The sequence below is a fragment of the Thalassophryne amazonica genome, chromosome 18 (assembly GCF_902500255.1).
Source record: "Thalassophryne amazonica chromosome 18, fThaAma1.1, whole genome shotgun sequence".
Lineage (NCBI taxonomy): Eukaryota > Metazoa > Chordata > Actinopteri > Batrachoidiformes > Batrachoididae > Thalassophryne > Thalassophryne amazonica.
The window spans coordinates 52,189,720-52,261,808 of NC_047120.1; the positions used below are offsets into that span (position 1 = coordinate 52,189,720).

Below are 72,089 nucleotides of genomic sequence, written 5' to 3' on the forward strand. Positions count from 1 at the left end.
GTTTCTTAAAGCCAGAAAGTTGCCATTTGAAATGACTTTAGTTTTGTGTCATGTGTGTGATCTGCTTTTTTCTACAAAATTAAACAACTGAATGAACATCCTCTGAGGCCGGTGATTCCATAATTTTTGCCAGGGGTTGTATTATTGTGAACACCCCCTTTTCTACGTTTTTTTACTAATAGCCCGATTTCATAGCGTTAAGAGTGTGCATATCATGAATGCTTGGTGTTGTTGGATTTGTGAGACTCTACTGAATCTACTGGTACCTTGTTTCCCATGTAAAAATAAGACATATACTCAAAACCTGGATTAATCTTTTTAGTCACATAGCACTACTATTATTCTGAACACGACTGTATGTGCCAACAAGTTATGGCTGACTTCCTAGCAGTCACAATCACAAGCAATCACACCCAAAATTTAATCATTTAATGGCTTTCAAATCACATGATACAGCATGTGAGAATCTCATCAGTCCAGTTTCATGAAGGAATGGAAAACACAACATATTTCAGAACAAAGGATCAGGTGTACTTAAAGCCTTTGCACAAGTACATACAGCAGAGCTGATGGTAACCCTTTAAGGGAGGAAGACACATCTATACAATTAGAAGACATACAGTTACTGAAGAAAACACTGGTGATCATATGGCGCCTTGGACTCTGTGGCTGTTCTTGACATGTCTCATCATCATCAGGCTCCGTAAGATTTCCTGCTTTGATTTAAAATAGGTTACAAAGCTCATTGTACTTGCCTTTAAAAATAACAGATAATTGATAACTTGACACTCATGGGTCTATTTACAGATGCACCACCTTTTGTTCTGTCAGTTGATATACCAAAATATCACTCACAGAGTCTGCTTAAATTTTTACCTTGTGTTAGTTTGCTGTCAGTTTATGTTTGAATTTATGCTGAGTTATGTTTTTGTTTGGTGTTAATAAATTGTGTGTGTGTGTGTGTGTGCATATATATATATATATATATATATATATATATATATATATATATATATATATATATATATATATATATATATATATATATATATATATAAAAAAAAAATCACATAAATCATATAAATCACATAAATCATATAAATCACAATGTATGATTTTTTAAATAATTTATTTGTATGTTACCGCTGCAATTAAGTATTTGAACACCTGTGAAAATCAATGTTAATATTCGGTACAGTTGCCTTTGTTTGCAGTTACAGAGGTCAAACATTTCCTGTAGTTTTTCACCAGGTTTGCACACACTGCAGCAGGGATTTTGGCCCACTCCTCCACACAGATCTTCTCTAGATCAGCCAGGTTACTGGGCTGTCTCTGAGAAACACGGAGTTTGAGCTCCCTCCAAAGATTTTCTATTGGGTTTAGGTCTGGAGACTGGTTACCCACCCGGAAGCGAACATTTGCAAACATCAAACAAATGTTCATAGAATGTTTGTTTACTGTTCACCAAGTTTGTGAACGTTCATGTAATGTTTGTGACGTTTGTCTAATGTTTGCATGGAGGCGAAAATTTGTGAACATCAACTGAACATTCATAGAATGTTCATTTAATGTTCAGCAAGTTTGCGAACATTCATATAATGTTTGTGATGTTTGTCTAATGTTTGCATGGAAGCAACATTAGACAAACATGTAAGGAAACATTTGCAAAAATCAATCAAATGTTTATAGAATGTATGCTTAATGTTCAGTGTGTTTGCGAACATTCACATAATGTTCATGGTGTATGTGCAAAGCTTGCCTCTAAATAAAAATATATATATTCTAAAATTTTGTAAAATTTCATATACAGCTAGGAAAACAATAAATATCATTTTGCCTACAGAAAGTTAATGTTGGACTCCATTTAAATCATGTATGCAAACATAGGTAGAATGAACAGGAAATAATTTAAGCACTCTACCATGGTAACCAATAATTTGTCGATTTATGATTTATTCAGGCCTATACTGAATATAGAATTTCAAGATTACTGTGATAAACTGACAGAAAACATGTCTTGGGCAACTTGCATAAACATGCAATCTGCTGAAATATAAATTTTTGCAAAATAATTTAAGTCACTAGATTGTCAGCTACCAAAAACATATATATTTTTTATGGAAACAGATTGCAATGCCAGCTTATTATAAGTCTTATTATAAGTATAAATTTTATAAAAGCATAATATCTTTAACATTTTTGTAAATAAGGAAAATATAAAGGTATTAAAAATTGATTTACAAAATAATGTTTTCAACATGCATGAGCAGGAAACACTGACATTTAAATAAAACAGCTCATAGACAAATAATATTTTTTACAGGTCATAAGCCAACATTTGCGAGCAAATGTTCATAGAATGTTTGCTTATTGTTCAGCAAGTTTGAGAGCGTTCATGTAATGTTCGCGATGTTTGTGTGATGTTTGCATGGAAGCGAACATTTGCAAACGTACATATCAAACGTTCATAGAGTGTTTGGTTGCCATAGTGGAGCGTTTTTTTGTTTGTTTTGTTTTTTTTTGGCTGTGTTTTCATTTGGTTGCGTCATGATATAGCAGAGCCTTGATATGTGGTGATTTGCAGCGCATTTTTTGTTGTGTTTATATTTGGTTGTGTGGTGCAGAGATGTTTTTTTTTTTCTTTTTGTTGCATTTTTGTACGGCACCTCACTGCACAACTCAGGATTCTCTGGTCACAACAGCCTTAGGGTATGCAGAGGTAAAGTGCAGCCTTTATGTTTGGTTGTGTAATTTGCTGGGTGCTTTTTTTGTATTTTATTTTTTTATTGTGTTTATATGATCGTTATGTTTGGAAGCGAACATTTGCATGTATCAAACATTGAATGTTTGTCTATTTATTTGCCTTAATTTGCAGAGAATTTTTTGTGTTTGTTGGTTGTGTCATGGTAATTTGCAGAGCATTTTTTGTGTTTATATTTGGCTGTATTAATTTGTCGAGCGTTTTTTTTTTTTCCTTCTTTTTTGTGTGTAATCAAGAAGTTTGTTGGTCGCACGCGACTCCCCGCAAGCCCAGTACCTTTAAAATCGCGCGTGATTTGCGCGAGATTTGAGACCTGAACGGCACATGAGTACGGCCTTCGTTTCCCATCGCCATTTTGCGGTTTGGGAGCTTGGAGAGAGGTGCGCCGAATTTGTGAATTAAAATCTATCGCCATCAGGTAAGAAATATCTATTGCAACGCTTTCAAACATACTGCAAAAATTATCGGAACATCGTGGTTATATGCTGGTCTCCATATTATACTTATTGTCATTTTTACGTTATAACTGTGATGTTTTCTTTTTGAACTGATCTGATTGCATCTTTCCATTGATTTACCGTCTTTAATTTCTTAAGAAACACACTTTGGACTTACATAACAATGAAAAAGCATGTATATGTTATGCTCACGACATAGCTGACCTGTCTAAAAGTTTGGATAGAGGTCTGTATTTAGCAACAACTTGTTTATCTGATCAATCCACGGCCTGGATGGCTTGGCACAAATCTTAATTATTATCGTCTCCAAAACAACATTAAACCATTGCCGCGAGTCATGCAGTTCGTGGCTTGTTAATAAATAAATTTAAAGTTCGAATAATACTTGACATTTTACATTTATTATGCTGGAACGAAAAAAAAAAACGCAGTAGGCCTGAAAAAATCCCCAGATCGAGGCCTTCAATTCCAATTCGCCCTGTTGACTTATCCCATAATCCCTTGCGTGCCAGAGAGTCGCTGCAGTCAAACGTATAGAGAATCCACATGATGACAATTGTAAATGAATGTTATACTACAAAAATGTAATTTTTTTCCCTGCTTTTCATTACGTTAATAAGAGACTGCTGCATGATACCCTGAAAACTTGCTAAGACAATTATAATGTATACTGAGGCCATCTTACAAAAACAAAAGCTAAACAATTAAATAGAAGTAATTATTTGGAGTCAGTCTGGTTCACTCTGCTCCATTTTGTTACATTTTACCCCATTTTGTGATTATCAGTCTCCATTTCATATTTTAGTATGGCCCAGACAGAATACCTGATGGTAGGGTGTAGGACCAGCTATAAAGACAGGGGATACAGAACTTCCAATGCATTCTAAACAAGAATAATAGACAAATATGACATTTATGTTGTAATGTTTGTAATATCAAAGTTCTTTTTTGCATGTTTCTGTCAAAATCTAAGTTAATATAATGTTGCACATTAATTGTTTTGTCTTTTTCAATATATTTCTGCATTAAAAAACAAAAAAAATATAACCCCAATTGTTTTATTTCAACAGAGCTGAACTTGTATTAATCGAGGAAAACGGACATCTGGGACACTGGTCACGTGATCTGAAGCGCACCCTAGTCACCATTTTAAAGTAAGTGAAAACAAAGGAAACCCCTTTGTCCTTTGTAGCATTTTGAGTGGTTCTGATCCAGTAAATGTGCTCGCTATATATATATATATATATATATATATATATATCTACAACTCGGAGCAGAATATAAATTTGAAAAGAGACCTTTAGATGTCTCTTTTGCGTAATATTGTTTTTATATGCCCATGTGAGTATTTTATCATTTACATGCTTTATTTATTATTTATTTATCCTTCCTCTCAATGTACATAACTTTTTATAACCAGAATTAAAATTTATATGCTGTCTGTTACTAGGCATTCAGGAAATTGAAGTTCAAATAACATGTTAGTGCACAGAAAGAGACTTTGTGAAAATAAGTTTGATTCAGTTGTGTTTTTGCATTGCCACAACTGTTTTATATTTTTGTGTGAATATTTAATTATTGATTGTAACTTTCATTACTGCCATAGGTTTTGCATGTGTAATTACTTCAAATTGTTTGTTTGCCCTTTACAAATGCGACCAATAATAATATTTTTTTGGGTTATTGTTTATTTTTCTTTTCAAAAGTAATCATGCCTGCTGTCATAAGAGCTGCCACATCAGTGATTCCATCCGACCAACCGGTTGAGCCTGAGCCAAACGCCATGATGGCAGTTCAGTCACACCAACAGCCCGATCAGTCTAAATCGGAAAGTAGTAGTGAATCCACAGGTTTGTATTTTGTTTAAATGAGATTGTACAGCGGCTTACTTTTAATATTGAGTGTTTATTTTCTTTTGGCATAGAAACATCAGCTAGTCTTGACTGAGAACTGACACCTTCTGAACATGTGCCGGCAGTTGTGTGAAGACGCATGTCCTGCAGACAGCATCTGTTGACAAATTCTCTAAAGGATGCTCAAGATCAGGGGTGGGCAACTTGTTCCAGAAAGGGCCAAGAGGGTGCAGGTTTTCTTTGCAGCCACTGACTCCACCAGGTGATTTCATTGATTAATATCACTTTGAGCAGATTTAATCAGTGAAATCACCTGGTGGAGTCAGTGGCTGCAAAGAAAACCTGCACCCTAATGGCCCATTCTGGTCAACAAGTTGCCTACCCCTGCTCTAGAGTCTACAAGTTTTCATATAATGTACATTGAAAAAATTTGTATAGGTGTAATAAGTCTGGGGTGATAATACAGAGGTTTAGTGATTATGCATCTTGCACATTCTCTTGTCTAGCCAGTTAGTGGTTGTGTTTCCATATGTTTGTAATTTTCTTGGAAATGGTGATTATATATATGTCACTGCTTTTGTTTTTTGAAGCTTTGTCATCTGCAAGAAGACCTGCGGCTGAGCTTACGGCACGTCGTCATTTGGCAAGTGTTTCTGCTGCAGATGCACAGCTGTCTGAGATTCCTCGTGTTGAGTTGACGCCAACAGAAGGACTTGGCAGCATCATGCAGATGCTGGGCATATTGATGGTATGTTTAATTTACTCAAGTTTTACCTTTTTATATTATACAATTATAAAGGGAGCTGTGGTGGCCTAGCACTAATGCACTGGTCCCTGTGTCACAGTTTGAACTGTCCCCTTTTGTGTACTGCGCATGTGTCATTTCGGACAGTCAGCAGCAAATTAACAGAACATTGCCTTGTTTCTGCTTTAAACTGACTTTAGAATAAGAACAAGGTGAAAATCTGTGAATCACTGCTGGCGGTCTGAAATGACATATGCAAAAGGAGACCGCTTTTTAACAACACTGAGTTCAAAGCTCATGTTGTGCTGTATGCGAACTAGGAGACTATGAAACACTGTGCACTCGGCACACCCTAACCCTTTTCCAGCTTGACTGTGTGTGTGTGTGTGTGTGGTGTGTGTGTGTGTGTGTGTGTGTGTGTGTGTGTGTGTGTGTGTGTGTGTGTGTGTGTGTGTGTGTGTGAGCACTTCGTGGAGTAACACCGCTCTGCTTCACGTTGTGGTGTTTTAGACTCCGCCTCGTGCGTTCAAACCGTATAATGCATGGCTTCAAGTTGTTTAATCCTTATACCATGGTCCCACACAGTGAACTAACACACATACTTATTTAAGTTAACAGAACTTGATTAAAAATGCGTAAGTATTTGGGACTAGTTGATGCCAGTCTCAAGATATTTTCATCCTTGCCAACCGTTATCATCTTCTTTCCCGTCTTCAATCTTGTCCAGGTCATCGGATGTTAAATCTTTATGCCGTTGCTTTTGCTGTTCTTCTTGTTTTAGTGCAGTAGATAACTGAAACAATCTTTCAAATGGTGATACAAGCACCAAATTTGGGACATGTATTCTTTAGACATTATTCTTTTGAGAAACCAGACTATCCACTTGATTGTTCAGTAGGCGGCCAAGTAGGGGTCAATGAAGAATTAGAGGTCAAGATTTACAAATGCTCCAATCATATTGAAAAGTATACCATATTCATCTGATCATACAGATACCAAAAAGGTATCTCTTAGTCTATCTTTGATTAAATGTCTTGACGTTATGGTGTGAAAACAGCATAAATGGTAACAAAGGTCAACCTCAGTTTGTACAGGGGGCCAAAATTAAAGTTGCTCCATCACTATTCACGTTTACCACTATTTATTGTTTATCACTATTTACCAAAATTGGAGCTTGGAACTTTTGCCTCCCGTACAAACTGAAATTAAGCTTAGTCACCGTTTTTGCTATTTTTGACCCATAACTTCGGAACATTCAGTCAAAGATAGTCCAAACTATATCTTTTGGAATCTTTATGGTTGGACGAATAATGTGGTATAGTTTTCAATATGATTGCAGCATCTTTTAATTTTGATCCCTGTGTAATTCTCATTGACCCCTACCTGACTGCCTATTGAAAAATCGAGTGGATACTCTGCTTTTTCAAAAGAGTAATGTCTAAGGACTGTGTTGAATTTGGTGCTTGTATCACCATTTGAAAGATTCCCCTGTAAATATTCTCAAATCTGCTGCACTATTTGCTCTCCTCCTCTTCCCATTCCTCAAACATTTAATTTAGGCCAAAAATATTAAAATTCACTTGGATATCCATGTTTTATCACATTTCTGTTATTCACCTGTCAAAACACAGCTGATCTGTGCCAAATGATTTGTGCGTTGCTGTGGTGCCGACCACAACGGAGTGATATTACACTGACTTAACTTGCTGAACTACGTGTGCGTATTCACAAAAATAATGCACGCCAGTTAGACATGTAATTCTCACTGACCATGGTGTGTGTGTGTGTGTGTGTGTGTGTGTGTGTGTGTGCATGTGTATATATATATATATGTGTATATATATATATATATGTGTGTGTATATATATATATATATATATACACACACACACACACACACAAAACTGTATACTCTCTCTAGGGCAAAAAAAAAGTGACCTGTCCCAACTAAAAACTGATTTTGTTGTAGATTGGGGGGGGGGGGGGGGGGGGGGGGTCAATGGGAACTTCTGTATTAAGGTAGTAATATTTGTGTGCACATTTTATGTTCCAGGAGAAGCAGAATGACCTCATCTGCGAAGTTGATGCATTGCTCACACAAAGTGTCCGTTCCCGAACATACCAGGAGAGGGAACTTGAACTTGATGATGAGGATGCTACTGAGATGATTGTTAGAAGAATGTCCAGCTCTAATCTGGAAATGTGAGCTACAACAAATTACAAGCAGTGCCTGGAAGTCTTGGGCCTTCCTGTAAAGTCACTTGAAGAAGTGAGTTAATACATTTTACATTTGTCTATCCTCTTCACTTAACAAAATTTTGTTTTATTTTTTTTAGAGTATATTATGAAACAACATGCTGTATTTATGGCATATACCACTTCTGAGTTTTCTCTATTGTGGTAGCTGATAACTACATAACTTGAGAAAATTCTGCAACCAGTATAAACAGCTTGATAAAAATATAGGGCCTGTACAATAGGTTGTTGGGTTGAGAATACCAATTCTGACCATGCTGCTGAAATTGTATAGTATCTTAATAGTAAAATGTGTCTCATTTCTTATGAATAACAATGGCAATTTTCAACTTGCAGTTGAAGAGTGCCAATGAGAAACTTGATGGTGAGGACAAGGGAGCCAGGCGCCGAAGGAATGCCCTCATCAACGCTTTGACTGCATATGCCCCTGGAATTGGACATGGAAAGAATACTATAACCAGCATTGTCAGGGACTGCTTGTATGCTATAGCCCCAGTTTATCTCTGGCAGTGCTTCAGCAGTCAGGGAAAGTCGGGAACTGCCAAAGGCAGCCTTGCCAGGGATCTTCCACAAATTTATAGGGTTGTCATGGCAGCTGTAATAGCTATTACATCAATGGACAGCAACACTATAATTTCTACGATTAGTACCGTAATACGAAGCTGTCCCAACAGAGCAGAATCAAGGAAGTATAGACAGGACCATCCTGAACTTTTTCCTGACCAGAAAAAAGGAGAATAAAACAACTGAGGACACCATAATCCACCCAGCCATTGCCATCAGCTCTGTCAATGGTAGGCCTCTCTCCTCTGATGAGTACTCCGAGGAGAACATTCCGGCCTCATCTCCAGAGTGCTCTACCAGACAACAGCCTCTTTTTCCATTAATGAATCTTCAGAAGACACGTGGAGTTCTGTCTGCACCCGGGGTGTCGTCTTCTGAATCTGAAGAGGTACTGGAGGTGGATTATTTAGATGACTGATGACAGCCAATCAGAGTAGAGACGCACCATGACATCAGGTCATGGCAGAATCCACTTCCAAATTGCAGGGTGTCAGATCAGTGCCAAAACCACATAAAAAAAATTAAAAAACACCATAGTGCCATACGTTACCATTTCCCTCGGTCGAGGAGCAGTTTCCTCACATGGAGATACGCCTTGGTTTTTTTTTTTTTTTCTTTCAGACTCCGTTAAAATGTGGTGAATGTCTCAATGTCACAGATAATATAATAAAGCATAATGCTCATTTCCATTGTGTTGTATCTGACTGCCATACTATTTTCAACGTCTGTATGTAATAAAACTTGCAGTATTTTTTTTTTTTTTTTCACTTTTTGTACTTTTTTTTTTTTTTTTTTCCCCTCTGGAAATATTGCTTGCAGTGTGTTATAACTTAAGTTTCTTGTCTGCATGAAAACATTTGGGGTGGTTTGTTTCATTTGATTTCCAAGTCATCGGAATAAAACACTGAATTTTGAAACATTCATAGTTTGTTTTACTTCACTTTTTGGTTTTCAGTATGGAGAGTAAACCTTTCATACAATCAAATTGTAGGCCAATGCCTGCATGTAAATGTATAATGTTGGCATATATAACATACAAACATGAACAGCTGAAGCGGGACATGTCCCACTTGCAATCAATGAAAATTTCTGGAATGTTCATATAACGTTCATATATGAACATTATACAAATGTCCACAAACATTATATGAACAGTTGAAGCAGGACATTCAATGAACATTTGTATAATGTTCATATAATGTTTGCATACAAAATGTTACATGAACATTATACAAATGTTCTGCTTCAGCTGTTCATACAATGTTTGCGAACATTTGTATAATGTTCATGTAACGTTCATGTGCAAACATTACCTGTCCTCATTCTTTGTTCATCTGACGTTCATGCAGTGTTCATGGCTTGTTTGCAAACGTTTGCATGCAAACGTTATATTCAAAAAACGTTTGGTTTCCGGGTGGGTAGGCCACTCCAGAACCTTGACATGCTTCTTACGGAGCCACTCCTTGGTTATCCTGGCTGTGTGCTTCGGGTCATTGTCATGTTGGAAGACCCATCCACAACCCATCTTCAATGCTCTAACTGAGGGAAGGGGGTTGTTCCCCAAAATCTCGCAATACATGGCCCCGGTCAACCTCTCCTTAATACAGTGTAGTCGTCCTGTCCCATGTGCAAAAAACACCTCCAAAACATGATGCTTCCACCCCCATGCTTCACAGTAGGGACAGTGTTTTTGGGATGGTTCTCTGCATTCTTCTTCCTCCAAACACGGCGAGTGGAATTTAGACCAAAAAGTTCTATTTTGGTCTCATCTGACCACATAACATTCTCCCATGACTCCTCTGGATCACCCAAATGATCATGGGCAAACTTCAGACAGGCCTGGATGTGTGCTGATTTAAGCAGGGGAACCTTCCGTGCCATGCATGATTTTAACCCATGACGTCTTAGTGTATTACCCACAGTAACCTTGGAAACAGTGGTGCCAGCTCTCTTCAGGTCATTGACCAGCTCCTCCCATGCAGTTCTGGGCTGATTCCTCACCTTTCTTAGGATCATTGATGCGCCATGAGGTGGGATCTTGCATGGGGCCCCAGTCTGAGGGAGACTGACAGTCATGTTTAGCTTAATTCTTCCATTTTCTAATAATTGCTCCAGCAGTTGATCTTTTTTCACCAAGCTGCTTGGCAGATGCCCCGTAGCCCTTTCCAGCCTTGTGGAGGTCTACAATTTTGTCTCTGTTGTCTTTGGACAGCTCTTTGGTCTTAGCCATGTTAATAGTTGGAGTCTTACTGATTGTGTGGGGTGGACAGGTGTCTTTATTCAGCTAACGACCTCAAATAGGTGCTTCTAATTTGGAATCATAAGTGGAGTGGAGGTGGACTTTTTCGGCGGACTAACAGGTCTTTGAGGGCCAGAATTTCTGCTGATTGGCAGGTGTTGAAATACGTATTTGCAGCAGTAACATACAAATAAATTATTTAAAAAAAAATCATACATACATCATCATCATGTATCATCATACATTGTGATTTCCAGATTTTTTTTTTTTTTTTTTTTAGATTATGTCTCTCACAGTGGACATGCACCTAAGATGAAAATTTCAGACCCCTCCATGATTTCTAAGTGGGAGAACTTGCAATATCGCAGGGTGTTCAAATACTTATGTTCCTCACTGTATATATATATATATATATATATATATATATATATATATATATATATATATATATATATATATATATATATATGTATATATATATGAACTGGTTTCTGGATATGTAAAAGTTTGATATTTTGTAGATCCTAACAGGTGGAGCTTGGATTTTTATTTATTTAATTATGTAGTTGCAATATGCTGTTTCTTTATTCAGCCACCAGCATGAACCTATAATTTACTTAATTATGCCTGTTTATCTTTTCTACAGAGTCCAGTGCTATCATGTATCATCATACATTGTGATTTCCAGATTTTTTTTTATTTTTATTTTTTTTAGATTATGTCTCCCACAGTGGACATGCACCTAAGATGAAAATTTCAGACCCCTCCATGATTTCTAAGTGGGAGAACTTGCAGTATCGCAGGGTGTTCAAATACTTATGTTCCTCACTGTATATATATATATATATATATATATATAATATATATGAACTGGTTTCTGGATATGTAAAAGTGTGATATTTTGTAGATCCTAACAGGTGGAGCTTGGATTTTTATTTATTTAATTATGTAGTTGCAATATGCTGTTTCTTTATTCAGCCACCAGCATGAACCTATAATTTACTTAATTATGCCTGTTTATCTTTTCTACAGAGTCCAGTGCTCAGGGTAAGTAATTGTTTGTAGATGTACAATTTAAAAAAAATGCATGCTGCCTAAGTAGTGAATTTCCTATTTCATATTTGGTGTATTGGGTTTAATTACGTAATTATATGTTAATGTTAATGATAATTGAGCCTCCTTTGAGGCGTTAGAGCCATTGTTGTAGCTATTTTTTTTTTTAGTTGTTTCTTTTATTACTGTTACTACCAGTCTAATACCTCTTTTCAGTGTAACTGCTGTGAATTGTAGCTCATTATTCTATTCCTGTGTGAATCTTAGGAGTGGTTACCATTTTCATCAGAGGTTAGCGCACGCTAGTTTGGCTACACTCTTGGATTTTCTGGTGCACAAAGTACACTGCTTTACACTTTACATAAATCCTGCACGATGCTGGCAGAGAGGGTGACTCTTTTACAGAGCCGTGTCCGTAAGATAGAACAGCTTCTTAGTTCAGTGGAGGTAGATGTTACGGGCACTCCAGATGAGGTTAGTGTTGGGCCAGCTACTGTGCTGCCCCATTAGGATTACTGTGTCGCATTAGGATTAGCCTCGAATCGCCAGGTGCGGATGATGGCTTTTGGACCATGGTTAGGAGGAGGAAGTCATGTAGGGCTTGGTGACTGGGTTCCTGTCCCTGTGAGATCAGATTTTTAGGTTCTGTTACTAACCTATCAAATTATTCATGGAGTAGAGCCTCCCTACTTAGCTGACCTGCTTAAACCCTACGTACCGGCCTGGGCTTTGCATTCTCAGGGTGCAGGACTACTTTGTGTCCCGAAGGTAAATAAAAAGTCTGCGGGTCACAGAGCTTTCTGTTATCGTGCACCTGCTTTGTGGAATGATCTCCCTGCATCAATAAAATAGTCAGATTCTGTAGAGACTTTCAAGTCCAGACACTTATGTTGGGAAAGTGTCGGTACACGGACCCACAACAGGGGGCGCAAAGGAACGGACAATGGAGTAGGTCAAATAACAACACTTTACTGTTGTGAATGTGCACAACAAATACAACAGATTACAACAATAGATCAGAATCATTCCACAAAGGTGTCGTGTGGGCAGGCTCGAAGATAGGAGACACCTGTCCAAAGCAGAGCCGGAACCACACGATTTCCTCCACCACCAGACCCCGGGAATACTGGAGCCGCCTAGTCCCGAACTCCCAGGTGGCCACTGCCTCCGCGTGTTGGACCTGGTACTGCTGGCAAGGAACAAAAACACAATTAAAGGTGGGCGCGTTTGCACCCAGTAATCCACACGGCAGGAAAGCTACCTCCACCTCTCGTTGGAAAAAAGGTCTGTTATCACTCACAAAAGTCACAAAAGGTTACTGTCAAGCAGTCAGCTGAGAATATTACCTTCCAGGTAGAACGATATCTCGGCAAAGAGGTGGAGACGTTGTCCTGCTGATGTACCCCTGCTGATTGGTAACAGCTGTTGCAGGTGATGCGTGACAGCTGTCACCCTGGCTGCTCCTGTGAGGCGGCTGCGCCCTCTGGTGCCTGGAGCCCGCACTCCAGGCAGGGCGCCCTCTGGTGGTGGGCCAGTAGTACCTCCTCTTCTGGCGGCCCACACAACAACTTATTTTCCTTATTTTCCTTTTCTTATGGCTAGTATACTGGCATAGTATGTTACTATGCTTTCTACCCTTTTAAATTCATTTGATTGAAATTCGTTCATTTGATCAACTTTAACTAAAGTCTGGGTCTTTTAGTGAAGCTAAATGCTGATAAATTATGCTGTATTTGTTGTCTTTCTGCCGCTTGATTCTGTTTTTTTTTACTCTCTGTTTAAGGTGTAGCTCCATCCAGAGATGGGGGTGGGTGTTTTCTTCTGCAGGCCTCCTGTCTTATGCACCAGCATGAACTCCCAAAATTTCCTGTCTTGTCGATTGTGTCGATAGCATAGCCCAAGCATAGGGTCACCCCTTTGAGTCTGGTCTGGTTGAGGTTTCTTCCTCAAATCATCAGAGGGAGTTTTTTCTTACCACTGTCGCCTGTGTGCTTGCTCTAGGAGTTGGTAAGGTTAGATCTTACTTGTGTGAAGCGACTTGAGGCAATTTTGTTGTGATTTGGCGCTATATAAATGAAAATAAATTGAAAATTTAGTTATTTAGTGGCTCCTAGCAGGTGTAACTGGGATGATTTGTCAAAATGTTGTTGCTTTAATCAACCATCACCATGGCCCTATAGTATGAATAACTATATCTATATTTCTCTTTCCTACAGGGTCCAGTACTCCGGGTAAGTGAAGTCACATTTTCACATTACAGATAATTGTGTCAACTGTATTGATGATATGACTCACTGTATCTTAATGTACAATTCTCAAGAAGAATGATAGTCTTTAGTGTCGCAGCTCAGGAGATTAAAGCTCAATGCAACGAGTACACAGAGGAATTCTGTCTTTTATTAAACATATGTTCAGAATAACAGTGGAGGGCGGTGAGAGTCCATTAACAAAAATCACCTTCAAGAGAAAAGCACAAACTAAAAAGACAACACCACCAACTTATTACTTTAGAAGTAGCTCATAATTACAGCAGCCTCAGGAACTGTCACAAGAGAACCAGTGACATTTAGTTTTACAGTTTCACTTAGATTTTGCTTTTATTAGTTGTCAAAATATGTAATTGGGTGGAGTTCATAATACAGTGCTTCTGTGTTTTCATAAAATTATTTTATTTATTATAATTTTATGTCACGCTTATGCCGCCATGATGCAAAATCAACAATTTAATATGCACCACGTCCTCAAGACATGCATTCAAGAATGCACAGGGATGTCCTGCGTATGTGGTGATTCTTATCCTTAACACTGATTCAAAACATTCAAAAACTGATATTTAAAATAAGATTGTCACCATTTTGTGTGCTTCTCCTCATTTCTATCAGCTCAGTCACCAGCCAGTTGCTACTTCTGTCCCTCTCTCGTGCTTCCTACAGGAGGCAGGATCAGCCTGCTGTGTGTGTGAGCATAGACTGTGTAAGGGGCGCTTAGAGTAGACGGCATACAACAGTGAACCAGGCTGCATTACTCGATTGAGGCTTTTCAGGTTTCAAATCCAGCAAAACCTCGGAGAGGTCGCTGCGCTGCGAGATCTCAGTAACATTGAGAACTGCATTGAGACGCTTTGATCACGCTTCACTTTAACCGCTGCACACGGACAACACAATTAACATCGCAACATAAAACTATTTTTATATTGTGCCTAAAACTCTTGTGAATATATTCTCTGGGTTTATCGACCTTGTTATTGCGTTTATTTTATGTAAACATGCGAGAATCACAGGCTGTCTCTCCGTTATTTTCAATGGGAGCTGCTGTGATCTACGCTCGCTTCCTGTTCATGTCGTTCCGGGGGAAAGTGAAGTTTGCTCTTTAACATCTTGATTATTGTTCTTTACGACACTGTTTGTCCTCTTTGTTCCAGACTAATATATATATATGTCTGAAATTCGGTTTGCGCTTATTAAATTCCATGCAGATTAAACGTAGTAGACACGGATTTTTTTGTTATAATTGTTTTAGCAAGTTTTCAGGGTATCATGCAGCAGTCTCTTATTAACGTGATGAAAAGCATAAAAAAAATTACATTTTTTGTAGTATAATATTCATTTACAATTATCGTGTGAATTCTCTGTTGTTTTGACTGCAGCGACTCTCTGGCATGCAAGGGATTATGGGATATGTGAAAACCCCGAATACCGAAATTTTGGAAGAATGGAATTGGTTTACTTATCTTTTTTTTTCCAAACTAGGAACCTAAAAGCCAAAGTGTACTGATCCCCATTTGTGTTGAAGCACTGTCTCCATATGAGATCAGACCGCTGCATGCACGTTAAAGAAGACAACGCCACCAAATGATCACATTACATTACTTATTGATTTGATGTTTTATGTGAATTGGTATAAGATTTCATAGATGCATGCTGTCAAATACAGACGCTGTCTATGATGATTTTTAATCTGTACAAAATGATGCTTTATGACATAGCATAATTTGCACAAAATCAAACATAAAATTGACATATTTTAATGAACTCAGTGACACAAGCTATTATCCAATTCAAAAACATTTAATCAAAAAGAGTTTATATTAACTCTATTAGACACTATGTACCCTCAATATTGGGGTGATTCTTTAACTATGGGCACTATTGGCCTTGTAAATGTAATTTCCACCACACCATTGCCTTACAATATAAAGCGCCTTGGGGCAACTGTTTGTTGTGATTTGGCGCTATATACATGTCCTCTGATGTCACTGTTTATCTCCATAGAAACTACCCAAACAATCTTTCATACAAACTGTTTAAAGGGACATTATAGTGTTATGGTGGAAATTACGGCAATAGTGTGGGACAACTACATTTTGTTTAAAAAATCACAACAGTTATATGACATTGAATACCCCAATTATGTTTTGATTATTTTACTGATATTTTATTCAGAGATATTTTACAACATTAGAAAAAATGTTTTTTTACCATTCATTTTTATCATTGAAGATCAAAAGTCTGGGTGTGTGACAAGCACAAAACAGCAATATTTGCATATAATGATGCTGAAAAAAAGGTGAAAAAGTCATCATAGACTACTAGAACAAATTTCTTAAAACACTTTCATTGTAAAGATAACTATAAAAGTGTGAAATTTCCCCTTTTTTTCTGTTTTTCATACAATATGATCAAAGGACATAATAAGTGCCCGTAGTCTAAGAATCACCCATTAATGTTTTTTTATATTCAAATATTTATTATCTTTTCACAAGCATGATACATGGTATTCACAGAAAGATAACATTACATATTACATATAAATATGTTTTTAGGCATGTGGCTCTTCTACTTTCAGATAGTCCCAGAAACTGTCCCAGAATGAAACACTGTTGCTTTCATTTCCACCCTCAGCTAACCTTGTTAGAGTACATTCATATGAAACAGTTTCAGTCATTACACTGGCCCATTCTCGAATACTGGGTACAATCGGAGTCTTCCATTGTCTCAAAATAATTAAACAAGTTGTAATCAAGCTTACAGAAACCACTGAGAAATATTTTTTGAGACATTCAGAAGATAGCTTTTGTCTCCCATTAGACAAATCTCTAGACAGAGTGGTATATCTAAACCAAGCCAGCCACTTAAAATATACTCAACAAAAATATAAACGCAACGCTTTTGGTTTTGCTCCCATTTTGTATGAGATGAACTCAAAGACCTAAAACTTTCTCCACATACACAATATCAACATTTCCCTCAAATATTGTTCACAAACCAGTCTAAATCTGTGATAGTGAGCACTTCTCCTTTGCTGAGATAATCCATCCCACCTCACAGGTGTGCCATATCAAGATGCTGATTAGACACCATGATTAGTGCACAGGTGTGCCTTAGACTGCCCACAATAAAAGGCCACTCTGAAAGGTGCAGTTTTATCATACAGCACAATGCCACAGATGTCGCAAGATTTGAGGGAGCGTGCAATTGGCATGCTGACAGCAGGAATGTCAACCAGAGCTGTTGCTCGTGTATTGAATGTTCATTTCTCTACCATAAGCCGTCTCCAAAGGCGTTTCAGAGAATTTGGCAGTACATCCAACCAGCCTCACAACCGCAGACCACGTGTAACCACACCAGCCCAGGACCTCCACATCCAGCATGTTCACCTCCAAGATCGTCTGAGACCAGCCACTCAGACAGCTGCTGAAACAATCGGTTTGCATAACCAAAGAATTTCTGCACAAACTGTCAGAAACCGTCTCAGGGAAGCTCATCTGCATGCTCGTCATCCTCATCGGGGTCTCGACCTGACTCCAGTTCGTCGTCGCAACTTCGCACAGCCATTGAAGAGGAGTGGACCAACATTCCACAGGCCACAATTGACAACTTGATGAACTCTATGCGAAGGAGATGAGTTGCACTGCATGAGGCAAATGGTGGTCACACCAGATACTGACTGGTATCCCCCCCCCAATAAAACAAAACTGCACCTTTCAGAGTGGCCTTTTATTGTGGACAGTCTAAGGCACACCTGTGCACTAATCATGGTGTCTAATCAGCATCTTGGTATGGCACACCTGTGAGGTGGGATGGATTATCTCAGCAAAGGAGAAGTGCTCACTATCACAGATTTAGACTGGTTTGTGAACAATATTTGAGGGAAATGGTGATATTGTGTATGTGGAAAAAGTTTTAGATCTTTGAGTTCATCTCATACAAAATGGGAGTAAAACCAAAAGTGTTGCGTTTATATTTTTGTTGAGTGTATATATGACCTTCTCCCAAAGAGGTGTGATGAGCGAGCAATCCCAAATACAATGATTAAAAGTTCCCCTTTCCCTTCTACATTTCCAGCACAAATCATCCCCCAACAGTTTAATTCTGAACAATCTTGCTGGAGTAAAATAATACCTGTGCAAAACTTTGTAATGTGTAATTTTACTCCTGGCCTCTCTCACGTATTTACCACACTCTGCCACTATTTCTTCCCACTTATCGGGTTGATATTCATGACCCAAGCCTTTTTGCCAGCTTCCTTTGAGACTATTATTGTCGTTACTACTGGCAAGACGAGCAACTTTATAGAACTGAGAGGCCCTACGTTTTATCAGTGGGAGCTTCATGAAATTTATAATTTCTGTCAACCACAGTCCCCTGAACAATGTGTAACACTGTAGTGGGTGTGACCATGTCAATACGGACATCACATCACCGATGAGCTCACATGAACGAGCAAGCGGGTGGTTGTGTCAGGAGCGCTGAGGTCCTCTCCCTCTTCTTTCTTTGATTATTTATTTTACTTTATGTTATTTGTACTTTATTAAGTTCATTTCCTTATTTTTTTTTATATTTATATTTTTAAGAATTTATTTAATTCTTGTTTTATTTTAGTTATGTATTTGTCATATAATTATGTATTTATTTATTGTATCATTTTGTTTATTGTTTTTTGTTTTAATTTAACACATTGTGTTCACTCTGTCACTGTCAGCTGAGAGAGTGAGTCTGAGCTGGACACGCCCCCTTGTCTGGGGTGTGAAACAAAGCCGTCACACATGAATGAGCTCACGACGTTCTCCTTATTGCAGCCATTCCCAAAGTCAACAGTGCCACGGCCCCCTTCTAAACCTGACAAGTCTCTGCGGCCCCCCTAGCAGTACTGACTATAAAATAGCACAAACAACAACAGTCTATTTTTGTGATCATTTATTTAAGTCGAATAAAACATCCGTAGCAAAAATCCAATGTACAAACCTGGTTTAATTTATTTGTAATGTAGAAAATGTAAATACTTAAGTGTAATCAGGTTAAAGCACGGTTAAAGCACCATATTCGACATCTGTTTGAACATAATGAACACATACTGTTTTAAGGGAATGCCTGAATTAATCCATGGCCAATTATGTAAATGTGATGTCCCGCATAAGCATAAATGCGCAAAATTCAGTCACTTGTATTTGAACCAAAGCAAACAGTGTTTCAATCACTTCACCACCGAAGCAATAAAACATCAGAGGTGCCACATTTGCTCACCTAATGAGACGGATGATGCTGTTTCGCGGCTGCCAATGTCCCAGTGTCCGGCTGAATGGAGGATAGTTTTAGGCAGAGATCTGGCCCCGTGTTTAGTCTGTTTCTGTACTTTGTTTTCAGTGCCGCTAGTGCTGAATTCCAGTTTCACAAAGATATGTGGTAGTAAATGGCATAAAAAAACTTAAGGGCTTTGTTGGCAAGCTCTGTATATTCCACGCAAGTGCGCATCCAAAAGTTCGCCAGATGAGTCTCTGTAAAGACCAGTTTCAGGGAGCTATCACAAGATTATTCCACAAGTGTTGTGTGGGCCGCTGAAGAGGAGGTACTGCTGGCCCACCACCACCAGAGGGCGCCCTGCCTGGAGTGCGGGCTCCAGGCACCAGAGGGCGCTGCCGCCTTATGGGAGTAGCCTGGGTGACAGCTGTCACCCATCACCAGACACAGCTGTTCCACTCAGCACAGAGGTATATCTGGAGGACGGCGTCTCCACCTCAGTGCCGAGATATTGCCTAAGACTGAGGTAATATTCTCTGCATTTATATTCTGAACAACCAGCTAAACTTGTTAAACCTTTTCAGGACTGTTGACTACTGATAGCTTCATTGCTTGGATAAGTACTCACCTTCCTGCTGTACTTTGACAAGAGGTGGAGGCGGCTTCTCCCCTCTCCGTTACTGGGTGCGGTCGCATCCACACCTGTGTGTTGTTGCTCTCTCCCGCCAGCAGTACCGGATCCGACGAGCGGAGGCAGTGGCCACCTGGGAATTCGGGACTTGGCGGTTCCAGTATTTCCAGGGTTCAGTGGCAGAGGAGATCTGGGTGGTTCCGGTTCGACTGAGACGGACGTCTCCTACCTTCGAGCCTGCCCACACGACACCAGCGGATTCGACCCCAAATTGTGATTGTTGTATTTATTGTGCTCATTTCACAATAGTAAACCTTGTTATTTACCTTCTCCATTGTCCGTTCATTGCGCCCCCTGTTGTGGGTCCGTGTTCCTACACTTTCACAACAACAAGGCTGTCTTGCTCTTTGGATGTAAGTCCAGTGATGGTGTCCGGGTCTTGGGTGACAAACGGGTTCTGAATCCAGTTGTGTTGCTTGTCGAGTGCTGGAAAGTGGAGGTGCATCTGACTTCCCAAGGCCCGCAGGTGCGCGCGGACAGCAATTGAGACAGCGCTGGGATCTCCTGCTCCTCCGTGCGCAATAAGTCACACAAACTCTCGAATGGTTCGTAGTTGTTGTGTGTCACTCTTCGGTCCCATAACTCAAACTTTCAATCTTATTCTGGACTTGAAACACATTCACTGCTTTTCCCTGCAGCGAGAGGTTAAGCCCATTTAAATAGCCAAAAATATCAGCCAAATATACCAATGAAGAAAGCCGCTCAAAGTCACAGAATGACTTTGTGTCCACAAAAAACACTCTCACTTCGTCACGCAATTCATAAAGCGGTGTGAGCACTTTTCCTCGTGAAAGCCAGCGGACTTCAGTGTGAAGGAGAAGTTGCCGGTGTTTGCTTCCCATCTCCGCGCACAGGATCCCAAACAGGTGGGACTGCAATGGGCAGCTTTTGATAAAATTGACTGTCTTTATAGCTTCATCCAAAACTTGTTTTAGGTTTGCCGGCATAGTCTTAGTGGCCAGTGCCTCGCGGTGAACGCTGCAGTGGACGGCAGTAAGCAGCGGAGCCACATCCTTAACACGTTTCACACCTCCAGACAGTTTTCCCACTATGTCCCTCGCTCCGTCCATGCTCAGTCCCACACGTTTCCCCCATTTGATGTCGTTTGCAGTCATAAATTCATTCATTGTTTGAAATATGGCCTCCGCTGTAGTGTTTGATTGTAAAGGCTTGCAAAAAAAGAAAATCTTCATGTATTTCTCCACTGTGTTCATATCTAACAAACACAAGCAAATTTGCCAAAGCTGCAATATCAGCGAATTCATTGATTTGAAGAGCAAAGAAACAACTTGCTCTGATTCTGGTCACAAGTTATTTTAACACATCATCAGCCATGTTGTCGCAGGGGTGGTGGCCAAGTGGTTAATGCGCTTGGTTTCAGTTCAGAAGGTTCCGGGTTCAAATCCCACCCCTGCCACATTTCTCCATGTAATGTGGAGTTGCGTCAGGAAGGGCATCCAGCGTAAAACTTGTGCCAATTCAAACATGCAGATCCACCTTGGATTTGCTGTGGCGACCCCAAGTGCAAACAAGGGAGCAGCTGAAGGCACTTACTTTTACTATCAGCCATGTCGTCAATGCGTTGTTTTACTGTATTGTCCGAGAGCGAAATTACATTCAGTTTTTTTGCAGCTTTTTCACCAATCATTGCATTAACCATTTCTTTAGCAGCCGGTAAAATAAGATCCTCTCCAATTGTATGTGCTTTTCCTGTCTGTGCGATTAACTTCGATACCTTGAAAGATGCCTCCACAGCTCTGGCTTATTCACCCTCCATCACACACGTTGTTTCAATTGATTTTTTTCAAATGGTATATTCCTGTAATTTATTTTCAAAGAACTCCTTGGGCTTGGATGAATATTGTCCATGTTTGGTTTCCAGATGGCGTTGAACTTTGCAGGGCTTCAGGGCTTCGTTAGCTAGAACTTCTGTGCAGATGACACAGATGGGTCGAGGGTTGTCAACTGGTCCCACGCTGGTAAATCCCAGAGACAGGTACTCACTTGAGTACCTTCTTCGTTTTTTGACATGTGCTCCTCTTGATTTTAATGATCTTGACTTAAATCAACAGGAGACTTGTTTTTGCTGACCAGCCAACGATCCATGACAGCTATTTAATTCCCGCCATTTATGCATCCCCTCTCGTATAATTTCCCCCATCTAACATATGCACACACCTTAATAAACACACGTTCTGGGCTGTTTTTTGTGACCTGCGTTAACTTAGACTTACAGGCAGAGTTTAACAGTGTATTTACAAATCTGAGTAATCCCCACTGCTTCAAATAATTGAAATATGAGGTCTGTTAGAAAAGTATCCGACCTTTTTGTTTTTTCAAAAACCATATGGATTTGAATCACGTGTGATTGCATCAGCCAAGCTTGAACCTTCCTGCGCATGCGTGAGTTTTTTCACGCCTGTCGGTTGTGTCATTCGCCTGTGAGCAGGCTTTGTGTGAGCAGTGGTCCACCCCTCTCGTCGTTTTTTTATTGCGAATAAATGTCTGAACGATTTGGAGCTTTGCCGCATCAATTTTTTTCCAGAAACTGTGAGAGACCTCCAGGTGGACACTGTTCGGAAAATTAATATGGCTTTCAGGGATGATTTTATGGGGATTACACAGATTAAGGAGTGATCCAGATGGTTTAAAGACCGCCCACAACTGCTGAGAGTGCGCCGCGCTCCAAACGCTGATCGACAGGCTGAAACAACCAGATCATTTCCAACGTGAAGGCTTTGTTGATCCGGGACGTCGTTTGACTTTCACAAAAAGGCAGAAGGCATGGATATCAGCACTTTTTCGGCACATTCCACTGTCACAGAAAAGCGGAGGGACGCGCCACGGAGCCGTTCATTACGCGGCACAAAACCATCTCCGTGTTGGTCTCACAGGACGGCTTTCAGGTGGATTTCAGACGGCTGTCGGTTGCTTTTCAGTCGTGTGATTATCCGAGAAATTGAGCATGAGCTGGACATGCCCCACCATGTCTTGTGAGGCTTCATCACGGCGTTGCTTTGCGCCATGCGGCTCCACCACGACACACGGAATTCCGCTCCTCTTTCCATGACAAAAACTCCTGTAACTGTGGAATGTGCCGTTCATTTCTAAACTGGACGCTGTCTTGATCTGGTATGTCATCTGACTAGCACAGGAATTGTGAAAAGACGTGGACATCAGCACTTTTTTGGCACATTGAGACAGACGTGCGGAGGAGTTCCGCGCGTCGCGGTGGAGCCGCATGGCGCAACGCAACGCTGTGATGAAGCCTCACAGGACATGTTGGGGCATGTCCAGCTCATGCTCAATTTCTCGGATAATCACACGACTGAAAAGCAACCGACAGCCGTCTGAAATCCACCTGAAAGCCGTCCTGCGAGACCAACACGGAGGTGGTAGAGAAGCTTGAATCTTTGACTGGACTGGGTTGCTTGACGTGAGGACGTTTCGCTTCAAATCGCAGAAGCTTCCTCAGCTAAAATTCTTGCTCTGGAAGTCTGACTTCTGTCTGACTCTTGTAGAGAAGAATAAAACAGAAGCCAACACTCCAGCTTTTGTTGGCTTCTGTTTTATTCTTCTCTTTTGTTGGCTTCTGTTTTATTCTTCTCTACAAGAGTCAGACAGAAGTCAGACTTCCAGAGCAAGAATTTTAGCTGAGGAAGCTTCTGCGATTTGAAGCGAAACGTCCTCACGTCAAGCAACCCACTCCAGTCGAAGATTCAAGCTTCTCTACTATGGAAACCACCTGGACAACTGAGAGTCTACACAGAAACACGGAGGCGGTTTTGTGCCACGTAATGAACGGCTCCGTGGCCCATCCCTCCGCTTTTCTTTCCATGAAAAAAACTCCTGTAACAGTGGAATGTGCTGAAAAAGTGCTGATATCCACACCTTCTGCCTTTTTGTGAAAGTCAGACGACGTCCCGGATCAACAAAGCCTTCACGTTGGAAATGATCTGGTTGTTTCAGCGGGGTTTGAGCCTGTCGATCGGCGCTCGGAGTGCGGCGCTCTCTCAGCAGTTGTGGGCGGACTTTAAACCGTCTGGATGAATGAATGAATGAATGAATGAATGAATGAATGAATGAAAACTGTTTATTTCAAACATTTGATACAACAACAAATACAAGATAGATCAGTGAAGACAACAACAAAAAAGTTCCTACTGTGTACCCAACATGTCCGAAAAGGGGTAGGGTGAAGCATCAGCTTATTTATGCCTACCCCTTCTTCCCCACAACCACTAATACCCTTTGCCACATATACACATAGATTCCTACACACCTAAACCGATATCAATATATATATATATATATATATATATATATATATATATATATATATATATATATATATATATATATATATATATATATATATATATACACACACACAAACATAAATATACACCTACACATTCCTACTTACATACAAAATACTATATATTTACAAGCCGAAGCAAAAAACAAGCCGAAGCAAAAAACAAAAACACCAAACAAAAACATATTTTTGTACCGCTGTTTGAACTGGTTCATGCTTGGACATTGCTTGAGCCCCACTCCCAATCTGTTCCACATCCTCACCCCACAGACAGAAATACAGAAACCTTTTAATGTTGTTCGTGCCCACTGATGCTTTAAATTAAATTTCCCCCTCAGATTGCAATCCCCTGATCTGTTAAAAAAAAAACATATTTTTAATATTTCCTGGAAGTAAATTGTTTATTGCTTTATACACGATTTGTACTGTTTGAAAATGAACCAAGTCTGTGAATTTTAAGAATTTGGATTGTAAAAATAGTGGATTTGTATGATCTCTATAGCCAGTATTATGAATAATTCTTATAGCTCTTTTCTGCATTACTGATAGTGATTGTGTTGTACCTTTATAAGTATTACCCCATACCTCTGCACAGTACTGTAAATATGGTAAAACCAGTGAGCAGTAAAGAATGCGGAGTGAGTTGTGGTCCAGAATATGTTTTGCTTTGTTTAGAACTGAAATGCTTCTTGACAGTTTACTTTGTATATGTTTTATATGAGTCTTCCAGTTTATCTTATCATCTATTATCACCCCCAGAAACTTATTTTCATGTACCCTTTCAATATCTACCCCCTCGACTTGTAACTGAACCTGTATGTCTGTATTACAATAGCCAAATAACATGTATTTTGTTTTACTTAAGTTTAATGATAATTTGTTTCTGTCAAACCATATTTTCAATTTTCCCATTTTTATACTGATCCTCCTCAGTAACTCCTGCAAATCCCCCCCTGAACAAAAAATGCTTGTGTCATCTGCAAATAATACTAATTTTAATATTTTGGAAACATTGACAATATCATTTATATAAATTAGAAACAGTTTTGGACCCAATACTGACCCCTGTGGGACGCCACAAGCATTGTCCAAGCATGATGATGTATATTCCCCCAACTTCACAAACTTTCTGTTAAAGTAGCTTCTCACCCAGTGCAACACCAACCCCCTAATCCCATACTGTTCAAGTTTATTGATTAATATGTCATGATTGATTGTATCAAAAGCCTTTTTAAGGTCTATAAATATTCCAACTGAATGTAATTTGTGGTCTATGGCATTTGTAATCTCCTCAACTGATTCTATTAATGCAAGTGATGTTGAACTATGTGCTCTGAATCCATATTGACTATCAGTAAGTAATTTATGTTTATTCATGAATTTGTCTAATCTATTATTGAATCACCTTTCTAATAATTTGGAAAATTGTGGAAGCAAAGAAACAGGTCTATAATTTGTGAAGTGGTGTCTATCCCCAGTCTTATACAGCGGCACAACCTTAGCTATTTTCATTTGATAGGGAAATTTACCGGTTTGAAATGATAAGTTACAGATGTATGTTAATGGTTCTACAATCCATTCAATGACCTGTTTTACCACCACCATATCAATTTCATTTAAATTGGTAGATGTTTTATATTTACAATTATTCACAATGTCTATAATTTCTTTTCCATCCACTGCTGTGAGGAACATTGAACAGGGATTTCTTTCTATGAGATTATTATCCCAATCCTCAGGTTGGGAATCGGGAATTTTTTCTGCCAAGCTTGGTCCAATATTTACAAAAAAAGTATTAAAACCGTTGACTACCTCATCCTTATTTTCCTTCTTAACATTATTATCAATGAAATACTGAGGGTAACTCTGTTTTTATTACCATTTTTGATAATGCTATTTAATATATCCCATATTCCTCTAATATTGTTTTTGTTATTATATAATATGTTACTATAATATTCCTTCCTACATACCCGTATAATATTAGTTAATCTATTTTTGTATTTCTTATATCTATTTATCAAATAATGATGTAAATATTTGTAAAAAAGTTTCATCAACATCACTTTCACTGTATACCTTTTCCCAGTTTTGCTCCTGTAAATCCTTCTTTAGTGTGTTCATGTTTTCCTCTGTCCGCACTCACCTGTATTTTATTTTCTCCTCTGGCTGATTCCGCCGGTGGTTTCTATTATAAACGATGAAAACTGGTAGATGATCACTAATGTCATTGATTAATAATCCACTCACAGTATTATTCTCAATATTATTGCTGAATATATTATCAATTAAGGTAGCACTATGGGATGTAATTCTGTAATTAGACCCCATTCCTACCAGGCTGCTCAAGGAAGCCCTACCATTAATTAATGCTTCGATCTTAAATATGATCAATCTATCTTTATTAGTTGGCTATGTACCACAGGCTTTTAAGGTGGCAGTAATTAAACCATTACTTAAAAAGCCATCACTTGACCCAGCTATCTTAGCTAATTATAGGCCAATCTCCAACCTTCCTTTTCTCTCAAAAATTCTTGAAAGGGTAGTTGTAAAACAGCTAACTGATCATCTGCAGAGGAATGGTCTATTTGAAGAATTTCAGTCAGGTTTTAGAATCCATCATAGTACAGAAACAGCATTAGTGAAGGTTACAAATGATCTTCTTATGGCCTCAGACAGTGGACTCATCTCTGTGCTTGTTCTGTTAGACCTCAGTGCTGCTTTTGATACTGTTGACCATAAAATTTTATTACAGAGATTAGAGCATGCCATAGGTATTAAAGGCACTGCGCTGCAGTGGTTTGAATCATATTTATCTAATAGATTACAATTTGTTCATGTAAATGGGGAATCTTCTTCACAGAATAAGGTTAATTATGGAGTTCCACAAGGTTCTGTGCTAGGACCAATTTTATTCACTTTATACATGTTTCCCTTAGGCAGTATTATTATTAGACGGCATTGCTTAAATTTTCATTGTTACGCAGATGATACCCAGCTTTATCTATCCATGAAGCCAGAGGACACACACCAATTAGCTAAACTGCAGGATTGTCTTACAGACATAAAGACATGGATAACCTCTAATTTCCTGCTTTTAAACTCAGATAAAACTGAAGTTATTGTACTTGGCCCCACAAATCTTAGAAACATGGTGTCTAACCAGATTCTTACTCTGGATGGCATTACCCTGACCTCTAGTAATACTGTGAGAAATCTTGGAGTCATTTTTGATCAGGATATGTCATTCAAAGCGCATATTAAACAAATATGTAGGACTGCTTTTTTGCATTTGCGCAATATCTCTAAAATTAGAAAGGTCTTGTCTCAGAGTGATGCTGAAAAACTAATTCATGCATTTATTTCCTCTAGGCTGGACTATTGTAATTCATTATTATCAGGTTGTCCTAAAAGTCCCTGAAAAGCCTTCATTTAATTCAAAATGCTGCAGCTAGAGTACTGACAGGTCACTCACAAGTAAGACTTTCATTTTGAATGACTTTTTCTCCAGTCGTGATCTGGACTTTCTCCTGTTAACGGAGACCTGGTTGAAACCAGGTGAAAATAGCGCCTTTTCTGAGCTCCTCCCCCCCGGCTGCTCGTTTTTCAGCTCCCCGCGAGCATCAGGTCGAGGCGGGGGTGTGGCCACAGTTTTTAAAGACAGTTTTAAATGCCGATTTTTATCTTCTAATGTCTACTCCACTTTTGAACTTCAGTTGTTTGTGATGGAGTTCGACTGTCCTGTGCTCTGTGCTGTTGTTTATCGTCCACCAAAATTTAATAAGGATTTTATTCAGGAGTTTTCTGAGTTTCTGGCAGATTTTATCCCAAAATATGACAAGTTTTTGGTCTGTGGTGATTTTAATATTCATATCTGTTGTCCTTCTAATCAGCTGGCTGATGATTTTAAAAGCCTCCTGAACTCTTTTGGTCTAACACAAGTTGTGGATGGACCAACACATAATCTTGGACACACCTTGGACCTGGTTATTTCTTTTGGGCTCTCAGTTTCACTTAAGGACATATCAGACGCTGCTATTTCAGATCACTTTCCTGTTATTTTTGAATTTATTGCTCCTCCATCTGCTAGTAAGCCACTTGTTCCTGTCTCTCGCCGCCGTTTGGTCACCTCCTCGACAGCGGGGGACTTTGCTGCTGCCTTCATGGACTCTCAGTTTTATGCCATGAATGGACTGGTTTCTCCATTACTCCCAGATAACATCCTCTCTTCTTTCCACTCTACATGCACAGTCATTTTGGACTCTGTTGCACCGATGCGCTGCAAATCCAGGAAATCAAAATCCGACCCCTGGTTAAATGCCACGACCCGTGTCCTCAGGCAACGCTGCAGACGGGCGGAGAGAAAATGGAAAAAGGACAAACGGCAGGTGTCTCTGGGTTTTCTGAGGGACAGTCTGACTGACTATCAGAAGGCTGTGAAGGAGGCAAAAGCACAATATCTGTCTCATATTATTTCTAGCAGTTGTCATCGTCCCAGTGTGTTATTTCAGACTATAAACTCAGTTGTAAATCCACACACCTCTGTTTTGATGGACGCTACAACCACAACCTGTGAGGAGTTTCTTCAGTTTTTTATTGATAAGGTTTCATCAGTCAGACAGAACGCTGATCAGAGCTGTAATGTTGAGTTGTCTGCTCCTCGTGCACATTCTGCTGTGCTCGAACAGTTTGAGCCCATTTCTTTTGCATCTCTCGCTGATGTTGTAAAACACATAAAATCTACAAGTTGTCCTTTTGATGTTGTTCCAGCTAAGGTGCTGAAGGAGGTTTTTAATACTGTTGGGGCGGGTCTCCTAACTTTTATCAATGCTTGGCTTAGATCAGGGTCTGTTCCAGCTGCTTTTAAACATGCTGTGGTTCGACCTCTTCTTAAAAAACCTCACCTGGACTCATCAGTTTTATCCAATTTTAGACCTGTCTCTCATCTGCCATTTCTGTCTAAGGTTTTAGAAAAGGTTGTCTTTTTACAGTTACAATCATTTTTAGAAGACAATCTCATCCTTGAAAAATTCCAGTCTGGGTTTAGATCGCGACACAGCACTGAGTCAGCACTTTTAAAAGTTCATAATGATATTACTCTGTCGGTGGATGCAGGGAATCCTGCTGTGCTGGTTCTGTTGGACCTCACAGCAGCCTTTGATACTGTGGATCACACAGTACTTGTTTCCCGGTTGGAACATTTTATTGGCATTCATGGTACTGCACTTGAGTGGTTTAGATCATATTTGGCTGAAAGGAGCTTTTCTGTCATGATTGGGGACCTTTCCTCATCAACTGCTCCTCTGTGCTGTGGAGTGCCGCAGGGATCTGTCCTTGGGCCGATTCTATTTTCTTTGTACATTCTGCCATTGGGGTCAATTATAACCCAGCACAATTTGTCCTTTCATTGTTATGCAGATGATCTGCAAATCTATCTGCCTGTGAGGACTAATGGGAGTGATGCTTTGTCATCATTATTTAATTGTATTCGTGATGTAAAGCAGTGGCTGTCCCGAAACTTCCTTTACCTGAATGATGGTAAAACTGAGATCATGGTGTTTGAGCGCACTGGCATACCAAATGTGGTAACACCAAATTTTGGTGCTTTGGCTAACTATGTAAAACCAGCTGTCAAGAATTTGGGAGTGATATTTGACAGCTGTTTGAGGTTCGATCAACAGATAAATTCTGTTGTCAAAGCTAGTTTTTTCCAACTTCGCCTCTTGGCTAAAATAAAGCACTTTCTCAGTAGACGTGATCTTGAGACGGCCATTCATGCTTTCACCAGCTCCAGACTTGATTATTGTAATGCACTTTATGCGGGCATTAATCAGTCGTCTCTTGTGCGTCTCCAGTTGGTGCAGAATGCTGCTGCTCGTCTTTTGACAAACACTTCTAGACGTGAGCATATTGCGCCCATCCTATACTCACTCCACTGGCTTCCAGTTCGTTTTAGAATTGATTTTAAAATTTTAATGTTTGTTTTTAAAGCTATTTATGGCCTTGCACCTCCCTACTTGTCTGAAATTTTAACTTTGCGCACCTACAGTAGGACGTTAAGGGCGTCTGGCCAGCTTTACTTAGATGTTCCAAGGTCAAGATATAAACGCTGGGGTGATCATGCTTTCGCAGTAGCTGGCCCCAGACTGTGGAATGAGCTACCTCTTGAGTTACGTACTATTCCTGACCTAGCACTTTTTAAATCTAAGTTAAAGACTTATTTATTTAAACTGGCTTTTAACACTTAGTGGGGAGGTAACATGTTCTGTTATTTTTATGTTCTTTTTTTATGTGTTGTTTTAAAATTTTATTTTACATGTGTTTTATTTTGTAAATTTGTGTTTTTAATGTTAAGCACTTTGGACACCAGTCGGTGCTGTAAAGCGCTTTATAAATAAATGTTGATTGAATGTTGATTGATTGACAGGGACTAGAAGGAGAGAGCATATCTCACCCATATTGGCCTCTATTCATTGGCTTCCTGTTAATTCTAGAATAGAATTTAAAATTCTTCTTCTTACTTATAAGGTTTTGAATAATCAGGTCCCATCTTATCTTAGGGACCTCATAGTACTATATTACCCCAATAGAGCGCTTCGCTCTCAGACTGCAGGCTTACTTGTAGTTCCTAGGGTTTGTAAGAGTAGAATGGGAGGCAGAGCCTTCAGCTTTCAGGCTCCTCTTCTCTGGAACCAGCTCCCAATTCAGATCAGGGAGACAGACACCCTCTCTACTTTTAAGATTAGGCTTAAAACTTTCCTTTTTGCTAAAGCTTATAGTTAGGGCTGGATCAGGTGACCCTGAACCATCCCTTAGTTATGCTGCTATAGACTTAGACTGCTGGGGGGTTCCCATGATGCACTGAGTGTTTCTTTCTCTTTTTGCTCTGTATGCACCACTCTGCATTTAATCATTAGTGATTGATCTCTGCTCTCTTCCACAGCATGTCTTTGTCCTGGTTCTCTCCCTCAGCCCCAACCAGTCCCAGCAGAGGACTGCCCCTCCCTGAGCCTGGTTCTGCTGGAGGTTTCTTCCTGTTAAAAGGGAGTTTTTCCTTCCCACTGTCGCCAAGTGCTTGCTCACAGGGGGTCGTTTTGACCATTGGGGTTTTTCCGTAATTATTGTATGGCCTTGCCTTACAATATAAAGCGCCTTGGGGCAACTGTTTGTTGTGATTTGGCGCTATATAAATAAAATTGATTTGATTTAAATTAATCTGTTATTTTATGCTTATTTGGATTGAGCAGATCAATATTTAAGTCATCACAAATGAACACAGTTTTTTGATTAGTTTTTGAGAACGTTTTTTCCATACAGTCAGTGAATGTTTCAATACTAGATCCTGGTGCTCTATATATACAGCTGACTAATACATTTTTGCTTTTTTCTTCACATATTTCAATAGTTATACATTCTAATAAGTTATCGATCACAGTTGTCATATTGTCTACTATTTTATAATCCATGTTCTTATCCACATACACAGCCACTCCTCCTCCACTCTTATTCTTTCTGTTTACACAATTAAATTCATATCCATCCAGTTCAAAATCCATTCCTTTATCTTCATTGATCCATGTTTCTGATATAGCAATTATGTTAAATATTTTTTTAAATTGACTTAAATATTCTTTAATGTTGTTAAAGTTTGCATATAGACTTCTGCTGTTGAAATGGATTATTGATAATTTGTTATCCGTTCTAATGATCCGATTAAACTGTTCATCTGTATAATAGCAACAACTGTCATTGATATTTGAGAAGAAATTATTGTCCGGGTCTATATCGTGCTCCAAGTCCAGTACATTGTGGTCTGTGTATTTAAATGTTCTCAGTTCTACTTTTCCATGATCAGCAATCATTTGAGTTATATCCTTCTTGTCTCCAGATGTAGATGATGTAGTAGATGAATAGGTTCCTCTGGTCTGTGTCATGGTGTTGTGATGTGTTTGTGTCCTCATACCTTATTGGTCATATTTGTCCAGATCCTCGATGTTCCTGATTACCATAACCTTCGCTTGTTCTGGTGTTCCATTCAATTTGATAAATGTTTTGCAGTTGGATGTCCATGTCTGTTGAATTTTTCCCTGCTTTTTTAAGAAACGAGCTTTCCTGGTGATGTCTGCGTTTCTTTTGGTCAGATGTTCATTGATGAATACGTTTGTTCCTTTGAGTTTCCGTCCCTGTTTCAACAATGCCATTTTATGTTTTCTGTTGACAAACCTCATTATAACTGCTCGCTTGTCTCCATCCTCTCTCCTGGGCAGGGGGGGTGGCACGCTTCAATGTTATTACAGTCCATTTGAATACCTTTAGATTGCAGGAAGTCAGCCACCTGTTGTTCCACTGAGCTACTCGCTGGCCTCCCCTCTGCTGTCTTCTGACACCGCCCGTGCGTAGGATCGAGGTTTAATATGAATTCCTGTAATAATAACGTCGTTCATCCTTGTGTACTGTTCCAACTCCGCAACACGGTTCTCCAGGTACACCAGACGCCGGTCTTTCTCGGCATTCTGGATCCGGAGAGCCTTCACTTCTTTCACCAGCTCCATAATGGATTTCTGCTGCATTTTAACAACAGAGATTTCCTCAGACAAAAAGTCCAGGGACTTCTTGATATCGTCTCCCTCCTCCGCCGTCAGTGCCTTCTTCGGACCCATGGTCAGATAACTCCGCGCTGGCGCCTCGGGCTTCAGGTGGAGCCGCGCCGGTGGATGTGCACTGACGCCTCGGGCCTCGGTGAAGCCGCGCCGGTGGAACTGCGCTGACGCCACGGTCTTCAGGTGGAGCCGCACCGGTGGAAAACAATCCTGCTGTGGATCAGCGAACTTCACACTAATAATGTGATTATTAACTGTCAGATGAATGATGATGAATGATGGATCACTCCTTAATCTGTGTAATCCCCATAAAATCGTCACTGAAAGCCATATTAATTTTCTGAACGGTGTCCACCTGGAGGTCTCTCACAGTTTCTGGAAAAAAATTGATGCAGCAAAGCTCCAAATCGTTCAGACATTTATTCGCAATAAAAAACGACGAGAGGGGTGGACCAGTGCTCACACAAAGCCTGCTCACAGGCGAATAACGCAAATGACAGGCGTGAAAAAACTCACACGTGCACGAAGGTTCAAGCTTGGCTGATGCAATCACACGTGATTCAAAGCCATATGGTTTTTGAAAAAAATAAAAAGGTCGGATACTTTTCTAACAGACCTCGTATATCAAAATATGTTTAAAAAATAATCATCATGAAAATTATATGTATTTTTGGAAGACCTCTCATGGCCCCCATGCAATGCCCAAAGTGGGGTCCGCGGCCCCCTGGTGGGCCACGGACCCCACTTTGGGAGAGACTGCCTTATTGTATGTATGTATGTATTTATTTATTTTACCACTCTTTCTTTTATTTGAACACCCCGCTGTCACTCGCACTCTCACCTGATAACGTGTGTGTTATCACCTGACAGCTTTGGTGTGCCTGCCTGCACTGACATGATCTGAGCGACACGCCCACTTGGGCTCACGGCTGCCTGTCACCCTTTGCTCCACATGACAGATGGACGTTGTGATCGCGTGTCACGTGGCTGTCCGCTTGGATGCCGTGCTGGCCGCGGACTGCCGTGTCATATGGGGTTTATATGGAATCTATGTGAGTCATATGGGACAGTGCTTTTGTGAGCATTTTTTATTTTTTAACTCTGTTGTGGCGGCATGTGTACACTGCTGCCTGGTGATCCCACCTCCAGAGGGACATGGTGAATATGTCATGGTGGGTGGTCCACAGCTCTGACATGTCGGTCAGCTGCATGCGCCAAGCATGTCACATGCATCGACTCGCATGGACATGCAGCATGCTGCATGCACCTGCATGTCTGGTATTACAGCTGTAATGATCATAATGCCCCATATACATTGTGTAATGGGAGGAAATGGCAATGTTTGTTACATGACATCCATCATGGACATGACAGGCCATCCAGATGTGCACACTGTGCTGGACAGCGATTGCACTGCACTCCAGCTGCCGTTTGAGCATTTTCCATCTCAGCCACACCTTGACAATGTTGGATTGTGGTTTGCTGGTGGAGACACATGCCACACTTACACGCCATTTGTGTTGCCTCCCGTCTTGTGCACGAGCATGGACTCCCAAATCTCCTGTATAATTTCCTGTGTTTCAACCCATGAGTTTCAATTATGTTAGTAGCATGGCCCACGCAGAGGGTCACCCCTTTGAGTCATGGTCTGCTTGAGGTTTCTTCCTCAAATCATCAGAGGGAATTTATCTTTACCACTATCACCTGTGTGCTTGCTCTAGGGGTTGTAAGGTTAAACCTTACTTGTGTGAAGCACCTTGAGGCAACTCTGTTGTGATTTTTCTTTACTACAATTCTTCTCTACAAGAGTCAAGACAGAAGTCAGACCACCAGAGCAAGAATTTTAGCTGAGGAAGCTTCTGCGATTTGAAGCAAAACGTCCTCGCATCAAGCAACCCAGTCCAGTCGAAGATTCAAGCTTCTCTACCAATCTTGTGATTTGGTGCTATATAAAAGAAAATAAACTGAAACAAATTGAAATTGAGAACTGAACCTGGAAGATGTCCGGCCAGAACAACAAATGTAAAATGATAACAGTATGGTACATGCTTAAAAATTTGGCATCATTAGGAAGAATTTTATTTATTTAAGATAAGAGGTAGACTGCTGTGGTTAGAGGTCCGGATGGAACCGGACGCTTACAAGGTCAAACACTGGGAGCAAGAACCAGAACAGGTTGTGAACAAAAAGAGATTTATTTACAACAATAAATAACTTAAAGTACTGTGCTGAGCTGGAAAAAGCCTGCTAAGCTGAGACTGGGCCCACATATTAGTGGTGGAAGTTCGTGAGCCACTGAACACACAGGGCCAGACTTGGGAGTCTGAGAACAAACTGGAGTCCTGGAGTATATGGAGCTGAAACTGGAGCCAGGTGGGATGCAGAGAGCTGAGGAACTAGGAGGACAGAGGAGAGCCCAGGTGAGTGACTGCACTTGTAACACTGGAAGCTGGTGCTGCACCTCTTCTGATGCAGTTCCAATTAAGCAGGACTTGACTTTCGAGATGACTTAGAAAGTTCTTAGCTCTTCTGCATCAGACCTCATACAGTTCTTGAAATTAGTTCTTAGAAACAGTTCTTAGTCATGCACAGTCACAAACAGGAGCAGCATGAGAATGGGATCTCACAGACATGCAAGAACTTAACTGAACATGGGGAGAGCTGTGCGCTTCAGAGGCAGAGACCAAATGAGTTCCAAAGTGACGTTGTGCAGAGAGCAGCATGGGAGCCACGCAGGAAAGTGTCTGGAAACAATAAAGGATCAACAGCTCTACTGCGGGAATTAGAGATGGCCAGGTTACCTAGAGATGAGCTACGGGAAGCTTAGATGTCAGTGCGCATTGAAGCGGCAGGAATGACAAGATGGAGAATCTGGCATGGTCAAGGACATGGATTCATCATGGAAAGCTCATGGAAGAGCCAAATCCAGCTGGTCAGGGTCACGGAACAAAGTCTCTGGCCAAGACTGAGCTCAGAGCCGGGGTTTAAGTAGCCGGCTTCTGATCAAGCGCTCATGCGAGTCAGCTGTGAGGAGAAGATGAGCTGCAGGTGTTCCTTGGCTCTGCAGTGCGCCACCTGGAGAGAAAACAGACAAACTACACACAAGAGGTTCAAAATGGGAAGAAGAGAGGCAGACAAAGGTAGACCATGACATAGACCAGGGGTGGCCAAGTTCGGTCCTCGAGAGCCACATTCCTGACAGCCTTAGTTGTCTCCCTGCTCCAGCACACCTGAATCCACTGAAAGACTCGTTGGCAGACTTTTAATGAGCCTTTCCATTGGATTCAGGTGTGTTGGAGCAGGAGACAACTAAGAGTGTCAGGAATGTGGCTCTCGAGGACCGAACTTGGCCACCCCTGACATAGACTCTGCTAACTCGCCATGCACACTCCTCAACAGTAGGTGGCAGTATGCACTTAATATCAGCTGCTATTTGCCAAAGTACCAAAAAAAAAAAAAAAAACGTTTTGGCACCATCCCAGCCACATGTATCTGTTCTTTAATTCTTGTTTTACTTTTCATTCTGTTTTGTGTTTCACCTCATAATAATGTGATGTTTTTCTTTTCATGTGGACTGAGATCAATGTTTGAAACAGGTGTCTAAAAGGTTTCAAAGGGCTTTGAAGCGTGGTTTGAGTCAGCCAATGTAGTACCACAGAGACGTTTTGGCTTCATCCACAGCAACGTACTGTCTAGTCTTGAATTTCTGTTTTACGTTCCCATTCTGTTGTACAAAGTGAAAAGTATGTTATACTTTATTAAAGATGTTGCTGGTTGAACATCTGACTGAAAATCACTAACAGTCATTGCTACATATATTTGGTTACATTCTCTCAGAATGTGGAGTGGCACCTCTGAGCTCAAGAATTGTGGGTGGTGTAAATGCATCAGCTGGATCATGGCCCTGGCAGGTCAGCCTTCAGATTATTTCCGGCAGTCAAACCTATCACATCTGTGGAGGGACTCTGATCAGCAGCCAGTGGGTGCTCACTGCAGCTCACTGCCGTGTAATGTAAGAAGAACTGATCTTTACAATCACAAACCTGACAAATAATGATACGTTACTGTAATTTCCACTCATTGCATGATTTCACTTATTTGTGTCTATTTTATGTGCAGATCAAACACCAGTTGGTGGATTGTTGTCATGGGCCAAGTGAATCTGGCTACCCCAAGTGATCATACGCAGATCCACCTCATCTCCAAGTTCATTATTCATCCTTCATACACCACAGTAATCACTGGCAATGACATTGCCCTGATTCAACTCAGGGGCCCAGTCAACTTCACCAATTACGTCAGACCGATCTGCCTGGCAAGTAACTCCAGCCTGTTCTACACCAACACCACGTGCTGGTCCACAGGATGGGGCCAAATCAGCAGCAGTGGTTAGTGTTTACTCAGTCTTTATTTATACAATGAATGTTTCACATACAACATACATACATGCAAAATCACAGTCAATCTCCTCAGAGGCAGATCAAGAGTATCAGGATGCCCATTCAGTTAAAGCAGTTAGAGACCAAAAAGATATGTCAGAACCATTAACCTGGTGTCAGTTCTGTCAGTCAAAGTGAGTCTGTGACAGGAGAGAATTTTGTTCTTATGAATAACTGTTAATGCTGAGCCCTGTGATAAACTGGCGTCCTGTCCAGGGTGTACCCCGCCTTATGCCCTATGACTGCTGGGATAGGCTCCAGTGAGCAGGTATTGAAAATGGATGGATGATGTTAATGCTGATATATTACTGAGGAAGAGGCTGCCAAAATCTCATTTAAACTTGCGATGTATAAACATATTTTTAACTGTGTGCACAAAAATGGAACCAATAATAATAATAACATATTTATGAAGGTGGCACGGTGGCTTAGTGGTTAACAATGTTGTCCCACAGCAAGTAGGTAATGGGATGACTCTCAGCCTGGTCATTCCTGCTTTTTGCATGTTCTTGTGTTCATGTTAGTTCTCTCTGGGTGCTCTGGCTTCATCCTACTCCACAAACATGCAGGTTAGATGAACTGGAAACTTAAATTGACCATAGAGGTGGATGTGTTTGTTTGTCTATTTGTGGCCCTGCGACAGATGAGCATCCTTTCCAGGGTGCATCCCCGCCTCTCGCCCTCTGACTGCTGGGATAGGCTCCAGCTCCCCCATGACCCTCAAATGGAGTAACTGGATATAGAAAAAGAATGAATATTTAGGTGACAATTTCCACCAAATATACAAAATGCCCCTTTGAACTGTAACTTGATTATGATTCCTCACTTCTAAGTACTTTTCTATAAAGGCATCCTCTAATTCAGACCTGGGCATTGTACGACCCTCGGGCCTCATCAGGCCCTTTGGCTGTGTCTGACTGCCCCACATGAGATGATTTAGAAATTGCAAATTATATGTGATTATGTTACACATCATGCATGAAATAACAACAGTGTTGCTTTTATTTTTAAGGTGTCCTTTACTCTCAGTTTTCCGTACTTTCAGAGTTCTCAAGTCTCACTCGTGCTTTAAACCGGTCCTGTCAGGTCTCACGCACTCGGCATGAGACTCAACATGTTGTCAGGCTGGATGCAAGATATAATATTTGCATCATCCCTGGAACACAACATCCGTGAGACACATGCACCGCATTCAAAAATCACTTTATTGTTTTTCTCCTGGTTGCCATCAGCAAGTCATTTGTGTCTGTTCCTCTGCAGGACGAGGAGGGGGGCAGGGGGTCAGCCTGCTGTATGTTTGAGTGTAAATAAAAGCCACATAGAGAGGACACCAGCACGCAAAATCTAGGAACCACGTATTGAACCACATTTGAGTTTAAAAACTGCATGTTTAAGACGACATGCCGCGCAACTAGTCAAACATAAATTATAAACGTACTGCAAAGTAAATGCATCCGACATGAATAACAATTAAACTTTTAATGGAAAGAAAAGCCTACATTTACACTCTGTCTCATGGTGTTAAAGTGTCTGATGCAGCTCTGCTGTTCAGATTAAAGCTACTGTGTGTAGATTTGTGAAAATGGCAGCAAATAAAAGCTTGCAAAAAAGTCAAGAAAAAAGGTTTTTATTTAGCCTAGTAGATTTTCATTTGTTATTGAATTAAGTAAAAGCTCTAGAAAATCTGTCTCCTTAAAATGTGTTTAAATAATGTGTATGTCAAAGCCTTTCTATAATGGCTGCATTAGAAAAGAGCAGCAATGGTTAGTGAGTGAAATATAATCTTGTTCCTCAGGAGAACAATTTGTTGTTTTCTTAGTTCTCTCCAGCTTGTTTTTCTTAAATCCTAGGATGCAATTGCAAAAGGGTTTCCTTAAAAGGTAGACTAGTGTGTTGCTCGTGGGATCCACAGACTCTAGATTGGGCAATGATTATAAAATAGGTAACTCACCTTTTTCAACGGTGGTAATAAATGTGCAAAGGTTCTATAATGAGTTGGAATGGCCTGTGAGTCCACAATGTTTTTAGATCCTTACACCTAGACCGCAGCAGTTTTTAGAAGAACTCAACAGTTTTTTTGATGTAATGTTAATTTACTGTCTTAATATATTTATAAATTATTTAAGTACTTGTTATTATGTACACTCTAATTATGATTATTGTATTTTATATAATGGCTGAGTGGATCCTTGTCATTTGATTGGTGCGTTGTATGTCACAATGACCTCAATTATTTCATTCCATTTGTGTTGCATTGCATTTAAAGTGCAAATTTAGTTCCATACGTTTGGTACCATTGCACTCTGCACATGCGAGCACGTGTCCTACAAAAATGATTGTTTTTGACCTACAAAAACACAATAAATCATTAACACAAACAACACTGTTAAACCAACATGAACTACAACAGGAACATTTAAAACCTCAAAACCCCAAACTCCCATGGTGCATTGCAGCACAACAGCCATCGTTTACTGGTTAGCTAAAATTGCTAATTTCTCCAAAAATATTTGTCCTATTAACTTTCCATTTCCCTTCCGTTTGGGTTTCAGCTGTAACAATCGCTATGGTTTATACGCAACATTGTTTAAAATGAGTGAAAAAACTTGGACCCACCCTGGAATATATTCTAATGAAATTTAGGGAAGGCAACCATACACCACATGATTACCTCTGTGAGGAATCTGCTCAAGTTGTTTCTGGACATCACAGCCAGCCAATATACAGGTACTGTGAGTGCTGTACACAGAAATCTGAAGTTTTACCAGTGAAAACTGGTGATTGTCAGACATGAGTTCTGGCTCCCACCCTGTCCAGTTCTACCATTTTGATAGAAAACAATGTTTTTCTGCACAGCTGAGGGAATTCTCGAGCTTCATTTCAAGTCAAGATGCCATCAACATCATTTTTTTATTTTTTTTGCTATAATAAAACAAATGAAAAAGAAACATTTAAATTTTAAAACCAATTTATAATAATTTGAAAAGAATTGATTATATGATTCTTGTATGTATCATATATGTTTATAAAAAAGCAAATTGCCACTGTCCTGTTAAAATGAGAATGTGAATTTATCCATGGTAAAATAGATAAATTTTGAATATTTCTCTCCCACAGAGCCACTGCCATCACCTTTTTCCACTGCAGGAGGTTCAGGTTCCTGTGATTGGAAATAATCAGTGCAAACTGCAGCTTTCACCCCATAATACATGTCAACCTCCCTGAAGACGTAATATGTGCAGGACAAAACAAGGGGTGTGAAGGAGCATGTTTCGTGAGTATAACCCACTAGTTTAATTTTATGTGTCAATCCGCTTTCATTACTGATATGAGCAATATGAAAGGGGAAAAAAGTTTTTTTTTCTTACACTTGAAGTTAAAACCTTTTGGTCTGCTGTTCTGTACTTTTCAAATATAAAGTTATTGAGAATTATTTAAGCTATCAATCAGCTGTTCATTCATTTACTGTCTTCTTGCTTTTTCCAGTTAAGAGTCCGGTGGGTGGGTGTTGGGTTTCTGCAGCGTATCTCTGCGGTCACTGCATGAGAGGAGGCAGGGTACAGCTCAGACAGGATGCCAGTCCATCATACGACAGACACATAGACAAACACATGCAGTGGTGGGCACAAGTAACCTAAAAGTTAGCTTTGATAACAGTTAACCCGCTAACTGAAAAAGTAACTTTTAGAAAGCTAAACCAATAAACCCCGAAAAAATTTAGCAGAAGTTATAGATAAAAGCTAAACTGATAACTTTCAGTACTGACACAACAACAACAACAACAACAAGAAAGCACCTCTATATCAGATCAGCTTTCTGTCAGCAAAAGAGACCTGGTGATCAGAGCAAAAGAAAGTAAAACACAAAAAATACAAAATCCAGGAAAAACAATTTCTCTTCACACCATACAGACTTGCTGGCATATCACCCAAGTCATTCACAGGCATACAGTTTTGACTTATGGTTAAAATTTTAAACAAACCAATAACGGACAAGTTATTTAAATTAACATCATGTCTGTGTTTTATAAAGTGAAAATATCAGCTATATGTTTTAGTTTTAAAGCAATGCACTAATTTTGAATGTTTTAGCATTTAGACACACGCCACAGTGCATTATGGGTAAATTAAGGTGTGGTTGGCTGCACACACAACTTACTGAAATGTGTGGTGGGTTTTGCAAATAAAACTACATTTGTAAATTTGTCATTTTTTTCATTTGTAAAGAAAAAGGCAATTTGAAACTGAAAATTCTGTTTGTTAGGTGGTTTCAGCACTATTAGCCAATATTTGGTGGGTGGCAACACTGTTCATACTGCCATGAACACTGCTATCTACTGGCCAGTACATGGCAGTAGCCAGTGGCAGTGGCCATTGGCTAAAAGGGTGGACAATGGAGAAAGAACATAAGTTTGTTACAGGATGATCAATTTGCCATAAAACCTGGGGAAGATATAAGAATATTTTAGGAAATAAATAAAGGAACAACAGAGAGATTATCCACGGTGTGGGCACTCTTAAAGCATTCATCATGGAAGAACACTGGAAATGAACCTGGCACAGTGCTAACCACAAAACCACCTTACCGATCAACTATGAAGAAAATATTTTAGTCTTCAGGAATCAACATGAATGTTTTTTCTGGTCAAAAATTGACTTGGTACATGTCGCTGCACACATTGATTTATTTATTCATGGCTCCAAAATAAAGACTTATGTTAGGTTTTTTGTGACATTTCTGGCTTTCAACAAAACAGTGGACTTGCTTCATGCTTGATTACGTGTGTGCACAGTGCTCTAATCATTCACTTGTATGCTAAACAGCAAAAAACTTCATTGGACCATTTAACATTCTTCACAAAACAAGCAAAATATATAACAGTACTTCATTAAATATACGTGATGTTTATAGGGACTGATTTTGTTTCTGTCATTTTGGCGGTGGTAAGCCGTCAAATTGCTGTCCATCGCCTGTTACTGAGAAGGCTGGAAATATGTAATGCTTCTTCTAAACAACCGATACATTGTCTAAAAACATACTGGAGGCTACAGCTAACCGATAGCTTTCAATTTTGATTCGCAGCTGAGAACATGCCAATTTTGAGTTTAAACATCGGCAAAGTTTCTACTAGAATGAAAAGTGAACACAAACTTAAACACAGCCAATAAGCCAGCACTTATGACTTTGTTCCCACTGCTATAAGAAAGCATCATTTTCCTTTACAACATACACTGGTCCAGCCATGAGGCAGAGGTCTTGAAATCGAAAGCAGGTTTGACTTATGGTTTTGATTTATAAATCAAATTAATCTGGATGAATAACTACATTAATGTCAACTCTTAAAATGTACAAAGTGATATATAACACATATCTGTTAATTTTAAAATAATGCACTAATTCTGAAGATTTGAACATTAACACACAGATTTCCAAAGGGATTATGGGTAAACTTTGCCTCTGCTCATGCTGATTGGTTGACTAATTCATTCTATGTAAAAAGCAACACAAGTGAATCAATGTAATGTGTGTTCATGTTTACAAATAAATGTGCTTTGTAAAATATGTCATTTTTTTCATTTACATAAACAAAACAAAACAAAAAAAACAAATAAGGCATTTGTAAAGTTGAAAAGTCTGTTAAATTGTAATGGAGGATTTTCAAGATCCCGCTAAACAGCGCCTAAGCGCATGCGTGATGATATCACAACTCTGTCCAGTTAGGGAGACGCAGTTTCTTTCAATAACAAGAACTGTAAAACTTTTTCGTGTGTGGTGGAGTTGTGTGGCGATAGGAATAGTCTTTTGAATACTTGAATAATGATGTCAGTTGCACAAAGAAATCAAATAATAGTGAAAACCTGTTCACTGCACCCAGAATGTTGGTATTTTAGTCATTGAACTTTGAGGTGCGGTGTCATAATAATGCATCAATCAGTCGCTCAGTGAGGCATCATAACAACGGATCTGTTAAGCCTGGTTCACACGGCAAGATAATTAGGCTGATATCGGACCCGTCTTCCCCTTCTGACAATCTTAAGGACGCTACGGCAATCATGATGACACTAAAGATAATCTTATGAGATATTCCTGCTGTATGCGGTGTGTTCAGAGCACTCTGATCTGCTCGGAAGGACGTCAGGAGCGCTCCGATCGCAAATCGGGGATATTCAACATGTTGGATTGTCTTGGCCTGATATTGCAGCATGTGCGGTGTCCTCCAACCACAAACGAGCATGCAGCCTGCTGAATGTGACATGCAGCCAATCAGAAAGCGAGGTGATCGATGTACGGAGCGAAATCTAAAATCAAAAGGCTTACCAGAAAGTCTGGTGGTCACGCTGTCTCCACTCCTTTAAAGAACGCCTTTTCTTTTTGTAACATTTTTTTTCCACTGTTGTAAATAATCCACAAACTATCTCCGTTTGTTTACTCTGAAGTCAGGTTTAATCTCGAGAGATTTTGCGAGATTTCCTGTCTGACCTGGGAAATGTTTGTGTGTGGTGTGTGTTGTTTTTACTGTGGCTGCACACCACACACTGTACAACCAAAACTGTCAGCTCTATAATTTTTTTTTTTTTTTTTATCTCCACGCGTGGTCTCTCAGGTTTTGGAAACCTATAGATAATTTTAAAATCCTGTGGTCGACAACACTGTGATATAACAGGTTGCCAGTAGATGGTAGTGTTCTATGCATTTTGACGCCAGTTATATCACACGGCCTGAATCACAATTTAACAGACTTTTCGGCTTTACAAATGCTTTTTTATACAAATGAAAAAATGACATATTTTACAAAAGCACATTTATTTGTAAACACCAACACACACATTACATTGATTCACTTGTGTTGGCTTTTACATAGCCTGAATTAGTCAACCAATCAGTATGAACGGAGGCTAAGTTTACACATAATCCCTTTGGGCATCTGTGTTTTAATGTTCAAATCTTCAGAATTAGTGCATTATTTTAAAATTAACAGCTATGTGTCATACATCCACTTTGTACATTTTAAGAGTTTACTTTAATGTAGTTATTCTATCTGGAATAATATGATTTATAAATCAAAACCATAAGTCAAACCTGCTTCCCATTTCAAGACCTCTGCCTCATGGCGGGACCACTGTATGGTGTTAAGGAGTAATGACTTTTCGGGGTTTTTTGTATCAGTCTGACAGACAGGTCTTTCTGCTGGGGCAAAGTTGAGCTACCTCACTGCTGCAAAATACATAGCATACAGGAGCAAAAATGATTATAAATGTTTTTCAATGTTATGTAAAAAAAAAAACATTAGTGGTCTAAAACCTATTGGAAGATAATTGTTCTGATGATGGTTTTAAAATGTTTCTGAAAAGCTAATCCGCTAACAAAAAACATTAGGTTTGATAATTATCGGTTATCGGATTAGCTGAACAGTGCCCACCACTGGTTTTGGTACTATGGGGGGAGGGAACCAAGGGGGGAGGGGGTGTTGGTACTAGTTCTGCTGTGATTGATTGTTTCTGAAAAGCAAGATTTGATTGACAGCCCTCCACTGACACAGAAGTCTGCTAAAAGAAGGAGACGCCGTTGTCTACTTCCGGGAGGTTGTGGCCTAATTGTATGCATGTGATTTAAGAGGTTTTACTTTAACATCTGATGGTTAATAATGACATTATTCCCTTTGATTAGTTTGGGTGTTGAGTGTGACTCAAATGTGGAAATGATCGTAGCACAGAAACTTCAGAGATCTGTCACTGAGATAGATGATGACTGGAGTGCAGTCATCATCTATCTAATGAGGAGATAATCGGTTAACGCCGTTGTATCCATTTGAGCAGACTTCCATATCAGAGAGGAGGGCTGTCAATCAATACTTGATATTCAGAAACAACCAATCACCCAAGTTTCAAGCGATAGAGTGGTAATCCACTGTGTGCAAGCAGAAATCCACTTTGAGAGGGTGGGGGTGCGCTGGTCACATACAGGGGCGTAGGTTTGCATATGGACCATAGGGACAAGTCACAACCAATATTTTGGGATGGCAAAATAGTCCCTACCAATATTTAGAATTTTTTTTATATAACAAAATCATTCACTATTTTTTTGCGAACTCGATACTATAATTTTAGTCGTCACATTTTGTGTTTTCGATGTGCCAGAGTGACAGGGTTACCATGTTGCAATTTCATTAGCTCACGTTCTTCTCACATGGACGTAAACAAAGCGCATCTCGTGGCAGGCAGTGCTTCATTTGTAAAGTGGGAGGTCCCAGAGCGCAGAGGATGGGTGGCTCCGGTGCAGTGTTGCCAGATGTACGATAATTATCGTATTTGTACGATAGTTTTGCCCTCTGTACGATGTACGATCAATAAATGTACGATCAATAATGGGAAAAAATCCAATATGTACGATAATTTCAGTTGGTTGCCCAAACACGCATCTCTCTCTGACACCCAAGAATCATTTTGCAGGTGTTGCACTCAGGCGGCATCAAATGCTGGCTTTGGGCGACCGGGACAGTCATTTGAAAGCCCGCCCCCTCTCCATACAAAGTAATGAGTTCCATCCAATCTTTACCGTGACAGGAAGATTCCCCAACCAACATCTTTTCCACCGAACGCACTTTACCGTAATATATGCAACATATAGCATACTGTTGGAAAGCACGGGTTCTTGGCTTGCTGTCAGTGTTGAATTTTTTCAGCGTGAGGGCTTACATGAGAACTTACGGTAATGAGAATCAGCGGCGCACTAGTGTGAACTTCCGTGTTTTTCCTCTGCGTTATGACATCACAGGCTTATGTTTACCGTAATACACCATATATATCATTGTAAAGCCCTTTTTTTTGTTGGCAAATTAGGTTGCCAGATACCTACAACTGCATTATTGATGAAGAGAATAGATTATACATCTTGGTTGCAAAAACTTTTTTTTTTTGTTAGCTCCACAAGTATTTTTTTTGTTGTCTTGTTCTCTCAGGTGTAGGCCTATAGAATAGATTCGTGATTTTGGGTGCAATTTTGTTATTTAAGCTATTTGTTTGTCTGCCTACACACTTAATAATGTAAATAAAGTGTTAAATTATTCAGCATTATGTCGTCATATGTTATGTATTATGCTGTACTTGTGCGTCTAATGGTATGAGTGGGTTAGGGGGTGGTGGTGGTGGGCAGGGGGGCGGGGGGTGGTATTGTCCCTACCAAAGCTGAGACCAAACCTACGCCCTTGGTCACATATATTCCTATTTGCTCGCACAGCACTTTTGATCTCACTTGAGGAACAGTTTCCTCTGAGCGCAGTTAATATCTACACGTGTGAAATAAAATAATACGACCAAATGCATGTTTTACATGAGAGCGGTTTTGGCACCGATCTGACGCCACAGCTGAGTCCTGATCTTCCAGCATGTAATGATGTGAAGGTGACAGTCTTACTGAGGATCCTACGTCATAATGGCATGAAGATCCTATGTTTCTGTTTTGAGTTTGCATGTTTTCTCTGCTCTGAAGTGTTTTTTTTTGTGTGTGTGTGTGTTTCATCAAATAAAGGAGGAAATAAAATGAAATTTTAAAATAAACAAACAATGCAAGGAATAGTATTACAATCTACAACTTGTTTTTTTTTCTATGTCCTGTTGCAGGGGGACTCAGGTGGCTCTCTGCAATGTAAACAAGGCTCGGTGTGGATCCAGGCAGGCATCACCAGTTTTGTGGTACCTTGTGGTTTGGGTTTCCCTGATGGCTATGCCAGAATATCTCAATTTCAGTCTTGGATCACAGATCAAATCGGAGGAGCGAATGTAACCTTCAAGACATTCACTTCCAGTGGTACAGATCCAGACAGCAGCTTTGTGTGTTCTACAGCAAGACCTGTAATGACGGGAACCCCAACAACTGTGGGAACCACTACATCAGCAGCCACAACAGCGCCTCCAATAGGCCTGTTTGTAATGATCACATCACTGATGTTCCTGCCCTACATTTACCATTGTTGGAAATAATGTACGTCTAATTTCCAACATAAACAACTTGGTTCACATTACTCCTCTGTCTAATGTGCTGGGTTTTTTTTTTTTTTCCATTTTGCTTTGTTTTCTTTTGGTTTATGAGTCAAAATCTGTTTAGGAGAAGTCAAATTCTGACAACTGACAACAACGTCTATTGAAGCTCTGACTGCTCTGGTGCAGACTGCAGTGGGAGCTTTAAACAGTCGCACTGCAGTCAGCTGACCACAGTAAGATTAAAAATAATAATTACATAATTAGCGCACTGTCAGATCACAGTAATATTTATGTTAAGGTTTTTGTGTGTGTGTGACAGTTCAACAATCAAAGGGTTATGGATGCACTGAAATGATTATTCACATCCAAAGTATAGTGTGACTTGTATATTCATGAGGTGTTTGTGTAGTGTTGAATGTGGGTGGGTGAAGGGTGGGATATGAGGCAAAGTAGTGTGTGATTTATAAACATTGTTTTACTTGTAGGTGTTTGTCTGAAAGGTTTTACATGTCTTTTTTGGAAACCATTTTCCTTTTTGTTTGGGCAGATACTTGTTTTGTGTGAATCCTATGTAACATGAGAAGGTACATGTATATTTGATGTGTGTTATTAAAGGTACACACAAAGCGCATTGTTATGTGTAAATGATGCCACTCACATTTTTTCCTACAATCTGGTTTCAATTCACCATCTCCACCTGGGTGCCAATTTTCTCCAAAATATTCATATACATGGATTTGAGGTTTAGTACAGATACACACATTGTGCTGTCAGGTTTTTCCTATACATCACCAGGTTTGTGTGGGAGTGGTGTATGCTTCTTTCAGGTCCTGCTTTGTGCATCCAGAAAGCATTAACATGCTGGACTTTTCCCACATTTTTTTTTTTTTTACATTACAGCCTTATTCAAAAATGGATGAAATTCTTTTTTTTTTCCCCTCAATGTTCTGCACACAATACCCCATAATGAAAATATGAAAAATAATGTTTTTTTGAGATTTTTGCAAATTTATAACAATAAAAAACTAAGAAACTAGTGTGTGTGTGTGTGTGTGGTGTGTGTATAGTATGTAAGCATGTGCTGGTGGTATGCTGCACCGCATACATGGAATCACCTTGGAGCATCCAGGCAGACAACCTGCTCATTCCAACATTTCCAGTTGTTTACTGCAGCCAGGTGAAACGCTGTTGTCCCCTTGGCAACTTTCAGATTGATTCTGGGGTGTCCTCAACACTAAATCATGCACAGAGAAACGTGCTCCATCTATTTCTGTGTATTTCATTCACTCACATCACTCCCACACAAGCACACATGCCATGTTTTTGTTATCACCGTGGAACCGTCCATTCTCTGGATGTGAAGAATCCATTTTTTCTCCAAATTTCCACAAGTGGAAGCAGGGAAAATGTTCATTGGCCCGTGGTTGAATATATTTAGTCATAGATCTTAAAAGACAAGCTTGAATACAAACATTCAGTGTATAAAAGTCGTGCCATGCATTGTTTCTACCTGTGCACCTAAAACAGGTGCTTTCACTGATGACCTCATCTACCTGCCTGATTAGTTATACAACCCCAATTCCAATGAAGTTGGGACGTTGTGTACAATGTAATTAAAAACAGAATACAATGATCTGCAAATGCTCTTCAACCTATATTCAACTGAATACACCACAAAGACAAAATATTTAATGTTCAAACTGATAAACTTTATTATTTTTGTGCAAATATTTGCTCATTTTGAAATGGATGCCTACAATACATTTCAAGTGGCAAGTTTACCACTGTGTTACATCACTTTTCCTTCTAACAACACTCAATAAGTGTTTGGGAACTGAGGACACTAATTGTGAGTGTCCATGATGGGTATAAAAGAGGAGCATCCACAAAAGGCTCAGCCATTCACAAGCAAAGATGGGGCAAGGATCACCACTTTGGTGAACAACTGCGTTGCAAAAAATAGTTCAACAGTTTAAGAATAATGTTTGTCAATGTTCAATTGCAAGGAATTAGGGATTCCATCATCTACAGTCCATAATATAATCATAAGATTCAGAGAATCTGGAGAACTTTCTACATGTAAGCAGCAAGGCCGAAAACACAACGTCCAAACTTCATTGGAATTGGGGTTGTATCTCGCTTGAGTCGCAGAGTGTCGCTCACGTCACACATGAATTATGAACAGTTCCCACTTCAGAAAAAAAAAAAAAAAAAACTATATCTGCAGGAACACTACAGAAGCAGCAAACACTCAGACAGCAGTCAAAAACTACAGTAGCCATAACATGGTTCAGGGCAGACCAGCAGGCCTAAGGGGGCAGCTCCCCCCCCAGCTCGCTATCTCGCTGTTGGCTAACAAACCCACTCCAGAGAAACCCCCTTCTTGTTACAAAACTAATCAAAAGTAGCCGGACTGACCCTTGGAGCCGACCCTTGCCCGCCCCTGACCAATGATTAATTGATCTTCGACATCCCTTCTGTGTTGCTACTATGAATGTGCGAACACTTTGACGTACAGGGCACACCATTCTTCTATCATGGAAACTGTCCAGATACAACATCTCCATTGTGGGAATCTGCGAATCACGCTGGCGAGACAGCAGTGAGTAAATAGAAGACGACCACACCTACATCTGGAGCGGCCCAAATGACAACAGAGGGCTTCTCGGCATCGTCCTAGAAATGCCACGTCACATCAGAAAATCTCTTATCAGATGGAGCCCAGTCAGCGAATGACTGCTGACAGCCCATTTCCACCATCGGCATGGTAAGCTGATAGTCGTTGTTGCCTATGCACCAACAGAGATAAATATAAGATAAAGATAAAGATAAACTTTATTGATGTCACAGAAGAGAAATTTACATGTTATGTCACAGGCATCTGTTCAATTGCATCATTGACCATCTGATGGAGTGGATCTGCGCCCATGTTTCCGGGGTTCAACTAGGCAGTTACCCCTTCACAGACCTCGAATATGCAGATGATACCATACTGTTCTGCTCCACACTAGATCAACTGCAAGAATCCTTGGAGATATACCAAGAGGAAGCCAACAATCTGGGCCTAAGGGTTAGGTGGCTAAAAACCAAGCTCATGCACATTGGAGGTGACGCCCCACCTCCACTGCTCATTAGTGGGGCGGAGGTGGAGTTTGTGATCTCCTTCACCTACCTCAGGTAAATTGTCACTAGCAATGGCAGCATTACAACAGAAATTAACAGGAGACATGCTCTGGCAGCCAGTACTATGAAAACCCTTTGGAAGCCACTGTGGAGACACCACTCCATCTCAAGAAAGACCAAACTGCGGATCTACAACACCTCATTCCTCTCCATCCTTCTTTATGGAGCAGAAACCTGGCCTCGTAATAAGTCCATTGTAGAGAGAACTGATGGCTTCAACAGCAGAGCACTGCACATAATAGAGGGCATAAAATGGTATGATAAAGTCTCCAGAACACATGGCAGCATACGCTGGTACGGACACATCAAAAGACCCTCCTGAACACCCAACACATGCTATCTTCCACTTTGACCCCAAATCTGCTGGCTGGAAACGCCCTGCGGAGCCCCCGCACTCGCTGGATTGATGTCGTCACCAGGGACCTACTCCAACTGGGCCTATCGCTACCTGAAGCTGAGCTACTAGCATTGGACCGATCCGAGTGGAGTAGTTTGGCGAATATGATTAGCTCTACACATGACAATTTGAGCATGAGCTGGACATGCCCCACCATGTCTTGTGAGGCTTCATCACGGCGTTGCTTTGCGCCATGCGGCTCCACCACGACACACGGAATTCCGCTCCTCTTTCCATGACAAAAACTCCTGTAACTGTGGAATGTGCCGTTCATTTCTAAACTGGACGCTGTCTTGATCTGGTATGTCATCTGACTAGCACAGGAATTGTGAAAAGACGTGGACATCAGCACTTTTTTGGCACATTGAGACAGACGTGCGGAGGAGTTCCGCGCGTCGCGGTGGAGCCGCATGGCGCAACGCAACGCTGTGATGAAGCCTCACAGGACATGTTGGGGCATGTCCAGCTCATGCTCAATTTCTCGGATAATCACACGACTGAAAAGCAACCGACAGCCGTCTGAAATCCACCTGAAAGCCGTCCTGCGAGACCAACACGGAGGTGGTAGAGAAGCTTGAATCTTCGACTGGACTGGGTTGCTTGACGCGAGGACGTTTCGCTTCAAATCGCAGAAGCTTCCTCAGCTAAAATTCTTGCTCTGGAAGTCTGACTTCTGTCTGACTCTTGTAGAGAAGAATAAAACTCCAGCTTTTGTTGGCTTCTGTTTTATTCTTCTCTTTTGTTGGCTTCTGTTTTATTCTTCTCTACAAGAGTCAGACAGAAGTCAGACTTCCAGAGCAAGAATTTTAGCTGAGGAAGCTTCTGCGATTTGAAGCGAAACGTCCTCACGTCAAGCAACCCACTCCAGTCGAAGATTCAAGCTTCTCTACTATGGAAACCACCTGGACAACTGAGAGTCTACACAGAAACACGGAGGCGGTTTTGTGCCGCGTAATGAACGGCTCCGTGGCCCATCCCTCCGCTTTTCTTTCCATGAAAAAACTCCTGTAACAGTGGAATGTGCTGAAAAAGTGCTGATATCCACCCTTCTGCCTTTTTGTGAAAGTCAGACGACGTCCCGGATCAACAAAGCCTTCACGTTGGAAATGATCTGGTTGTTTCAGCGGGGTTTGAGCCTGTCGATCGGCGCTCGGAGTGCGGCGCTCTCTCAGCAGTTGTGGGCGGACTTTAAACCGTCTGGATGAATGAATGAATGAATGAATGAATGAATGAATGAATGAAAACTGTTTATTTCAAACATTTGATACACAACAAAACAAAGATAGATCAGTGAAGACAACAACAAAAAAGTTCCTACTGTGTACCCAACATGTCCGAAAAGGGGTAGGGTGAAGCATCAGCTTATTTATGCCTACCCCTTCTTCCCCACAACCACTAATACCCTTTGCCACATATACACATAGATTCCTACACACCTAAACCGATATCAATATATATATATATATATATATATATATATATATATATTATATATATTATATATAATATATATATATACACACACAAACATAAATATACACCTACACATTCCTACTTACATACAAAATACTATATTTACAAGCCGAAGCAAAAAACACAAGCAAAAACAAAACACCAAACAAAACATATTTTTGTACCGCTGTTTGAACTGGTTCATGCTTGGACATTGCTTGAGCCCCACTCCCAATCTGTTCCACATCCTCACCCACAGACAATACAGAAACCTTTTAATGTTGTTCGTGCCCACTGATGCTTTAAATTAAATTTCCCCCTCAGATTGCAATCCCCTGATCTGTTAAAAAAAACCATATTTTTAATATTTCCTGGAAGTAAATTGTTTATTGCTTTATACACGATTTGTACTGTTTGAAAATGAACCAAGTCTGTGAATTTTAAGAATTTGGATTGTAAAAATAGTGGATTTGTATGATCTCTATAGCCAGTATTATGAATAATTCTTATAGCTCTTTTCTGCATTACTGAGTGATTGTGTTGTACCTTTATAAGTATTACCCCATACCTCTGCACAGTACTGTAAATATGGTAAAACCAGTGAGCAGTAAAGAATGCGGAGTGAGTTGTGGTCCAGAATATGTTTTGCTTTGTTTAGAACTGAAATGCTTCTTGACAGTTTACTTTGTATATGTTTTATATGAGTCTTCCAGTTTATATTATCATCTATTATCACCCCCAGAAACTTATTTTCATGTACCCTTTCAATATCTACCCCCTCGACTTGTAACTGAACCTGTATGTCTGTATTACAATAGCCAAATAACATGTATTTTGTTTACTTAAGTTTAATGATAATTTGTTTCTGTCAAACCATATTTTCAATTTTCCCATTTTTATACTGATCCTCCTCAGTAACTCCTGCAAATCCCCCCCTGAACAAAAAATGCTTGTGTCATCTGCAAATAATACTAATTTTAATATTTTGGAAACATTGACAATATCATTTATATAAATTAGAAACAGTTTTGGACCCAATACTGACCCCTGTGGGACGCCACAAGCATTGTCCAAGCATGATGATGTATATTCCCCCAACTTCACAAACTTTCTGTTAAAGTAGCTTCTCACCCAGTGCAACACCAACCCCCTAATCCCATACTGTTCAAGTTTATTGATTAATATGTCATGATTGATTGTATCAAAAGCCTTTTTAAGGTCTATAAATATTCCAACTGAATGTAATTTGTGGTCTATGGCATTTGTAATCTCCTCAACTGATTCTATTAATGCAAGTGATGTTGAACTATGTGCTCTGAATCCATATTGACTATCAGTAAGTAATTTATGTTTATTCATGAATTTGTCTAATCTATTATTGAATCACCTTTCTAATAATTTGGAAAATTGTGGAAGCAAAGAAACAGGTCTATAATTTGTGAAGTGGTGTCTATCCCCAGTCTTATACAGCGGCACAACCTTAGCTATTTTCATTTGATAGGAAATTTACCGGTTTGAAATGATAAGTTACAGATGTATGTTAATGGTTCTACAATCCATTCAATGACCTGTTTTACCACCACCATATCAATTTATTTAAATTGGTAGATGTTTTATATTTACAATTATTCACAATGTCTATAATTTCTTTTCCATCCACTGCTGTGAGGAACATTGAACAGGGATTTCTTTCTATGAGATTATTATCCCAATCCTCAGGTTGGGAATCGGGAATTTTTTCTGCCAAGCTTGGTCCAATATTTACAAAAAAAGTATTAAAACCGTTGACTACCTCATCCTTATTTTCCTTCTTAACATTATTATCAATGAAATACTGAGGGTAACTCTGTTTTTATTACCATTTTTGATAATGCTATTTAATATATCCCATATTCCTCTAATATTGTTTTTGTTATTATATAATATGTTACTATAATATTCCTTCCTACATACCCGTATAATATTAGTTAATCTATTTTTGTATTTCTTATATCTATTTATCAAATAATGATGTAAATATTTGTAAAAAAGTTTCATCAACATCACTTTCACTGTATACCTTTTCCCAGTTTTGCTCCTGTAAATCCTTCTTTAGTGTGTTCATGTTTTCCTCTGTCCGCACTCACCTGTATTTTATTTTCTCCTCTGGCTGATTCCGCCGGTGGTTTCTATTATAAACGATGAAAACTGGTAGATGATCACTAATGTCATTGATTAATAATCCACTCACAGTATTATTCTCAATATTATTGCTGAATATATTATCAATTAAGGTAGCACTATGGGATGTAATTCTGTAATTAGACCCCATTCCTACCAGGCTGCTCAAGGAAGCCCTACCATTAATTAATGCTTCGATCTTAATATGATCAATCTATCTTTATTAGTTGGCTATGTACCACAGGCTTTTAAGGTGGCAGTAATTAAACCATTACTTAAAAAGCCATCACTTGACCCAGCTATCTTAGCTAATTATAGGCCAATCTCCAACCTTCCTTTCTCTCAAAAATTCTTGAAAGGGTAGTTGTAAAACAGCTAACTGATCACTGCAGAGGAATGGTCTATTTGAAGAATTTCAGTCAGGTTTTAGAATCCATCATAGTACAGAAACAGCATTAGTGAAGGTTACAAATGATCTTCTTATGGCCTCAGACAGTGGACTCATCTCTGTGCTTGTTCTGTTAGACCTCAGTGCTGCTTTTGATACTGTTGACCATAAAATTTATTACAGAGATTAGAGCATGCCATAGGTATTAAAGGCACTGCGCTGCAGTGGTTTGAATCATATTTATCTAATAGATTACAATTTGTTCATGTAAATGGGGAATCTTCTTCACAGAATAAGGTTAATTATGGAGTTCCACAAGGTTCTGTGCTAGGACCAATTTTATTCACTTTATACATGTTTCCCTTAGGCAGTATTATTATTAGACGGCATTGCTTAAATTTTCATTGTTACGCAGATGATACCCAGCTTTATCTATCCATGAAGCCAGAGGACACACACCAATTAGCTAAACTGCAGGATTGTCTTACAGACATAAAGACATGGATAACCTCTAATTTCCTGCTTTTAAACTCAGATAAAACTGAAGTTATTGTACTTGGCCCCACAAATCTTAGAAACATGGTGTCTAACCAGATTCTTACTCTGGATGGCATTACCCTGACCTCTAGTAATACTGTGAGAAATCTTGGAGTCATTTTTGATCAGGATATGTCATTCAAAGCGCATATTAAACAAATATGTAGGACTGCTTTTTTGCATTTGCGCAATATCTCTAAAATTAGAAAGGTCTTGTCTCAGAGTGATGCTGAAAAACTAATTCATGCATTTATTTCCTCTAGGCTGGACTATTGTAATTCATTATTATCAGGTTGTCCTAAAAGTCCCTGAAAAGCCTTCATTTAATTCAAAATGCTGCAGCTAGAGTACTGACAGGTCACTCACAAGTAAGACTTTCATTTTGAATGACTTTTCTCCAGTCGTGATCTGGACTTTCTCCTGTTAACGGAGACCTGGTTGAAACCAGGTGAAAATAGCGCCTTTTCTGAGCTCCTCCCCCCGGCTGCTCGTTTTTCAGCTCCCCGCGAGCATCAGGTCGAGGCGGGGGTGTGGCCACGTTTTTAAAGACAGTTTTAAATGCCGATTTTTATCTTCTAATGTCTACTCCACTTTTGAACTTCAGTTGTTTGTGATGGAGTTCGACTGTCCTGTGCTCTGTGCTGTTGTTTATCGTCCACCAAAATTTAATAAGGATTTTATTCAGGAGTTTTCTGAGTTTCTGGCAGATTTTATCCCAAAATATGACAAGTTTTTGGTCTGTGGTGATTTTAATATTCATATCTGTTGTCCTTCTAATCAGCTGGCTGATGATTTTAAAAGCCTCCTGAACTCTTTTGGTCTAACACAAGTTGTGGATGGACCAACACATAATCTTGGACACACCTTGGACCTGGTTATTTCTTTTGGGCTCTCAGTTTCACTTAAGGACATATCAGACGCTGCTATTTCAGATCACTTTCCTGTTATTTTTGAATTTATTGCTCCTCCATCTGCTAGTAAGCCACTTGTTCCTGTCTCTCGCCGCCGTTTGGTCACCTCCTCGACAGGGGGGACTTTGCTGCTGCCTTCATGGACTCTCAGTTTATGCCATGAATGGACTGGTTTCTCCATTACTCCCAGATAACATCCTCTCTTCTTTCCACTCTACATGCACAGTCATTTTGGACTCTGTTGCACCGATGCGCTGCAAATCCAGGAAATCAAAATCCGACCCCTGGTTAAATGCCACGACCCGTGTCCTCAGGCAACGCTGCAGACGGGCGGAGAGAAAATGGAAAAAGGACAAACGGCAGGTGTCTCTGGGTTTTCTGAGGGACAGTCTGACTGACTATCAGAAGGCTGTGAAGGAGGCAAAAGCACAATATCTGTCTCATATTATTTCTAGCAGTTGTCATCGTCCCAGTGTGTTATTTCAGACTATAAACTCAGTTGTAAATCCACACACCTCTGTTTTGATGGACGCTACAACCACAACCTGTGAGGAGTTTCTTCAGTTTTTTATTGATAAGGTTTCATCAGTCAGACAGAACGCTGATCAGAGCTGTAATTTGAGTTGTCTGCTCCTCGTGCACATTCTGCTGTGCTCGAACAGTTTGAGCCCATTTCTTTTGCATCTCTCGCTGATGTTGTAAAACATAAAATCTACAAGTTGTCCTTTTGATGTTGTTCCAGCTAAGGTGCTGAAGGAGGTTTTTAATACTGTTGGGGCGGGTCTCCTAACTTTATCAATGCTTGGCTTAGATCAGGGTCTGTTCCAGCTGCTTTTAAACATGCTGTGGTTCGACCTCTTCTTAAAAAACCTCACCTGGACTCATCAGTTTTATCCAATTTTAGACCTGTCTCTCATCTGCCATTTCTGTCTAAGGTTTTAGAAAAGGTTGTCTTTTTACAGTTACAATCATTTTTAGAAGACAATCTCATCCTTGAAAAATTCCAGTCTGGGTTTAGATCGCGACACAGCACTGAGTCAGCACTTTTAAAAGTTCATAATGATATTACTCTGTCGGTGGATGCAGGGAATCCTGCTGTGCTGGTTCTGTTGGACCTCACAGCAGCCTTTGATACTGTGGATCACACAGTACTTGTTTCCCGGTTGGAACATTTTATTGGCATTCATGGTACTGCACTTGAGTGGTTTAGATCATATTTGGCTGAAAGGAGCTTTTCTGTCATGATTGGGGACCTTTCCTCATCAACTGCTCCTCTGTGCTGTGGAGTGCCGCAGGGATCTGTCCTTGGGCCGATTCTATTTTCTTTGTACATTCTGCCATTGGGGTCAATTATCACCCAGCACAATTTGTCCTTTCATTGTTATGCAGATGATCTGCAAATCTATCTGCCTGTGAGGACTAATGGGAGTGATGCTTTGTCATCATTATTTAATTGTATTCGTGATGTAAAGCAGTGGCTGTCCCGAAACTTCCTTTACCTGAATGATGGTAAAACTGAGATCATGGTGTTTGAGCGCACTGGCATACCAAATGTAACACCAAATTTTGGTGCTTTGGCTAACTATGTAAAACCAGCTGTCAAGAATTTGGGAGTGATATTTGACAGCTGTTTGAGGTTCGATCAACAGATAAATTCTGTTGTCAAAGCTAGTTTTTTCCAACTTCGCCTCTTGGCTAAAATAAAGCACTTTCTCAGTAGACGTGATCTTGAGACGGCCATTCATGCTTTCACCAGCTCCAGACTTGATTATTGTAATGCACTTTATGCGGGCATTAATCAGTCGTCTCTTGTGCGTCTCCAGTTGGTGCAGAATGCTGCTGCTCGTCTTTTGACAAACACTTCTAGACGTGAGCATATTGCGCCCATCCTATACTCACTCCACTGGCTTCCAGTTCGTTTTAGAATTGATTTTAAAATTTTAATGTTTGTTTTTAAAGCTATTTATGGCCTTGCACCTCCCTACTTGTCTGAAATTTTAACTTTGCGCACCTACAGTAGGACGTTAAGGGCGTCTGGCCAGCTTTACTTAGATGTTCCAAGGTCAAGATATAAACGCTGGGGTGATCATGCTTTCGCAGTAGCTGGCCCCAGACTGTGGAATGAGCTACCTCTTGAGTTACGTACTATTCCTGACCTAGCACTTTTTAAATCTAAGTTAAAGACTTATTTATTTAAACTGGCTTTTAACACTTAGTGGGGAGTAACATGTTCTGTTATTTTTATGTTCTTTTTTATGTGTTGTTTTAAAATTTTATTTTACATGTGTTTTATTTGTAAATTTGTGTTTTTAATGTTAAGCACTTTGGACACCAGTCGGTGCTGTAAAGCGCTTTATAAATAAATGTTGATTGAATGTTGATTGATTGACAGGGACTAGAAGGAGAGAGCATATCTCACCCATATTGGCCTCTATTCATTGGCTTCCTGTTAATTCTAGAATAGAATTTAAAATTCTTCTTCTTACTTATAAGGTTTTGAATAATCAGGTCCCATCTTATCTTAGGGACCTCATAGTACTATATTACCCCAATAGAGCGCTTCGCTCTCAGACTGCAGGCTTACTTGTAGTTCCTAGGGTTTGTAAGAGTAGAATGGGAGGCAGAGCCTTCAGCTTTCAGGCTCCTCTTCTCTGGAACCAGCTCCCAATTCAGATCAGGGAGACAGACACCCTCTCTACTTTTAAGATTAGGCTTAAAACTTTCCTTTTTGCTAAAGCTTATAGTTAGGGCTGGATCAGGTGACCCTGAACCATCCCTTAGTTATGCTGCTATAGACTTAGACTGCTGGGGGGTTCCCATGATGCACTGAGTGTTTCTTTCTCTTTTTGCTCTGTATGCACCACTCTGCATTTCATTAGTGATTGATCTCTGCTCTCTTCCACAGCATGTCTTTGTCCTGGTTCTCTCCCTCAGCCCCAACCAGTCCCAGCAGAGGACTGCCCCTCCCTGAGCCTGGTTCTGCTGGAGGTTTCTTCCTGTTAAAAGGGAGTTTTTCCTTCCCCCTGTCGCCAAGTGCTTGCTCACAGGGGGTCGTTTTGACCATTGGGGTTTTTCCGTAATTATTGTATGGCCTTGCCTTACAATATAAAGCGCCTTGGGGCAACTGTTTGTTGTGATTTGGCGCTATATAAATAAAATTGATTTGATTTAAATTAATCTGTTATTTTATGCTTATTTGGATTGAGCAGATCAATATTTAAGTCATCACAAATGAACACAGTTTTTTGATTAGTTTTTGAGAACGTTTTTTCCATACAGTCAGTGAATGTTTCAATACTAGATCCTGGTGCTCTATATATACAGCTGACTAATACATTTTTGCTTTTTTCTTCACATATTTCAATAGTTATACATTCTAATAAGTTATCGATCACAGTTGTCATATTGTCTACTATTTTATAATCCATGTTCTTATCCACATACACAGCCACTCCTCCTCCACTCTTATTCTTTCTGTTTACACAATTAAATTCATATCCATCCAGTTCAAAATCCATTCCTTTATCTTCATTGATCCATGTTTCTGATATAGCAATTATGTTAAATATTTTTTTAAATTGACTTAAATATTCTTTAATGTTGTTAAAGTTTGCATATAGACTTCTGCTGTTGAAATGGATTATTGATAATTTGTTATCCGTTAATGATCCGATTAAACTGTTCATCTGTATAATAGCAACAACTGTCATTGATATTTGAGAAGAAATTATTGTCCGGGTCTATATCGTGCTCCAAGTCCAGTACATTGTGGTCTGTGTATTTAAATGTTCTCAGTTCTACTTTTCCATGATCAGCAATCATTTGAGTTATATCCTTCTTGTCTCCAGATGTAGATGATGTAGTAGATGAATAGGTTCCTCTGGTCTGTGTCATGGTGTTGTGATGTGTTTGTGTCCTCATACCTTATTGGTCATATTTGTCCAGATCCTCGATGTTCCTGATTACCATAACCTTCGCTTGTTCTGGTGTTCCATTCAATTTGATAAATGTTTTGCAGTTGGATGTCCATGTCTGTTGAATTTTCCCTGCTTTTTTAAGAAACGAGCTTTCCTGGTGATGTCTGCGTTTCTTTTGGTCAGATGTTCATTGATGAATACGTTTGTTCCTTTGAGTTTCCGTCCCTGTTTCAACAATGCCATTTTATGTTTTTGTTGACAAACCTCATTATAACTGCTCGCTTGTCTCCATCCTCTCTCCTGGGCAGGGGGTGGCACGCTTCAATGTTATTACAGTCCATTTGAATACCTTTAGATTGCAGGAAGTCAGCCACCTGTTGTTCCACTGAGCTACTCGCTGGCCTCCCCTCTGCTGTCTTCTGACACCGCCCGTGCGTAGGATCGAGGTTTAATATGAATTCCTGTAATAATAACGTCGTTCATCCTTGTGTACTGTTCCAACTCCGCAACACGGTTCTCCAGGTACACCAGACGCCGGTCTTTCTCGGCATTCTGGATCCGGAGAGCCTTCACTTCTTTCACCAGCTCCATAATGGATTTCTGCTGCATTTTAACAACAGAGATTTCCTCAGACAAAAAGTCCAGGGACTTCTTGATATCGTCTCCCTCCTCCGCCGTCAGTGCCTTCTTCGGACCCATGGTCAGATAACTCCGCGCTGGCGCCTCGGGCTTCAGGTGGAGCCGCGCCGGTGGATGTGCACTGACGCCTCGGGCCTCGGTGAAGCCGCGCCGGTGGAACTGCGCTGACGCCACGGTCTTCAGGTGGAGCCGCACCGGTGGAAAACAATCCTGCTGTGGATCAGCGAACTTCACACTAATAATGTGATTATTAACTGTCAGATGAATGATGATGATGGATCACTCCTTAATCTGTGTAATCCCCATAAAATCGTCACTGAAAGCCATATTAATTTTCTGAACGGTGTCCACCTGGAGGTCTCTCACAGTTTCTGGAAAAAAATTGATGCAGCAAAGCTCCAAATCGTTCAGACATTTATTCGCAATAAAAAAACGACGAGAGGGGTGGACCAGTGCTCACACAAAGCCTGCTCACAGGCGAATAACGCAAATGACAGGCGTGAAAAAACTCACACGTGCACGAAGGTTCAAGCTTGGCTGATGCAATCACACGTGATTCAAAGCCATATGGTTTTTGAAAAAAATAAAAAGGTCGGATACTTTTCTAACAGACCTCGTATATCAAAATATGTTTAAAAAATAATCATCATGAAATTATATGTATTTTTGGAAGACCTCATGGCCCCCATGCAATGCCCAAAGTGGGGTCCGCGGCCCCCTGGTGGGCCACGGACCCCACTTTGGGAGAGACTGCCTTATTGTATGTATGTATGTATTTATTTATTTTACCACTCTTTCTTTTATTTGAACACCCCGCTGTCACTCGCACTCTCACCTGATAACGTGTGTGTTATCACCTGACAGCTTTGGTGTGCCTGCCTGCACTGACATGATCTGAGCGACACGCCCACTTGGGCTCACGGCTGCCTGTCACCCTTTGCTCCACATGACAGATGGACGTTGTGATCGCGTGTCACGTGGCTGTCCGCTTGGATGCCGTGCTGGCCGCGGACTGCCATGTCATATGGGGTTTATATGGAATCTATGTGAGTCATATGGGACAGTGCTTTTGTGAGCATTTTTTATTTTTTAACTCTGTTGTGGCGGCATGTGTACACTGCTGCCTGGTGATCCCACCTCCAGAGGGACATGGTGAATATGTCATGGTGGGTGGTCCACAGCTCTGACATGTCGGTCAGCTGCATGCGCCAAGCATGTCACATGCATCGACTCGCATGGACATGCAGCATGCTGCATGCACCTGCATGTCTGGTATTACAGCTGTAATGATCATAATGCCCCATATACATTGTGTAATGGGAGGAAATGGCAATGTTTGTTACATGACATCCATCATGGACATGACAGGCCATCCAGATGTGCACACTGTGCTGGACAGCGATTGCACTGCACTCCAGCTGCCGTTTGAGCATTTTCCATCTCAGCCACACCTTGACAATGTTGGATTGTGGTTTGCTGGTGGAGACACATGCCACACTTACACGCCATTTGTGTTGCCTCCCGTCTTGTGCACGAGCATGGACTCCCAAAATCTCCTGTATAATTTCCTGTGTTTCAACCCATGAGTTTCAATTATGTTAGTAGCATGGCCCACGCAGAGGGTCACCCCTTTGAGTCATGGTCTGCTTGAGGTTTCTTCCTCAAATCATCAGAGGGAATTTATCTTTACCACTATCACCTGTGTGCTTGCTCTAGGGGTTGTAAGGTTAAACCTTACTTGTGTGAAGCACCTTGAGGCAACTCTGTTGTGATTTTTCTTTACTACAATTCTTCTCTACAAGAGTCAAGACAGAAGTCAGACCACCAGAGCAAGAATTTTAGCTGAGGAAGCTTCTGCGATTTGAAGCAAAACGTCCTCGCATCAAGCAACCCAGTCCAGTCGAAGATTCAAGCTTCTCTACCAATCTTGTGATTTGGTGCTATATAAAAGAAAATAAACTGAAACAAATTGAAATTGAGAACTGAACCTGGAAGATGTCCGGCCAGAACAACAATGTAAAATGATAACAGTATGGTACATGCTTAAAAATTTGGCATCATTAGGAAGAATTTTATTATTTAAGATAAGAGGTAGACTGCTGTGGTTAGAGGTCCGGATGGAACCGGACGCTTACAAGGTCAAACACTGGGAGCAAGAACCAGAACAGGTTGTGAACAAAAAGAGATTTATTTACAACATAAATAACTTAAAGTACTGTGCTGAGCTGGAAAAAGCCTGCTAAGCTGAGACTGGGCCCACATATTAGTGGTGGAAGTTCGTGAGCCACTGAACACACAGGGCCAGACTTGGGAGTCTGAGAACAAACTGGAGTCCTGGAGTATATGGAGCTGAAACTGGAGCCAGGTGGGATGCAGAGAGCTGAGGAACTAGGAGGACAGAGGAGGCCCAGGTGAGTGACTGCACTTGTAACACTGGAAGCTGGTGCTGCACCCTCTTCTGATGCAGTTCCAATTAAGCAGGACTTGACTTTCGAGATGACTTAGAAAGTTCTAGCTCTTCTGCATCAGACCTCATACAGTTCTTGAAAATTAGTTCTTAGAAACAGTTCGTAGTCATGCACAGTCACAAACAGGAGCAGCATGAGAATGGGATCTCACAGGACATGCAAGAACTTAACGAACATGGGAGAGCTGTGCGCTTCAGAGGCAGAGACCAAATGAGTTCCAAAGTGACGTTGTGCAGAGAGCAGCATGGGAGCCACGCAGGAAGTGTCTGGAAACAATAAAGGATCAACAGCTCTACTGCGGGAATTAGAGATGGCCAGGTTACCTAGAGATGAGCTACGGAAGCTTAGATGTCAGTGCGCATTGAAGCGGCAGGAATGACAAGATGGAGAATCTGGCATGGTCAAGGACATGGATTCATCATGGAAAGCTCATGGAAGAGCCAAATCCAGCTGGTCAGGGTCACGGAACAAAGGCTCTGGCCAAGACTGAGCTCAGAGCCGGGGTTTAAGTAGCCGGCTTCTGATCAAGCGCTCATGCGAGTCAGCTGTGAGGAGAAGATGAGCTGCAGGTGTTCCTTGGCTCTGCAGTGCGCCACCTGGAGAGAAAACAGACAAACTACCACAAGAGGTTCAAATGGGAAGAAGAGAGGCAGACAAAGGTAGACCATGACATAGACCAGGGGTGGCCAAGTTCGGTCCTCGAGAGCCACATTCCTGACCGCCTTAGTTGTCTCCCTGCTCCAGCACTACCTGAATCCACTGAAAGACTCGTTGGCGAGACTTTTAATGAGCCTTTCCATTGGATTCAGGTTGTGTTGGAGCAGGAGACAACTAAGAGTGTCAGGAATGTGGCTCTCGAGGACCGAACTTGGCCAACCCCTGACATAGACTCTGCTAACTCGCCATGCCACTCCTCACCAGTAGGTGGCAGTAGCACTTAATATCAGCTGCTATTTGCCAAAGTACCAAAAAAAAAAAAAAAAAAAAACGTTTTGGCACCATCCCAGCCACATGTAATCTGTCTTTAATTCTTGTTTTACTTTTCATTCTGTTTTGGTGTTCACCCTCATATAATGTGATGTTTTTCTTTTCATGTGGACTGAGATCAATGTTTTGAAACAGGGTGTCTAAAAGGTTTCAAAGGGCTTTGAAGCGTGGTTTGAGTCAGCCAATGTAGTACCACAGAGACGTTTTGGCTTCATCCACAGCAACGTACTGTCTAGTCTTGAATTTCTGTTTTACGTTCCCATTCTGTTGTACAAAGTGAAAAGTATGTTATACTTTATTAAAGATGTTGCTGGTTGAACATCTGACTGAAAATCACTAACAGTCATTGCTACATATATTTGGTTACATTCTCTCAGAATGTGGAGTGGCACCTCTGAGCTCAAGAATTGTGGGTGGTGTAAATGCATCAGCTGGATCATGGCCCTGGCAGGTCAGCCTTCAGATTATTTCCGGCAGTCAAACCTATCACATCTGTGGAGGGACTCTGATCAGCAGCCAGTGGGTGCTCACTGCAGCTCACTGCCGTGTAATGTAAGAAGAACTGATCTTTACAATCACAAACCTGACAAATATACGTACTTACTGTAATTTCCACTCATTGCATGATTTCACTTATTTGTGTCTATTTTATGTGCAGATCAAACACCAGTTGGTGGATTGTTGTCATGGGCCAAGTGAATCTGGCTACCCCAAGTGATCATACGCAGATCCACCTCATCTCCAAGTTCATTATTCATCCTTCATACACCACAGTAATCACTGGCAATGACATTGCCCTGATTCAACTCAGGGGCCCAGATCAACTTCACCAATTACGTCAGACCGATCTGCCTGGCAAGTAACTCCAGCCTGTTCTACACCAACACCACGTGCTGGTCCACAGGATGGGGCCAAATCAGCAGCAGTGGTTAGTGTTTACTCAGTCTTTATTTATACAATGAATGTTTCACATACAACATACATACATGCAAAATCACAGTCAATCTCCTCAGAGGCAGATCAAGAGTATCAGGATGCCCATTCAGTTAAAGCAGTTAGAGACCAAAAGATATGTCAGAACCATTAACCTGGTGTCAGTTCTGTCAGTCAAAGTGAGTCTGTGACAGGAGAGAATTTTGTTCTTATGAATAACTGTTAATGCTGAGCCCTGTGATAAACTGGCGTCCTGTCCAGGGTGTACCCCGCCTATGCCCTATGACTGCTGGGATAGCTCCAGTGAGCAGGTATTGAAAATGGATGGATGATGTTAATGCTGATATATTACTGAGAAGAGGCTGCCAAAATCTCATTTAAACCTTGCGATGTATAACATATTTTTTAACTGTGTGCACAAAATGGAACCAATAATAATAATAACATATTTATGAAGGTGGCACGGTGGCTTAGTGGTTAACAATGTTGTCCCACAGCAAGTAGGTAATGGGATGACTCTCAGCCTGGTCATTCCTGCTTTTTGCATGTTCTTGTGTTCATGTTAGTTCTCTCTGGGTGCTCTGGCTTCATCCTACTTCCACAAACATGCAGGTTAGATGAACTGGAAACTTTAAATTGACCATAGAGGTGGATGTGTTTGTTTGTCTATTTGTGGCCCTGCGACAGATGAGCATCCTTTCCAGGGTGCATCCCCGCCTCTCGCCCTCTGACTGCTGGGATAGGCTCCAGCTCCCCCATGACCCTCAAATGGAGTAACTGGATATAGAAAAAGAATGAATATTTAGGTGACAATTTCCACCAAATATACAAAATGCCCCTTTGAACTGTAACTTGATTATGATTCCTCACTTCTAAGTACTTTTCTATAAAGGCATCCTCTAATTCAGACCTGGGCATTGTACGACCCTCGGGCCTCATCAGGCCCTTTGGCTGTGTCTGACTGCCCCACATGAGATGATTTAGAAATTGCAAATTATATGTGATTATGTTTACACATCATGCATGAAATAAAACAGTGTTGCTTTTATTTTTAAGGTGTCCTTTACTCTCAGTTTTCCGTACTTTCAGAGTTCTCAAGTCTCACTCGTGCTTTAAACCGGTCCTGTCAGGTCTCACGCACTCGGCATGAGACTCAACATGTTGTCAGGCTGGATGCAAGATATAATATTTGCATCATCCCTGGAACACAACATCCGTGAGACACATGCACCGCATTCAAAAATCACTTTATTGTTTTTCTCCTGGTTGCCATCAGCAAGTCATTTGTGTCTGTTCCTCTGCAGGACGAGGAGGGGGGCAGGGGGTCAGCCTGCTGTATGTTTGAGTGTAAATAAAAGCCACATAGAGAGGACACCAGCACGCAAAATCTAGGAACCACGTATTGAACCACATTTGAGTTTAAAAACTGCATGTTTAAGACGACATGCCGCGCAACTAGTCAAAACATAAATTATAAACGTACTGCAAAGTAAATGCATCCGACATGAATAACAATTAAACTTTTAATGGAAAGAAAAGCCTACATTTACACTCTGTCTCATGGTGTTAAAGTGTCTGATGCAGCTCTGCTGTTCAGATTAAAGCTACTGTGTGTAGATTTGTGAAAATGGCAGCAAATAAAAGCTTGCAAAAAAGTCAAGAAAAAAGGTTTTTATTTAGCCTAGTAGATTTTCATTTGTTATTGAATTAAGTAAAAGCTCTAGAAAATCTGTCTCCTTAAAATGTGTTTAAATAATGTGTATGTCAAAGCCTTTCTATAATGGCTGCATTAGAAAAGAGCAGCAATGGTTAGTGAGTGAAATATAATCTTGTTCCTCAGGAGAACAATTTGTTGTTTTCTTAGTTCTCTCCAGCTTGTTTTTCTTAAATCCTAGGATGCAATTGCAAAAGGGTTTCCTTAAAAAGGTAGACTAGTGTGTTGCTCGTGGGGATCCACAGACTCTAGATTGGGCAATGATTATAAAATAGGTAACTCACATTTTTCAACGGTGGTAATAAATTGTGCAAAGGTTCTATAATGAGTTGGAATGGCCTGTGAGTCCACAATGTTTTTAGATCCTTACACCTTAGACCTCAGCAGTTTTTAGAAGAACTCAACAGTTTTTTTGATGTAATGTTAATTTACTGTCTTAATATATTTATAAATTATTTAAGTACTTGTTATTATGTACACTCTAATTATGATTATTGTATTTTATATAATGGCTGAGTGGATCCTTGTCATTTGATTGGTGCGTTGTATGTCACAATGACCTCAATTATTTCATTCCATTTGTGTTGCATTGCATTTAAAGTGCAAATTTAGTTTCCATACGTTTGGTACCAATTGCACTCTGCACATGCGAGCACGTGTCCTACAAAATGATTGTTTTGACCTACAAAAACACAATAAATCATTAACACAAACAACACTGTTAAACCAACATGAACTACAACAGGAACATTTAAAACCTCAAAACCCCAAACTCCCATGGTGCATTGCAGCACAACAGCCATCGTTTACTGGTTAGCTAAAATTGCTAATTTCTCCAAAAATATTTGTCCTATTAACTTTCCATTTCCCTTCCGTTTGGGTTTCAGCTGTAACAATCGCTATGGTTTATACGCAACATTGTTTAAAATGGGTGAAAAAAACTTGGACCCACCCTGGAATATATTCTAATGAAATTTAGGGAAGGCAACCATACACCACATGATTACCTCTGTGAGGAATCTGCTCAAGTTGTTTCTGGACATCACAGCCAGCCAATATACAGGTACTGGTGAGTGCTGTACACAGAAATCTGAAGTTTTACCAGTGAAAACTGGTGAGTGTCAGACATGAGTTCTGGCTCCCACCCTGTCCAGTTCTACCATTTTGATAGAAAACAATGTTTTTTCTGCACAGCTGAGGGAATTCTCGAGCTTCATTTCAAGTCAAGATGCCATCAACATCATTTTTTATTTTTTTTGCTATAATAAAACAAATGAAAAAGAAACATTTAAATTTTAAACCAATTTATAATAATTTGAAAAGAATTGATTATATGATTCTTGTATGTATCATATATGTTTATAAAAAAGCAAATTGCCACTGTCTGTTAAATGAGAATGTGATTTATCCATGGTAAAATGATAAATTTTGAATATTTCTCTCCCACAGAGCCACTGCCATCACCTTTTCCACTGCAGGAGGTTCAGGTTCCTGTGATTGGAAATAATCAGTGCAACTGCAGCTTTCACCCCATAATACATGTCAACCTCCCTGAAGACGTAATATGTGCAGGACAAACAGGGGGTGAAGGAGCATGTTTCGTGAGTATAACCCACTAGTTTAATTTATGTGTCAATCCGCTTTCATTACTGATATGATGCAATATGAAAGGGGAAAAAAGTTTTTTTTTCTTACACTTGAAGTTAAAACCTTTTGGTCTGCTGTTCTGTACTTTTCAAATATAAAGTTATTGAGAATTATTTAAGCTATCAATCAGCTGTTCATTCATTTACTGTCTTCTTGCTTTTTTCCAGTTAAGAGTCCGGTGGGTGGGTGTTGGGTTTCTGCAGCGTATCTCTGCGGGTCACTGCATGAGAGGAGGCAGGGTACAGCTCAGACAGGATGCCAGTCCATCATACGACAGACACATAGACAAACACATGCAGTGGTGGGCACAAGTAACCTAAAAGTTAGCTTTGATAACAGTTAACCCGCTAACTGAAAAAGTAACTTTTAGAAAGCTAAACCAATAAACCCCGAAAAAATTTAGCAGAAGTTATAGATAAAAGCTAAACTGATAACTTTCAGTACTGACACAACAACAACAACAACAACAAGAAAGCACCTCTATATCAGATCAGCTTTCTGTCAGCAAAAGAGACCTGGTGATCAGAGCAAAAGAAAGTAAAACACAAAAAATACAAAATCCAGGAAAAACAATTTCTCTTCACACCATACAGACTTGCTGGCATATCACCCAAGTCATTCACAGGCATACAGTTTTGACTTATGGTTAAATTTTAAACAAACCAATAACGGACAAGTTATTTAAATTAACATCATGTCTGTGTTTTATAAAGTGAAAATATCAGCTATATGTTATAGTTTTAAAGCAATGCACTAATTTTGAATTGTTTTAGCATTTAGGACACACGCCACAGTGCATTATGGGTAAATTAAGGTGTGGTTGGCTGCACACACAACTTACTGAAATGTGTGGTGGGTTTTGCAATAAAACTACATTTGTAAATTTGTCATTTTTTTCATTGTAAAGAAAAAGGCAATTTTGAAACTGAAAATTCTGTTGTTAGGTGGGTTTCAGCACTATTAGCCAATATTTGGTGGGTGGCAACACTGTTCATACTGCCATGAACACTGCTATCTACTGGCCAGTACATGGCAGTAGCCAGTGGCAGTGGCCATTGGCTAAAAGGGTGGACAATGGAGAAAGAACATAAGTTTGTTACAGGATGATCAATTTGCCATAAAACCTGGGGAAGATATAAGAATATTTTAGGAAATAAATAAAGGAACAACAGAGAGATTATCCACGGTGTGGGCACTCTTAAAGCATTCATCATGGAAGAACACTGGAAATGAACCTGCACAGTGCTAACCACAAACCACCTTACCGATCAACTATGAAGAAAAATTTTTAGTCTTCAGGAATCACATGAATGTTTTTTCTGGTCAAAAATTGACTTGGTACATGTCGCTGCACACATTGATTTATTTATTCATGGCTCCAAAATAAAGACTTATGTTAGGTTTTTGTGACATTTCTGGCTTTCAACAAACAGTGGACTTGCTTCATGCTTGATTACGTGTGTGCACAGTGCTCTAAATCATTCACTTGTATGCTAAACAGCAAAAAACTTCATTGGACCATTTAACATTCTTCACAAAACAAGCAAATATATAACAGTACTTCATTAAATATACGTGATGTTTATAGGGACTGATTTTGTTTCTGTCATTTTGGCGGTGGTAAGCCGTCAATTGCTGTCCATCGCCTGTTACTGAGAAGGCTGGAAATATGTAATGCTTCTTCTAAACAACCGATACATTGTCTAAAAACATACTGGAGGCTACAGCTAACCGATAGCTTCTCAATTTTGATTCGCAGCTGAGAACATGCCAATTTTGAGTTTAAACATCGGCAAAGTTTCTACTAGAATGAAAAGTGAACACAAACTTAAACACAGCCAATAAGCCAGCACTTATGACTTTGTTCCCACTGCTATAAGAAAGCATCATTTTCCTTTACAACATACACTGGTCCAGCCATGGGCAGAGGTCTTGAAATCGAAAGCAGGTTTGACTTATGGTTTTGATTTATAAATCAAATTAATCTGGATGAATAACTACATTAATGTCAACTCTTAAAATGTACAAAGTGATATATAACACATATCTGTTAATTTAAAATAATGCACTAATTCTGAAGATTTGAACATTAACACACAGATTTCCAAAGGGATTATGGGTAAACTTTGCCTCTGCTCATGCTGATTGGTTGACTAATTCATTCTATGTAAAAAGCAACACAAGTGAATCAATGTAATGTGTGTTCATGTTTACAAATAAATGTGCTTTGTAAAATATGTCATTTTTTTCATTTACATAAACAAAACAAAACAAAAAAACAAATAAGGCATTTGTAAAGTTGAAAAGTCTGTTAAATTGTAATGGAGGATTTTCAAGATCCCGCTAAACAGCGCCTAAGCGCATGCGTGATGATATCACAACTCTGTCCAGTTAGGGAGACGCAGTTTCTTTCAATAACAAGAACTGTAAAACTTTTTCGTGTGTGGTGGAGTTGTGTGGCGATAGGAATGTCTTTTGAATACTTGAATAATGATGTCAGTTGCACAAAGAAATCAAATAATAGTGAAAACCTGTTCACTGCACCCAGAATGTTGGTATTTTAGTCATTGAACTTTGAGGTGCGGTGTCATAATAATGCATCAATCAGTCGCTCAGTGAGGCATCATAACAACGGATCTGTTAAGCCTGGTTCACACGGCAAGATAATTAGGCTGATATCGGACCCGTCTTCCCCTTCTGACAATCTTAAGGACGCTACGGCAATCATGATGACACTAAAGATAATCTTATGAGATATTCCTGCTGTATGCGGTGTGTTCAGAGCACTCTGATCTGCTCGGAAGGACGTCAGGAGCGCTCCGATCGCAAATCGGGGATATTCAACATGTTGGATTGTCTTGGCCTGATATTGCAGCATGTGCGGTGTCCTCCAACCACAAACGAGCATGCAGCCTGCTGAATGTGACATGCAGCCAATCAGAAAGCGAGGTGATCGATGTACGGAGCGAAATCTAAAATCAAAAGGCTTACCAGAAAGTTGGTGGTCACGCTGTCTCCACTCCTTTAAAGAACGCCTTTTCTTTTTGTAACATTTTTTTTTCCACTGTTGTAAATAATCCACAAAACTATCTCCGTTTGTTTACTCTGAAGTCAGGTTTAATCTCGAGAGATTTTGCGAGATTTCCTGTCTGACCTGGGAAATGTTTGTGTGTGGTGTGTGTTGTTTTTACTGTGGCTGCACACCACACACTGTACAACCAAAACTGTCAGCTCTATAATTTTTTTTTTTTTTTTTTATCTCCACGCGTGGTCTCTCAGGTT

General features: G+C 40.1%; 2 protein-coding genes across 2 annotated transcripts in view; both read left to right on the forward strand.

Annotated features, from left to right (window-relative positions):
- The first annotated feature begins 576 nt into the window (after window positions 1–576).
- LOC117530592 (serine protease 27-like) lies at window positions 577–40,670 on the forward strand. Its single transcript, XM_034193480.1, has 6 exons — window positions 577–703; window positions 11,909–11,923; window positions 14,146–14,160; window positions 36,893–37,067; window positions 37,175–37,443; window positions 40,612–40,670. Exons 1-6 carry the CDS (start codon window positions 649–651, stop codon window positions 40,668–40,670), a joined length of 588 nt encoding a protein of 195 aa, XP_034049371.1. The 5' UTR covers window positions 577–648.
- Window positions 40,671–63,401: 22,731 nt separating this feature from the next.
- LOC117530593 (testisin-like) overlaps window positions 63,402–72,089 on the forward strand; it is a 12,446-nt gene continuing 3,758 nt past the window's right edge. The window contains exons 1-3 of the mRNA XM_034193481.1: window positions 63,402–63,469; window positions 65,314–65,441; window positions 68,610–68,761. Coding sequence (XP_034049372.1) covers window positions 63,402–63,469; window positions 65,314–65,441; window positions 68,610–68,761 — 348 coding nt within the window. The remainder of the gene's footprint in view (window positions 63,470–65,313; window positions 65,442–68,609; window positions 68,762–72,089) is intronic.

Excerpts from the sequence above, each read along its gene's own strand:
- LOC117530592 (XM_034193480.1), top strand. The coding sequence starts at position 649 with ATGGCGCCTTGGACTCTGTGGCTGTTCTTGACATGTCTCATCATCATC. Across the intron at positions 37,068-37,174 it reads GCAGCTCACTGCCGTGTAAT|ATCAAACACCAGTTGGTGGA; the intron begins GTAAGAAGAACT and ends TTTTATGTGCAG. Across the intron at positions 37,444-40,611 it reads GGGCCAAATCAGCAGCAGTG|AGCCACTGCCATCACCTTTT; the intron begins GTTAGTGTTTAC and ends TCTCTCCCACAG.